Source organism: Lycium ferocissimum, chromosome 8, assembly GCF_029784015.1.
Source record: "Lycium ferocissimum isolate CSIRO_LF1 chromosome 8, AGI_CSIRO_Lferr_CH_V1, whole genome shotgun sequence".
Taxonomy (NCBI): Eukaryota; Viridiplantae; Streptophyta; class Magnoliopsida; order Solanales; family Solanaceae; genus Lycium; species Lycium ferocissimum.
Window position 1 is genome coordinate 3,626,383 of NC_081349.1, and position 72,089 is coordinate 3,698,471.

At 39.7% G+C, this 72,089-nt stretch overlaps 1 protein-coding gene across 1 annotated transcript; it reads left to right on the forward strand.

The window, feature by feature from the left end:
* Positions 1–14,178: 14,178 nt before the first annotated feature.
* On the forward strand, positions 14,179–32,865 carry LOC132067109 (uncharacterized). Its single transcript, XM_059460236.1, has 6 exons — positions 14,179–14,271; positions 25,935–26,093; positions 31,094–31,278; positions 31,715–32,024; positions 32,561–32,617; positions 32,821–32,865. The coding sequence occupies exons 1-6, from the start codon at positions 14,179–14,181 to the stop codon at positions 32,863–32,865; spliced, it is 849 nt and encodes a 282-aa protein (XP_059316219.1).
* The last annotated feature ends 39,224 nt before the right edge of the window (positions 32,866–72,089 follow it).

Below are 72,089 nucleotides of genomic sequence, written 5' to 3' on the forward strand. Positions count from 1 at the left end.
CTTAAATCGTCCTTTTGGAGGGCTTATGCCCCTTTTTGGCTTAGGGTCCTTCTTAGGACTTGCTCAACTTTCCATGTACTACTCATATATCTCTTCATATGTCCTTTATAAAACTCGAGCGTGTGGGCCCCACTTAGCTTACAGCAACGAGGCCTTTCGTCGAGTGACATATGAACCAATTCACACCATATGGTCTCCAAATGTCATATATATATTATTATTACACTCTTATAATATAACCTTCATCCCGAACCCGGGCCTCAAAATTGCTCAGCGCGTTCGCGCCTCGTGGTGGCGCGTTCGCGCTGTATTATCCCTCGGCCTTCTGCGCCTTCACGTCACTCCCTGGCGCGTTCGCGCAGACCATTTTCCTGGTCTACCAGCCCGACTTATAACGTCCATATCTCCTTACCCCGATGTCCTATTTAGGAGCGGTTTGTTGCGTTGGAAACTAAACTTCCCGAACTTTACTTTAGACTTTTGTTTCACTTCAAAACTCTTAATATACTAAAACATATTCTTTCCTCCCCGTTAGACCAAAATTTTCGTACCAAACCTTGCCCAACTTTCCTTCAAAGCCTCGGAAGCTTAATCTCCTTTAGTTCAACGGTTTTCCAATCCACCTAACCTGTTACGCGAACTCGGACTCTTATAATCGTAACACGAGCACCTATGATCTTGCATCTTCTCGACAATAACTCCGATGTCTGCAATTGAATAGCTAATACCTAACGAATCTCAACGTACAGAAACTACGGGGTGTAATAGCATGACATGGATAAAAGCTCACCCTCGGATCTGATCGAGCAAACTAGATTCAAGCTAGAGATATAGCCTGGATGAAATCTCTGGAACACAATCTGCACTCAAAAAGGGTGCAGCAAGGTAGTATCAGTACAAACAACGTATCGTGTACCGGTAAGCATCATAGGCCGACTAAGATTAGTTCACGCATATAAGTATAAAATCAACAAGATAAACGAGACAGCTCTTGTACTCAAATCCAAGTCACAGAATATCCCATAACAGAGTCACAGCCTAAGATGAAGCTTCTAAACCACAAGTCTGTCTAGTCTTAATAATCTCATCTGATAATCACAAGACCAAGTTCCTTCCCTATGTAGAGTCACCAATCCACAATTTAAATCTCTATCAATGGTCATATTTATATCACAATAGACATTCAGCATCCATACCAAAATCAGAAACAAACGAGCATATAATAATGAAGAATAAAATATAATGATGTGCAATGCAAAATATGATGACGTGCAATGCAATGTAATGCAATGCCCTGGCCAAATACACACTGTACACACATGCTACTGATGTCATAGCTCAGTAGTCATGACCTGCAGGGGACCCATGGTGTCCATGTACCACTCGTTCCGGAACACTCCTCGGACCCGAGCCATAAATCCTCCGCCCCGGAAAGAATCTCGATCACGGATCCATATCATGTATCACTCGTTCCGGAACACTCCTCAGACCCGAGTCACTTATTGCCCTCCGCCCGAAATTTATCTAGGACTTGAGCTTAGACACCCTCCGTTCTGGAAAGAGCCTCGGACCCGGAACCACTGGATTATACACGAAACATTGTTACATCCCTCTTAATGAGCGATTATCAAGTAGTACATTATTTTCATCAAGAAAATCAAATTAGCTTCTCACCACAATTGTCATCAATTAGTATCACTAGTTCAACAAGAAGATTTTATTAACTTCTTCACACTTTCACATCACAATGTATGTCTCAATGTATTTCAGTTCATTTGTATGTATGGACTATGAACAATTAGCAATATCAATGTCAAACACAAGACATCATGCCACAAGTCTTTCGTGAATCCTTACCGAACCATTTTCATCATGTATGAGTGTATGAATGCATAAATGAGTATAAACACAGTAGATCAATGCAAACTAATAAGGCAACAGTAAAGGTACAAGTCACAAGCCGTAAGTCATATCAAGACTTAGATCAACTCAGCCATGAAATGAATCATACAAACCATCTCAACTAACATAATTTTCTATGTCCCTCTTTACTTCCATATGTTGCAAGTATGCCTCACAACTAAGTCTGGTATCACCAAGAAGCTCCACTTTTCTATATATTATCGTCAACAGTAAATCATACATCAAGTGTTCATCTACGTACTATCATAAATATGTAAACCACAATCTAGGTCTAAACCTAGTATCCTTCCTTTCTCCGATAATATATGTCACAATAAGGGAGAACTGAGTACAACACGACAATTTAGGCAATAAGTCTAATCACAATAACAGGGCCACAAGCCACCATCAATGACAATCAACATAATAGAAATCCATCCCGAATCACCACAGTATGAATACAACTACACCTCATATTTCAGTACATAACTGGCGATAAGCCTACAAAATCAGAAGCCATACCAACCTGCTAATATCCAACCAAAACACCATGTCCGAAGACCTAATCATGCTTTCTCCCATCAATTCTACACAATACATACATTTCGCTAATCAAAATCTCACTAAAGTAGTAGTAACCTACCTCGAATGCGGAAACGGAGCCACGAACTACTCCGCACGAGCCTTCTATTTTACGGCGCCTCATAACCCGTCAAAGTCTAACAATATGATGCTAAGTAAGCAACAAACCATGTATTTAAACAAGAACAACAATTTGGGGAAGAAGGCTCACTTACTTCTACCCTTTTCAATTGGATGAAACCATCCTTCAATGGTGAATTAATAATAACCTATATCTCTACAATCATTAACCTTCAATTCGTGGGTTTCTAATCAATTTCACCCTTAAAGCATTTTAGGACAAAGCTTCCATTTTTATTAGAACCCTAAGTCTCAACATGCAATTCTAACCATAAGAAATCAAATTCTCTTTCCTGAAAGTGATAAATCCATACTCACAGTGATTAATCAACAATAAAATCAACAATCCACAATTATTTAAGGGTTTACTAATTCTAGGGTTCTAGGATTTTCACCCACCATTGATGGACCTCTTAGAATAATCATGGAGCTTGAAGAAGAAGGGAAAAGGAATAAATAAAGATGGGGACTTACCCTCCAAGATGCTTCCAACAAAGAATGGGATGAATTTTGCCTCTTTCTCTCTTGAAAACTAACTTTGGGGTCTTGGGGTGAATGGTTCGGAGTTGGGATATTAAAATAGAGGTTTTTGGCCCTGCTGGCCGCTGCTGCGACGGTCTCCAAACCGCTGCAGCGGTACCGCTATAGCGGCTCTTTGGCCGCTTCCAGTGGCCAGCTGGAACAATCCGCACTAAAATGGGCATAACTCCCTCCTCCGGAGGCAAAACACGACGATTATTTTTTCTATAGCTTCGTAATTTTAATACGGATCTAATGGTTCAAACCTCACTCAAAACAAAGGTCGGGTGTTCAATTTGGAGTCATTTCTATCCACAAACCTCCGGCGAAAACACTGAATATGAGCGCGACAATACCCAAACTTATCTAAAACTCTTTGGAACCTCACCAAAACTTGTGGACAAGTTCAAAATCATCATAATAGCATGTTGGAACTTTCAAAACATTGACACGGGGTCATCCTAACCCGACGTTGACCGTGGTCAACTCTAACTCGCTAACTTAACTAGCTTCTCCCTCAAAGACTCAATTTACACTCAAACCTTGCGGAGGCCAACCCAATTACTTCATTAAGTCATAGATCATACTAGCGGGACTTGGGGAAAATCAACGGTTCAAAACGCTATAATGACCAAACGGGTCGTTACACTTCCCAGTCTATATTATTCATCTTGATTAGTTTTTGGACACGCACGATGAGCGTGTACACTCGTATCAATGCAATAAATTTGGTTTACGAAATAAAAACTAAATGAAAAAGATGTAAAGTTTTATGAAAAAAGATGAAAGTTGATCATGTTTAGCTAACTCAATAAAGAAAAAAACCTATCCCACAAAAGTTTCCTAATTATTATTCAATACGTGTATGTGTCTAGTTTTGAAGAATTTTATAAGAATGTATTGCCTTATATTTGCATTGCACCGTCGCTACCATGGCGGAGCCACTAAGGGGAAATGTTAAAATTATTTTTTATATTTATATAGTAGATGTTGAACCCCTTGGCTTCTTCGTATGTTCACTTATTTATATTTATGAATCCCCTTAGTAAAAGTCCTGGCTCTACCACTGCTAGCATGCACAATTCTAAGATGATGAAACAACATCTTTAACACGAGGAACTTCGCGGCGTTATGATAACATGAATTGTTTTTACTTTTTTTTTTGGGTAGCGAAAAATATCAATGCCCACAAAGACTTTTTGTCTTCTTTTCATATTGGACAATTATTTTTAGTACACATTATTGTGTAACTGCTAACTATATGTTAGTAGAAGAAACTATATAAAACAAAATATTCAAGTGTTTTTACCATCTATCCAAAATCAGAAAGAGAAGCTAAAACATATTGTCACGACCCAACTAGTGGATCGAGCGGGCACCACAATAACCTCCTTGGTGGGTGAACTCTTCCCCTATTCAACATTCATTTCAAATATATGAAAAGTAAATAGAAAGATTTAAGCAGTCTCAAATATAAATAAACTACTAGTGCATAATACTAATACGACATCCCCAGAATCTGGTCTGAATCAGCACAAGAGCCACTAAGTACTATAAGTCTGAAGACTACAAGTCTGACATATAAATACTGTCTCAGAATACAAAAAAAAAAAAAAAAGATAAGTAAAGATAGAAGAATCTCCGGCTGCGGAATCCATCTATTGCTCACCCTAGAAACTCTGAAACTGAGCATTCACTCACGAGGTGTGGAAGAGGAACTTGCTACAAACTCTGCACTCAGAAAAGAGTATTACAAGGTAGTATCAGTACAAACAAGACCGACAACAATTAGTTCACATATATACGAAGAAAGAAATCGAAAGGTAGACATATGCAAACAGTCAAGTACAAATCACAACACAATCCAAGATTAGGAACAATACACATGATATAAATACCATAGCAGAATCAATGATATGGATGAGTGAAGTAAATGAGTGCATATGCAATGCGATGAAATGCACTGGCCAATTGTCTGTCTCCGTACTCGCATGCTACGGATAAAAGTCCTCCACGTTTTGATAGTCATGACCCATGGGGGACCCGCAAAGTTCATGTACTAGTCACTCCGCACACAACCCAGAGATGACTTCCACAATACTAGCCACTCTGCACACAACCCAGAGATGACTTTCATATCAAACGTTTACACAATCTCTGCTGCACTTGCAATCTCGGATGTTTCCTTTCTCACTTATCATCACCAGTACAAAGTCACAGTTTATATCAATGTATCATGTAAAATGTGTATGAATGCTATACATGATATCAATAACAAGTGTAAATCATGATCGAATTGTCATTCGTATCTTTACATAAGCACTCATCACAGTACCAATCCTAAATAATTATCTTTCCTTTTCCGATGATAAGTGAGAGATAAATGCATCACAAACACAACATAGTACACAACATAGTAAATGGGCGACAAGACCAACACATCACATATGGCGACAAACCAAATCACGATAACAAGGTGACAAGCCCACATAGTCAACAACAATACCAACCTAAGAGTATCCATCCCAGCTTCATGCCCGAAGGCTTAACATGTTTTCCCCGTCAATAACTAACTCCTATATATGCTTCTCTAATTGGAGTCTAACCAAAAGGTAAGCCATAACCTACTTCGATGTCGAGCTAGTGCCACAAACCGTCAAACGCGAGCCATGCCCTTCCGAAGAACCTCCGAATACTAAAAGTCTAGTCATTATCAAATCTAAGTTAGAAACGAAGATTAATGATATCCATATTGCTATACATTCGTTCAAATCGAAAATCAAGCTATAGAAAAGAGGGAAATAGGACCCACAAGGTTAAAACGGGAATTTCAAGATTGGAAATGGTAATCCAACGTTCTAGAAGTTCATTTCTACTCTCTAATTGCTAATTAAACTCAATTAGTGATCTATATCATCATTTAAGAGAAAACCCCCAAATTAGGAATAAACCTTAACTATCCATAATCAGTTCCTCAATCCAAGTTAGAGATTCAAGCTTATTATCTACTAATTCACAAAATTCCATGTTTAAACTAGCCAAATTCATCAATTAAACTCATATTCATAGCCTAGGATTCAAATATCAAAGTTAAGGTTGAAAACTCATCTTCTCCAACTAGATTCACGAGTTTCCACCGTAGATTCTAGCTTAGGAAGGTAGATAAACATAATACAAGGTGAAAGAAACTTACCCCAAGATGAAACAACTCTGAAAGCTTATCAGATCGCCCTTAAGTCACTCAGGGTTTTTAATTTTGGGAATGGGGAAATAGTGGTTAGAAATGGGACATTTAATACCTTCTGATTCAGCGGCACTCGCTCCTACAGTACCACATCCGCTCCAGCAATCTCGCCTCAGCGGAGAATTGTCTGCTGTGGAGAATCTCATTAAAAGGCCTATACCTCGCGTCTGTGGGTACCCACTGAGCTGGACCCGCAGAGTCACCACTAGTCCCACTGGGGCCAGAAACCAGAAAAATCTTTCTGGTTTTCACTAAATTTCACCCAAAATCCCGACATCCATCTGGGGTCTTTTGGATACAAACCAGACATGCAAACATATGTAAAAACACGCTACAAACTCACTCATGGCCTCAGAATTCCCAACAGAGGTCTATTTGACCTGATCAACCCCAAAACTGCCAAAGCCGACTCTCCAACCAATGGTACAAAATGCTCCCGAATGCCTCGAGAACCGAACCAAATACCCCACCAAGTCACAATCGAGCCTCTGGACTCACTGAATAGATGGAATTGCAAAAAGTTCTGTTTACCCAAAATTCAACTATTAGTCAAACCTTTTTCACTCAAACGCTCTAATTTCCACAAATCATTCTAAAACTCGCCCGATGACCTCGGGAATCGTGTCGCCCATCCTCGCAGGTCAAAATCATACCAACAGTGCTCGAGAAAGGGTCAACGGGTCAAAAGTACAATAACGACTAGTTTTGTCATTACACATGTAGAAAGCAGTACCGAAAATGTGCACAATCAAAGCTGCTTAATAAGCGCCTAAAAACTGCACATTTTACATGGACCTACAATGAGGATATTTTTACCTAAAGAATCATTATAAAATGTCATCACCAGCTTGACAGTTTTGCTCATTTCCTCTCCCTCATCGTTATTTTTCTACTGATTCCCCCTTTACACGTTAATAGGTATTGTAATGTCTAGTGCTCGAGCTTTCAAATACAATTCATGTTTGAAATTATTGAAGCATCTTTTTAATGTCGGTACCTGAAATAATGAACCAACAATACCTGCAACCTATTGCTTCATAGATAAAGTTTCAATTTTCGCTTTAGATTTCACAATAACATTAAGAGTTGTAAAAAGTTTCAGTTAAAAGGAAATTAAAGTGTGAGGTAGTCTTGATTGAATTTGGAAAAAACTTTTTGACAGTTGAATATTTTACTTGCTTAGACATGTGAAAAATTATATTTAATTTGAAGTACTCCTAATAAAATATTTTCAAAATTTTATCAATATTTTTAATACTAAAATACAAATACTCCATTCATGGTCAAACCATCATTTGTAAAACTACAAATATTGAGAGATTGTATTTTTTATGGTCTAATGGGCAATAAGTAAAGATAGACCTAAAGAGACTTGCTTAACATTAAAATAAGTGGATACATATTTTGTACCAGCAAAATTTTCGTTTTTGGTCAAGTCAATGGTACTGGTAATGAGGAGTGCTTTTAGATGTTGTTGTTTTTTTTTTTTTTTTAATAATAACCAAATTCCCAAAGAAGATTGTTGTATTTCCTCTGCTTGGTAGCTCTAAAGGGAGTTTATATAAGGAAATTGTATCATGATGCTTCTGAATCATTTGTATTAACACAATGTAAAGCTTGCAGCAGTTCTGCTATGTAATAAGATATACCAGTTAGATATCCAACTTACTATTTGAAACTCAAGGAGGTGCCAAATGGACAACTAATGCCTTTATTCTTCTTGTAGGATACACTTTAGATTGTCTATAAAGGAAGCAAAATTCAAAAATAAGGAAAATGTAAATCAATCAAAACTAACATGCCTAGAACTGTGAAGTCTACTTTAGATAGTAACAACTAACAACTTCTGTCATCTGTCTTCTTCCATTAGTTCTTCTTCAAGAGGTTTTCTCACATATTTGAAAATGTACCACATGAATAATTTTTAATAATATTTTTATGTGGAGTTCGTACTCCCTCCATTTTAATATGTTTGTTTGGTTTTCACTTGGCACAGAGCTTAGAACGTAAAGAAGACTTTGAATCTTATGCTCTTAAACAAAAAATATATAAAATGTACCAAAATTCCCTTTATTAATCATGTGTTTTAAACATGTCATGTGAAAAGTTGAAATTAAAGAGTTGCTAAAAACGGAAAGAGGCATTCTTTTCGAAACGGACTAAAAAGAAAAGTAAGACAAATAAATTGAAACAAAGGAAGTAATATTTCCAACTTCAACCTAAGAATATATTGATCATGAAGACACAGGAATATAGCTCTAAACAAAAATATAAGCGAATTACTAAGCTAAAGAAGAGGATAAAAATATACATTTGGATTCAATATGAAGACACAATATCTTTTTTTTTTCTTTTGTAACTATGAATTTCTTTACCAAGAGTAAATATGTACAACAAAATTTGAGCTGGTAACCAGACATGTCCTAGTACCAGCAAGCATCAGACTTCTGCGCAAAGTGCTAAGAAACATAAACTTTAGCACCCTAACTACAGTCACTAATCTCACAACAAAGAACTAATGAGGAAATACAACAATCTAACTATTAACATAACTGCAATGGATAGAAATTCATCCGCTCAATTCTTCTCTTTAGCTTTCCCTCCATGTGAACGCACAATAGCTATTAGGTGGTAAGTGTAACGACCCGGTCGGCCGTTTTGAGAATCGGTGATCTAGTTTGTGTGTTGTCTATTCTGGAAGCTCCGTTATAATTATTTTGACTTGCTGGCCAAATTTGAAGTCAAACGAATATCATTTGGTTCACTTCGAGAGAAGGTTCACTTTGGAAATTCTAACATTCAATTATTTGGATAAATTGTTTTGGGAAAACGTACTCTGATTGTCAATCTGAAGATTCTGTTAGATTTGAACTATTAGTTATGATCTGTGGAAATTGACGGAGCTAATTTTAGAGTTCGTCTGGTTGGTTTTTGACAATTAAGTTGGTTAATGTTTAATATGCCTATTTATGGTGAAAAGATGGTCACGGGGAAGAAATTAGACTTGGATAGAGATTTGTTATTTCTGTTAGCTTTGTTGTTATGTTTATGACTTGTGGGGATGCGTGACTCCATTCCCGAGGTGATCGAATGAGAATCGAAGAAGAAAATCTTAGTTTTGAAATTTTACAGGCTTAAGTTTGAGAAGTTTGACCAAAAGTTGACTTTTGGGTAAATGTGCCTGTAATTGAATTCTAACAGTTCTATTAGGTCCAGAATGTCATTTATGACTTAGTTGAGTCATTGGTTCGGTTCCCAAGAGGTTTGGGTGTGATTTGGGTGGTTGGTTGAGAAACTAGCTTTTGGTATGATTTGGAGTTGATCACGGTCAACATCGGGTCAAGACGGTCCAGTTTGAATGTTTTGAGAGTTTGAGCAGGTTCGTATGATGATTTTGGACTTGTCCACTAATTTTGGTTAGATTTCGATGAAATTCGGATGTGTTTGAGTTATATGGTGTTTGTTTTTTGTTTCGACGTCATTTCGAACAAAAAGGATACCTTAATGAGCAAAGAGCTTTGATTTGTGTTTCAAATGTTAGATCTGTATCGTAAAGCAACAAGAATCATCGCGTTTCACCGTCATATGAGGGAGATATGAATATTTTACTAAAATTTTCCTGTGCTGATTTTCTGGTGTGATTTTTCCTGAAAATTACAAAATTGCCACTGATATCGTCCTTTAAATTTCTGCCTTCCAAAAATTGAAATCACTATATCTCACTCATTTAAAGCCAAATGAGGTTATTCAAAAGCCTAACTTGAGTGAAATTTCACAAGGAATCTATTGGAGTTATTAAAAGTGAGCTTTGGGATCGTTCTAGAACCAGATATAGGTCGGATAGCTAGGCGTTTTCGTTCTTATTATTTTCTTGGGGTTTCTCACAATCTTAGAAGCTCGATTTTGGGACTTGAAGAGACTCTTTCAATAATTATCATTTGAGTAAGATTCCAAACACCTTTTTATGATTATTCCATCATTTAGTAGGATTTTTCATGCTAAGATTCTTGAACTAAGGGAGGTAAATTGGGGATTTGAAACCCTAGGCTTGAACTTGATTTTTCTTCAATTAAACATGAATTAGTGGATGAATTTCACTCATTTTATGTATATAAGTGTTATATCCCGTGTTTTTGCACATTCGGAGAATTTGGACATAATTGTGATTTGTAAGAATAAGGCCATATTTGGATCTTACTAGTATGAATATGTCGGCTATGGAAACATTGGTGCGGAATTATCGAGGAAGGTTAAGGACAAAATCGGAATTTTGGAAATTTGTTTCATGAAATTGCTAAGTAGCCAAAATTATTGGGCTAAGAAAAAAGGGAAAAAAATTGAAGCCCAAAGAGAGGAGGTGGCCGGCCATAGGGCTAAGGCCCAAGCCCATGGAATTTAATCCATGTGATTAAAATGTATAAATGGATTAGTCTTCAAGAAATTTCAAGAAAACTCAAGCAAAAACAAGAAAAAAGAAGAAGAAGCAATCGGCCTAGAAGAGAAAAAAAAAAAAAAAAAAGAGAGAAGAAAAAAATTCTTGGAGCCTTAATCTTTGATTCAAAAATCTTGTTCTTCTTGAATTCTTAACAAGCTCAAGACGCCCTTCAACGTGGTATAATTAGTTTGGTGAAAGAACCACGTTTGCGAAAAGTTGAAATTTGAAGAAAAGGTATGAATTTCATGTTTTAAGTTATGGAATAAATTTATATGTTATGATGATTAGAATTAGACGAGAATTATGAAAGTGTGGCGTGTGTGTGCATGGCGTGGGTGTGTACGGAGGATGGATGTGGCCGTGAGCCATGTGATGTAGAGAAGAAATGAATTTGATTTTACTTGGCTTGTTAGTTGTGTTGTTGTGACCTCTGTGACGTAAATAAAGACTTAGCAACTCTAGTTGGCGTGAAATGGCATGTATGTCGTTATGAGAAATTATATGATTTCTATATGGTTTTTATATAATTGTGGAAGTAATGGTCTAAAGTGTGAATTAATGTTGTTGTGAATGAAATTGGAAGATGACAATGCAATTTGGTAATTTTGTTGCAATTGTAGGAAGTTGGGATGGATTATGGTTTGATGGAAAACTTGTGCGTTTTGAGGAATAATGAGGAATGTGTTTGAAATGTATTCGAATGGTCTTGAATTAGTAGATAAATATGAAAACGTCGATATTGGATGAAAAGTGCGAAGTTAGCACGGAAGTTGATGTATTATGTTGAAAGGAAGACTATTTATGTTAATATGTGTTTTGTAGCGCTTATCGGTGTTGTCGATGTTCTTGATGTTGTTGTTGGGTTGGTTGTTGTCATTTAAGCCGAGTTTAACTCTCGGGGATGTTAGATTTATAGAGGAGATGCTTGCCCAAATTTTTGTAGACAAATTCGGGCTAAAGATAAACTCTTAAAGGTACATGATTTATATTTGGTAACTTTGACCATTTGCCATTCGGACGAAACGGGAATTGAGCTTAAGCGAGTATAAGACACCCGTAAGGTATGTAAAAGGCTATCCCTCTCCTTCTTTTGGCATGTCCTAGGTGTACTAGGTTTGGATTTGAGCCTCGGGGGTTATTCCCCGTTCATAGAAATCCGATTCGAAATTGAGTACTATTCATTCGGTGCGACCGAATTAAGATCCTTATATCTTGTCGAAAAATGCTCAAACGTCTGTAACTTACCTAAATGTAATCGAATTGCCTTGAAACTTTCATAAGTGACCCTATTAAGCTTAGCATATGTAATTCGCGTACGCCACCTCCGTTGACCCGGGGCGGGCCCACTATTCCCGGATCCCCTCCTATCGTTTATTTGACTTATTTCTGTACCGCGATTGAAGAAAAACTTTTGGCTATTGTCCTAACTATTAAGCAATATTTTACTATATAAGACTTTTCAAAACCACTCCGAAGGGAGTGCGATATTTTATTATTTAAGACTCTTCAAAATCACTCCGAAGGGGGGGTGCGGATTTTACTATTTCGTTCCACTTACGACTTACGTTTACATTCCACGACGTTATTATTATTATTATTATTATTATTATTATTATTATTATTATTATGCCCGAAGGGGGCTAGGATTAGTATTATGTCACGAGTGGCATGCACCGAGGGGGCCGGGTAGCCGTATGTCACGAGTGGCATGCCCGGGGGGCTAGGAGTGTTATGTCGGGGCCAGCATGTCCGATGGGGCCGGGATAGACCTATCTTTGGACCGGCATGCCCGAAGGGCCATCATTTTATTTCGGACCGCATGCCCGAAGGGCCGGGATAGACGGATGTCGGGACCGGCACACCCGAAGGGGATTATTATCATTAATAGCATTGTTGTTATCATTATTATTACTATCATTATTATTATTAGTCCGGAAGCGGCCGTCCGGCGGACTATTTCATTTAAATATTAGAATTTTGGGTATCCTAAACTTGCTTCTTTGTTATACTTTTCGATTCATGCTTCGGTGACGCTTTACATATTCGGTACATATTCCGTGCGACCCCCTTTCTTCGGGGTCCGCGTTTCATGCCCGCGAGGTTCGGGGACGTAACCGGGGGACCCGGCTTCTTAGAGGAGTTAGCAGGAGTCGGACGGCTCCATTTCCTCCGGGAGGACCGTCCCCATTTTGGTATAGTTTTATATATTATGCGAGTCATACTGTAGAGGTACGCGAACAGCGTGGGAGTTATGGTTACTGTTTGGCTTTGCCGGCCGTCATTTTGTTGTACAGAAATGGCTGAGGTTTTTTTTTGGCTTGTCTTGTTCTATGTCGTGTATATATATAACATGTTTTGAGATGCCTTGAACCACGTGTCGATTTTGGTATTTCATTTACAATTTTCAATTCTTGTTTTAAAAATAAAATAAAATTTTGAGTTAACGTTTAAGGGTTCGCTCGACTCTGATGAGAGTCGGGTGCCCGTCACGCCCTGATGAAGATTGGGGTGTGACAAAGTGGTATCAGAGCAGGTCAGTCCTCGGCATGTTCGCAGACGGTGTCTAGTAGAGTCTTGTTTATCGGTGTGTTGTGCACCACATCTATAAACAGGAGGCTACGAGACATTTATAGGGTGTCATTCTTTCTTTCATGGTGCAGATCGTGCGTATAGAGCTGTGTTGTATATAAAGTCCCTAATTTAGTAACCTTGTGTGCTTTCAGTAATGCCTAAGAAGGGCAAAGCGACGGCAGCCCAGAAGGGCAAAGCAGTTGGGGATGAGGTAGCTAGCCAAGCCCCCAGGTCTACTAGAGCTCGGACATACGCTGGAATACGCATCCAGCCCCAGAGTCCTCCCACCTCCCCATCTCCGGACGAGCTAAGAGGGGCACCTGATCCAGCCCCAGCTCCAGCACCAGCATCAGTATCTCCGGTCTCTCAGTCAGATGCCCAGCGTCAGGAGATTAGAGAAATGAAAGATGCTATACGTTTGTTAACTCAAATACTTGCCACCCAGGGGACAACGGGATAGGAGTCACGAGTATCCGGATAGAGGCGCTAGCGCCGAGCACGAGATTTTCTTACACTAAATCCCCCGAATTTAAGGGCACGGACCTAATGCGATCCTCGGGAGTTCATAGATGGTATGCGGCGCACTTTAAATGTGATGCGAGGCATCGGCCACGGAACTGTTGAGTTAGCCTCTTATAGGTGCGGGGCATAGCAATTAATTGTATCGGTCTTGGAGATTATCGAGGGGTAGTGATGCCCTTCCGCCGACTTGGCGGGAATTCTCGATGCCTTTTTACGCCACTATATGCCACCCGAATTGAAGCGGGCAAGGGTTGATAAGTTCCTTAACTTGCGACAGGGTAGCATGACTGTTAGAGAATGTAGTGTGGAGTTCGATTCCTTAGCTAGATATGCCCCTACTATTGTGCAGGAAATGGAAGATAGAGTTCACCGATATGTAATAGGATTGGAGTCGGAGTTGCAGGAGATGTGTATGCCGGTGGCAATGCGGCCCGGTATAGATATAGCTCGTATCCAAGCCTATGCTCGGGACGAGAGGATCATAAGCGCCAACGAGAGGCTATTTCGGAGCGGGGTGGTAGTCGGCCCAAGAGGGCCGGGACGAGGAGGTCGGAGTAAGGGTTCCACTAGCGAGAGCGGTTGATATAGTGCACCTTCACGGTTTCGTGACCTCGGCGGGGTAGAGAGACAATCCCGGCCGGACGAGTTCTTCCTATGCGTCGGGTCCTCGGCGAGCGGTGCATGGTCGGGGCAAGAGGTGATGGCCCCTCCTCAATGTGCGACTTGCGGAAGGCGTCATGTAGGACAATGCCGACGGGGTGTGTGTTATACTTGTGGTGATCCGACGCATTATGCTAGAGATTGTCCACAAGGAGTGGGCCATGCTGTTCCCGGAAACTCAGTAGCAGCGTCGTCACCTTCGGTAAGAGCCCCCGAGACAGGACCTCAGACTTCTTCCGGCCGAGGTAGGGGCGGAGGTAGAGCACCTAATTCCGGACGGGCCACATCGTATCTATGCAGGTGGGAGGGGAGACCGAGTCCCCAGGCACCGCGGATGCACCACCAGGTAATCTAAATTAAGTTGCTTGTCTTAATCAATGAGTGATTTATACGTGCCGCCCGCCTAAAGGACCTTCCCCAAATTACTTATAAGACCTTATAAGGTTCATTTAACATTCGAGGACGAATGTTTTAAAGGGGGGGAGGATGTTATATCCCGTGTTTTTGCACATTCGGAGAATTTGGACATAATTGTGATTTGTAAGAATAAGGCCATATTTGGATCTTACTAGTATGAATATGTCGGCTATGGAAACATTGGTGCGGAATTATCGAGGAAAGTTAAGGACAAAATCGGAATTTTGGAAATTTGTTTCATGAAATTGCTAAGTAGCCAAAATTATTGGGCCAAAAAAAAGGGAAAAAAATTGAAGCCCAAAGAGAGGAGGTGGCCGGCCATAGGGCTAAGGCCCAAGCCCATGGAATTTAATCCATGTGATTAAAATGTATAAATGGATTAGTCTTCAAGAAATTTCAAGAAAACTCAAGCAAAGACAAGACAAAAAAAAGAAGAAGCAATCGGCATAGAAGAGAAAAAAAAAAGAGAGAAGAAAAAAATTCTTGGAGCCTTAATCTTTGATTCAAAAATCTTGTTCTTCTTGAATTCTTAACAAGCTCAAGACGCCCTTCAACGTGGTATAATTAGTTTGGTGAAAGAACCACGTTTGCGAAAAGTTGAAATTTGAAGAAAAGGTATGAATTTCATGTTTTAAGTTATGGAATAAATTTATATGTTATGATGATTAGAATTAGACGAGAATTATGAAAGTGTGGCGTGTGTGTGCATGGCGTGGTGTGTGTGGAGGATGGATGTGGCCGTGAGCCATGTGATGTAGAGAAGAAATGAATTTGATTTTACTTGGCTTGTTAGTTGTGTTGTTGTGACCTCTGTGACGTAAATAAAGACTTAGCAACTCTAGTTGGCGTTGAAATGGCATGTATGTCGTTATGAGAAATTATATGATTTCTATATGGTTTTTATATAATTGTGGAAGTAATGGTCTAAAGTGTGAATTAATGTTGTTGTGAATGAAATTGGAAGATGACAATGCAATTTGGTAATTTTGTTGCAATTGTAGGAAGTTGGGATGGATTATGGTTTGATGGAAAACTTGTGCGTTTTGAGGAATAATGAGGAATGTGTTTGAAATGTATTCGAATGGTCTTGAATTAGTAGATAAATATGAAAACGTCGATATTGGATGAAAAGTACGAAGTTAGCACGGAAGTTGATGTATTATGTTGAAAGGAAGACTATTTATGTTAATATGTGTTTTGTAGCGCTTATTGGTGTTGTCGATGTTCTTGATGTTGTTGTTGGGTTGGTTGTTGTCATTTAAGCCGGGTTTAACTCTCGGGGATGTTAGATTTATAGAGGAGATCTTTTGCCCAAATTTTTGTAGACAAATTCGAGCTAAAGATAAACTCTTAAAGGTACATGATTTATATTTGGTAACTTTGACCATTTGCGGATTTACGGACGAAACGGGAATTGAACTTAAGCGAGTATAAGACACCCGTAAGGTATGTAAGGCTATCCCTCTCCTTCTTTTGGCATGTCCTAGGTGTACTAGGTTTGGATTTGAGCCTCGGGGGTTATTCTGTTCATAGAAATCCGATTCTAAAATTGAGTACTATTCATTCGGTGCGACTGAATTAAGATCCTTATATCTTGTCAGAAAAATGCTCAAACGTTTGTAACTTACCTAAATGTAATCGAATTGCCTTGAAACTTTCATAAGTGACCCTATTAAGCTTAGCATATGTAATTCGCGTACGCCACCTCCGTTGACCCGGGGCGGGCCCACTATTCCCGGATCCCCTCCTATCGTTTATTTGACTTATTTCATCGTCGCGATTGAAGAAAAACTTTTGGCTATTGTCCTAACTACTAAGCAATATTTTACTATATAAGACTTTTCAAAACCACAGGAAGGGAGTGCGATATTTTATTATTTAAGACTCTTCAAAACCACTCCGAAGGGGGGCGGGATTTTACTATTTCGTTCCACTTACGACTTACGTTTACATTCCACGACGTTATTATTATTATTATTATTATTATTATTATTATTATTATTATTATTATTATTATTATTATTATTATTATTATTATTATTATTATTATTATTATTATTATTATTATTATTATTATTATTATTATTATTATTATTATTATTATTATTATTATTATTATTATTATTATTATTATTATTATTATTATGTCACGATTATTATTATTATTATTATTATTATTATTATTATTATGCCCGAGGGGGCTGGGATTAGTATTATGTCACGAGTGGCATGCCGGGGGGGCTAGGGGGGTAGCCGTTATGTCGGGGGCATGCGAATGTCCGGAGTGTTATGTCGGGGCCCGGGATAGACGTATCTTTGGACCGCATGCCCGAAGGGGCCGGGATAGACGGATGTCGGGACCAGACGCCGAAGGGGATTATTATCATTAATAGCATTGTTGTTATCATTATTATTACTATCATTATTATTATTAGGCCGGAAGCGGCCGTCCGAAGGGACTATTTCATTTAAATATTGAATTCATACTGGGTATCCTAAACTTGCTTACTGTTGTACTTTTCTGATTCATGCTTCAGTGACGCTTTACATATTCAGTACATATTCCGTCTTCCGACCTCCTTTCTTCGGGGTCGCGTTTCATGCCCGCAGGTTCGGGGACGCAACCGGGGACCCATCTTCTTAGAGGGAGTTAGCCTTTAGAGTCGATGTGCTCCATTTTTCGGAGGCGTCCTCGTTTTGGTATAGTTTTATATATTATGCGGGTCATGCTACTGCGCGAAGTGCGAACGATGTGGGAGTTATAGTTCTTGTTTGTTTTCTTGGCGTCATTTTGTTGTACGAAATGGTTAGGCTTTTTTTTAGCTCGTCTTGTTCTATGTCGTGTATATATATAACATGTTTTGAGATGCCTTGAACCACGTGTCGATTTTGGTATTTCATTTACAATTTTCAATCCTTGTTTTAAAAAAAAAAAATTTGAGTTAACGTTTAAGGGTTCGCTCGACTCTGATGAGAGTCGGGTGCCCGTCACGCCCTGATGAAGATTGGGGTGTGACAATAAGCTTCATAAGTAATGGGTAAACTGATTTTGAACTAAATTTCCTATTTTTCCCTTCGTGGCTCGGATTCCTATATTTGGAGACTTTTTGGGTTCGGATTTAAAGTATGTCAATATGGGTACCATTGAATTCGTATGACTTCCTAGATTAATAATTTGACCTTATTGAACCCGATTTTCTTATAAAATGACCGTTTTACCCCTTGATGTTGGGAATGGGTTTTTGAACTAACTTTTTGAACCGAAATTATTCTAAGGCTATTATGGTTATCCTTCGAATTCCCTCATTTTCCCCATTCCATGAGTTAGGGTTTGGGACTTGATTAGGAATATAGTTATTTGGGTATTTTCTTCTTGATTCTAATTTCATATCCGGATATGATTAGACTTTCATTCTCTCGAGGCTCAAAGGAAGGGCAAGACTAAGGTTTGACTATTCGAGATTTGTTGTTCGGCTTTCCATGTTGGTTACGGTTTACCTTATGGTAAGACTTCGATTAGCGAAGCGTATGTTTAGATGTTATTGTCGGAGAATGCATGTAAACCTTCGGGTATAAAGTTGGGTTGGATATTGCCTTAGGTTGGACCTTGTTGAGTGACTTGGGGGCTAGCCACCTCGTTGCATTGTTGACTTAACTTGTTCTATTTATTTATTAGCTCGTTGCCACGTTGAGATATCGGATATTGGTGATTAGTGATATATCATGACTATGATATTGCTGTACTTTCCTTGATTTGATAGTGAGATGAGAATTGTGATTCCACTGTGTCTTATTGTGTAGCCTGATTATTGATATAACTTGTTTGCCATGTTTGGGAATGAATTGGTTGTTGATATTACATTGCATCGTATTCATACTCTTTTCCATGATTTTCATGACCCAACAGTAGGGCCATGACGGGCACCCGGAGCTAACCTACTGAGCACCTCTCATCATACTTCCACGATCATATCTAGGTGAGCCACAAGGCTAACTCGTAAATTTCTATGCATCGATAATACAAATTTCATTGGATTAAGGCACTTTTATATCAACATCATTAACTATGCCCATATATATATATATATATATAGACACACACACAAGGAGACGGGGCTATCAAAATGATACACAAAATATAAGCCGACAAGGCTGCGAGATGCCTAGCTATACACAACTGTCTACGAGCATCTACAAAGAGTATGTGACACCATAAAGACGGGACAGGGCCCGCCATGCCTAAATAAATACACAAAAGAATAGTACCAACAGCTGCAGCTTCGAATCAAATGGAGCTTCTCCAGGCAATCTCTGATGAAGCAGCCTAAGGGTCGAGTCTGTCTCCCTATCCACATGCGGGCATGAACGCAGGGTCCCTAAACAAAAGGACGTCAGTACGAACAATGTGCTAAGTTACGTCAGTACAAACAATGTGCTAAGTATGTCAGGCATAAGTAGTAACATGATAAAAACATGAAGAATAACATAAGATAGAAGAGCCATTTACACCTCTTGAGACGTTCATTATACTTAACCTATCTCTAAAGAAGACCATCCATACATATACATATAGTAATACCATAGCGACCATATAGGTTCGGTGTCATCCGTACCCGGCCATAACAAAGCTCGGTGTTATCCGTGCCTAACTGATCGCTGGTGTGCGCGCAATAGATATCATACCCGACCATATAGGCTCGGTGTCATAACATAGCTTCATCAATGTATATATATATATATATATATATATATATATATATATATATATATATATATATATATATATATATATATATGCACAAGTAAAAGTAACATCATCATCCTCATCATGATATCTTTCCTTAAAAGACCAACTATCGTTGGACGAGATCAATGGTATCATAAGAGTATCAAGAACTATGAGCTTTAGCACTTCTAGGAATGGCGACATCACGGGAGACATTATGAATTTCATGTAGAGGTGCACAACAATGGAGTCATGCCTTAAGAAAGAAGGATTAGCCTTACATACCTTTATGTCTTCTTAACTACTTAATGTTCTCCTCCAAAATTCGAAGAATCTACATTCAAAAGGGTTCATACCAAGGTTAGGTCTCAAAGACACTCTTAAGTTCAAACTACTATAATTTGTGAGCTAGCGAAAATTGGGTAGCATTTCCTCTATTTCATTGACTTCTACCATATCCCAAAACAACTCCCAAACAACAATAACAACATCCACAATATCATAATCAAAAAGTTATATTCGATTAAATCTCAAAACTCATTCTCATAATCAATTTATGCCATCAACTTTAACACAATCCTTTATACACTTGTATACAACACTTCCCCATTATCATTATTACCTTTCATAAGAAGATCGTACTCAAAATATTTCAACAATTTTAACCCAAGTTAATTTACTACTCAAAATATCATCAAATCCATATATGGACTCCCTCTTTTACTTTCTTCCCTCAATCAAGTTGTTAGACAACCGAGCATTCTTAATAACATGAAAATAGATGTGAAAACTTACCTTAAACACACAAGAGAAAGCTTTGGATCAACTATTCCACTTGAGTGAAACCTTAACTTCAACACCAAAGAAATCCTTGGACTCTACAAACCCTAGTGAGCCTTTCAACACTCGAATCCCTTAATTCTTGCCTTTTGATATTTGATTTCACTTGGGTTTGATTGGATATATTTAGAAGAAGGTTCTAGAGCTCTCAAAGACTTGGGAAATGTTGAAAATGAAATAAAATGAGTAAGGGGTCAGATATATATAACTTAAAAGAAGTCTGGCCAGACCCAAATTTATGGTCAACTTTACGGACAGTAAAAATTATACGGTCCATATAATTGGATCGTAAATCCTGACCAGTGATATGCCTCTTTCTGGAATCAATTTACAGTGGGAGTCAGCCAAATATATGGTCGGTAAAAATTATACGGTCCGTGTAATTGGACCGTAAATCTTAACCAGTGGTTCACCCTTTCTGGAACCAGTTTACCGTGGAGGTTAGCCAAATATACGGTCCGTATATCCAACCGTAAAGCCCACTTTTCCCTTAAACAAATTCTCGTCGATTGTTCAACCTTTAACCCTTCTTATACCTACTAAACATGAACTGGACCCTTTATAACTATAAGACAAACTTATCTAATCTCATTTAACCTTGATAACCGCTCGAATCCAAAACTAGAATCACTAACACGCGGCGAATCTCAATGTACAAAATCATGAGGTGTAACATCCTTCCCCCCTTAGAAATATTCGTCCTCGAATGTCAGATTCTTAGGGATTCTACAGAAATTTAGCCAGAGTTTTCCCTGGAAATATGCCACTACAATCCTGTCACAACAACCTAGCATACACAATGCCTCACAGGGCTACAATAACAACAACCATAATGGCCACACACGACCAAGAAATCATCAAAAGAAAGCATTACATACTTGAAGGTAATGGTGGTTCTATCCGAACTTCCCCTGGGAGTGGAAAAAAATGTGGATACCTGAACTTCATATCTTCCTCAGCTTCCCAAGTCATTTCTTCCCTATCATTGTTTTTCCATAAAACTTTAATTGAAGCTACATCTTTAGTTCTGAGTCTCCAAACTTGCCTATCTAGAATAGCGATGGGGACTTCTTCATAGGATAGTTTCTCGGGGACCTGGACATCATCCACAGGTACAATTCTGGAGGGATCTCTAATGCACTTGCGAAGCATCAATACATGGAAAACTGGATGGACTGACTCCAAATCCGAAGGTAGATCTAACTCATAAGCCACCTGGCCTACCTTGCGTACAATCTTATAAGTCCTAATATACTGAGGACTAAGCTTGCCCTTCCTACCAAACCTCATCACACCTTTCATAGGTGACACCTTTAAGAATACCCAATCATTAACTTGGAACTCAAAGTCTCGTCGGCGATTATCTGCGTAAGATTTCTGATGACTCTGGGCTGTCAATAACCGATCCTGAATAAGCTTGACCTTTTCCATGGCTTGTTGGATCAAGTCTGGCCCTATTAACTTAGTCTCTCCTACTTTGAACCATCCAGCCGGTGATCTATAGTTGCGCCCATATAAAGCCTCATACGGAGCCATTTGGATGATGGAATGATAATTATTGTTATAAGCAAACTCAATAAGCGGTAAGTGATCATCCCAACTACCTCCAAAATCCAACACACACGCCCATAGCTTATCCTTAAGAGTCTGGATAGTGCGCTTAGCTTGTCCATCAGTCTGCAGGTGAAATGATATGCTAAGACTCGCCCTTGTCCCCAAAATTTCTTGGAAGTACTTCCAGAAATTAGCTGTAAACTGTGTCCCTCTATCGGAAATAATAGATACTGGAATACCATGGAGTCGTACTATCTCTTTGACATAAAGCTTTGCATAATCTTCAGCTGCATATGTAGTCCTGACTGATAGGAAATAAGCTGATTTCGTAAGTCTATCCACAATTACCCATATAGAATCATACTTACACTGAGAACGAGGTAATCCTGCGATGAAATCCATATTAATCACTTCCAATTTCCAAGTCAAAATTTCCATAGATTGCAACAATCTGTGGGGATTTTGATGCTCAATATTCACCTGCTGGCAGTTAGGACATTGAGCCATGAATTCCGCTATATCTTTCTTCATTCCGCTCCACCAATGTATGGATTTAAGCTCATGATACATTTTCGTTGCTCCTGGGTGAACAGAATAACGGGAACAATGGTCCTCTTCTAAAATCTGATGACGTAATCTTGCAACACCGGGAACACATAACCTTCCTCGACATCGGAGAATTCCATCTGCAGAAATCTCAAAGGATGACTTTTTCTTCTGAGGAAGTGTATTTCTATAATGAACTAGTCTGGGATACTCATACTGGGGTTCTTTCACCTCAACTACTAGTGACGAGACAGCTGAATTCTGAATGGTAACTCCCATATTGCTCGAGTCCATTACCCGAACCCCCAGGCTAGCTAACTGCTGGAGCTCACGAGCTAACTTCCTTTTCTCTAGCTGAACATCACATAAGCTACCCATAGATCTCCGGCTGAGAGCATCAGTTAAGATGTTTGCCTTCCCTGGGTGATATAGAATGCTAACATCATAGTCTTTCAACAGCTCCAACCATCGCCTTTGCCATAAATTCAACTCTTTCTGCTTGAAAATATACTGAAGGCTCTTGTGATTCGTATAAATATCAACGTGAACACCATACAAATAATGTCTCCACTTCTTCAATGCATGAATCACCGCAGCTAACTTAAAATCATGGGTTGAATAGTTTTTCTCATGTTTCCGCAATTGCCTTGAAGCATAAGCAATCACCTTACCATGCTGTATTAGCACACATCCTAACCCAACGCCTGAAGTATCACAATAGACCACATAGCCTTTTAATCCTTCTGGAAGTGTCAGAACTGGGGCCGAAGTCAATCTATTCTTCAACTTTTAAAAACTGCGTTCACAAGCATCTGTCCATTGGAATTTAGCTACTTTCTGAGTCAGCTTTGTTAGTAGTACGGAGATGGAAGAAAATCCTTCTACAAATCTTTGGTAATAATCGACCAAACCCAGAAAACTACGATCTTCCGTAGGTGTTGTAGACCTTGGCCAAGTTTTTACAGCTTAGATCTTCTGGGTATCCACCCGAATACCATCAACTAAAATAATAAGCCCCAGAAAGGTCACCAAATTCAACCAAAACTCACACTTTAAAAAAAAATTAAATAGCTCCCGAGCCTGGAGAACTCCAAGGACAGTATGTAAATGATCTGCATGTTTTGCCTCAGACCGAGAATATACCAGGATATCGTCGATGAACACAATCACAAACAAGCCGAGGAAAGGCCTGAACATATTGTTCATCAAATCCATGAATACTGCCGGTGCATTAGTTAGCCCAAACGACATTACCCGGAACTCAAAATGACCATATCTAGTTTTGAAGGCCGTCTTAGGAATATCTTTCTCCCTAACTCTCACCTGGTGATACCTGGATCTTAAGTCTATATTTGAGAACTATTTAGCACCCTACAATTAATCAAATAGATCATCAATCCTTGGAAGTGGATATTTATTCTTGATCGTCACCTTATTCAGCTGTCTGTAAACAATACACATTCACAAGAAGCCATCTTTCTTCCTTACAAACAATATAGGTGCTTCCCACAGCGATGCACTAGGCCTAATAAAGCCTTTCTCAAGCAAGGCCTTCAATTGTTCCTTTAACTCTTTCAACTCTGCCAGAGCCATTCTATAAGGAGGGATAGATATGGGCTTAGTATCCGGTAGCACATCAATAGCAAAATTAATTTCTCGCTCTGGGGGAAGGCCTGGAAGCTCATCCGGGAATACATCTGGAAACTCATTCACTACTGGAACAGACTGAAGAGTCGGCGATTTGGCTTCTATAACTTGAACCCGGACTAAATGATAAATACAACCTTTAGAAATCATCTTTCTTGCCTTGAGATACAAAATAAACCTACCTCTCGGATACGCTATATTACCCTTCCATTCCAAAGCTGGTTCTCTCAGAAACTGGAAGCGAACCATTTTTTTTCTATAATCAACATTGGCATAGCAAGAAGCCAACCGATCCATACCCATAATAACATCAAAATCTACCATTTTTAACTCACGTAGATTAGCCATAGTATGATGATCACAAATCACAACTACACAATTTCTATACACCCGGCTAGCTATCACCGGATCACCGATGAACGTAGATACTTTGAAAGGTTTAATTGACTCAGGTTTCACCCCAAATCGACCAGCAATAAAAGGAGCAACATATGAAAATGTAGAGCCTGGATCAATCAATGTGTGTACATCATGAGAAAATACTGATAATACACCTATGACGACATCAAGAGAGGGCTCAAGATCCTGTCGTCGAGCCAGTGCATAAATGCGGTGCTGAGGACCACCTGAATTGGGCGCTCCTCCTCTACCTCTACCACGACTAACTGGTGTCTGTGAGCCTTTCCCCAAAGGGTGTATAGATGATAAAGACCCAGCTGCTGACCCTGTGGGCTGAACCGTACCTCTACTACCTCTCGAGGGATAGTCACGCATCATATAACCTGGGTGACCGCAGACATAGCAAGCATCTGAACCTAATCAGTACTATCCCCAATGTAGCTTTCTACACTGAGTACACCGTGGTAGGGGTGGTCTTGCCTGGACTGAGTTACCCCTGTACTAAGAACCCGAAGCTCTGAGACTCTGACCCTGTCTAGAGTGAATCGGTCTATCAAATCTCTGGCTCACAAATCATGGAGGTGCACTAGTCGCTAAATGAACCGAGTGCCTAGAATGTTGCTACCTCTGCCCTCCTCTAAACTCACTAACCGAACCCGAGGATCTAGCCCTCTTTCTATAACTCCTATCATGCTCACGCTCACTTCTTTGCTGTTGTTGCCGTTCTTCCAAATTTTGGGCATGGGCATGAATGCGAGAAATATCCATACCATCCTGAAGTAAGGCGGTCAAGCACTTATCCATTAAATGTGGCCCTAAGCCACTCACAAATTGGTGCACACGATCTTCCATATCAGCTACCATGGCCGGAGCATACCTAGCCAAAGAATTAAAGTGGAGGTTATACTCTAGGGCACTCATATTTCCTTGTCTAAGATTCAGGAACCTGTCATCTCTAGCCCGCCGAACCTCTGGCGGCAAATAGTGTCCGAGTAAAGCATCTACAAACTCTTGCCATACCCGTAGAGGTGCATTAACTTCTCTAGAAGACATCCAAACCGTATACCAATGAACCGCAACATCCCGCAATCTATAGGAGGCCAACTCTACCGACTCGACTTCTGAAGCATGCATTAACCGAAGTGTTCTCAACATTCCATCAATAAAGCTTTGAGGATCCTCATCCGATTTTGACCCAAAGAATTCTGGAGGGTTCAAACTAATAAAATCATGAGCTCTGGCACTGACAGCTTTATCACCATGACCAGTACCTTACTGCTGAGCCTGAGCGGCGACTAACTAAGTCAGCAAATGGAGAGGCTCTTTCATCTCTTGTCCTGAGGCATCTGGTGGAGGAACTGGGGGTGTCAGAGTTGGGGCTGAGGCTCCCTCATGCTGTTCTGAAACAGGTAGTAAGTGAGAGGATCGAGATGGAACCTCATTCTGGGACTCGCCCGCCTCTATATCTGTCGGCGGTACCCGCTCGGTTCTCCTACCTGCCACTATCTTGCCCTTTTGGGTTGCTGTAGCTTTTCTCTTTACAGGCATTACTGAAAATATAACACACGACTAAGAAAAAGGGAAATTCTTATATCATGGCTCTATCGCACGATCTATGAGGAAAAGAAGGTCATTCATTCCTAAATGTCCGCAGCCTCTTGTTTATAAGTGGGGCGCGCAACACACCCATAAATAAGACTCTACTGGACACGGCTCGTAGACACACCCTAGATGAACTACTCGATACCACTTCTTTCACGAGCCAACATTAGGGCCATGACGGGCACCCGAAGCTAACCTACCGAGCACCTCTCATCATACTTCCACAATCATATCTAGGTGAGCCACATGGCTAACTAGTAATTTCTATGCATCGATAATACAAATTCCATTGGACTAAGGCACTTTTATATCAACGTCATTAACTATACCCATATATATATATATATATATATATATATATATATATATATATATATATATATATATATACACACAAGCCGACAAGGCTATCAAAATGATATACAAAATATAAGCTGACAAGGCTGCGAGATGTCTAGCTATACACAACTGTCTACAAGCCTCTACAAAGAGTATGTGACACCATAAAGACGGGACAGGGCCTGCCATGCCTATATAAATAAAAAAAATAATAGTACCAATGGCTGTCTCTTCGAATCAAATGGAGCTTCTCTAGGAAAGCTCTAATGAAGCAGCCTAAGGGTCTAGTTTGTCTCCCTATCCACATGCGGGCATGAACGCAGTGCCCCTAAAAAAAAGGACGTCGCACGAACAATGTGCTAAGTATGTCAGGCATAAGTACTAACATGATAAAAACATGAAGAATAACATAAGATAGAAGAGCCATTTACACCTCTTGAGACGTTCATCATACTTACTTACCCTATCTCTAAAGAAGACCATCCATACATATACATATAGTAATACCATACGCGACCATAGAGGTTCGGTGTCATCCGTACCCTGCCATAACAAAGCTCGGTGTTATTCGTACCCAATTGATCAGTGGTGTGCGCGCAATAGATATCATACCCTGCCACATAGGCTCGGTGTCACAACATAGCTTCATCTATCTAACTATATATATATATATATATATATATATATATATGCATAAGTAAAATTAACATCATCATCCTCATCACAATATCTTTCCTTAAAAGACCAACTATCGTTGGACGAGATCAATGGTATCATAAAAGTATCAAGAACTATGAGCTTTAGCACTTCTAGGAATGAGGTCATCATGGGAGACATTATGAATTTCATGTATAGGTGCACAACAATGGAATCATGCCTTAAGAAAGAAGGGTTAGCCTTACATACCTTTATGTCTTCTTAACTACTTAACGTTCGCCTCCAAAATCCGAAGAATCTACATTCAAGAGGGTTTATACCAAGTTTAGGTCTCAAAGACACTCTTAAGTTCAAACTATTATAATTTGTGAGCTAGCGAAAATTGGGCAGTATTTCTCTATTTCATCAACTTCTACCATATTCCAAAACAACTCTCAAACAACAATAACAGCATCCACAATATCATAATCAAGTAGTTATATTCGATTAAATCTCAAAACTCATTCTCATAATAAATTTATACCATCAACTTCAACACAATCCTTCGTACACTTGTATACAACACTTTCCCTCCATCGTTATTACCTTTCATAAGAAGATTGTACTAAAAAATATTCCAACAATTTTAACCCAAGTTAATTTACTACTCAAAATATCATCAAATCCATATTTGGACTTCTCTTTACTTTCTTCCCTCAATCAAGTTGTTCAACAACCAAGCATTCTTAATAACATGAAAGTAGATGTGGAAACTTACCTTAATCACACAAGAGCAAGCTTTGGATCAACTATGCCACTTGAGTGAAAACTTAACTTCAACACCAAAGAAATCCTTGGACTCTACAAACCCTAGTGAGCCTTTCAACACTCGAATCCCTTGATTCTTGCCTTTTGATCTTTGATTTCACTTGGGTTTTGTTGGATATATTTGGAAGAAGGTTCTAGAGCTTTCAAAGACTTGGGAAATGTTGAAAATGAAATAAAATAAATAAGGGTCGGATATATATAACTTAAAAGAAATTTGGCCTGACTCGAATTTTCGGTCAACTTTACGGATCGTAAAATTATACAGTCCATATAATCGGACTGTAAATCCTAACCAAAGGATATGCCTCTTTCTGGAATCAATTTACGGTGGGAGTCAGCCAAATATACGGTCCGTATAATTGGATCGTAAATCTTAACCAAAGGGTTTACCCTTTTGGAACCAGTTTAGGATGGAGGTTAGCCAAATATGCGATCCGTAAAAATTTTACGGTCCGTATATCCAACTGTAAAACCCACTTTTCCCTCAAACAAATTCTCTTCGATTGTTCAACCTTTAACCCTTCCAATACCTGCTAAACATGAACTTGACCCTTTATAACTATAAGACAAATTTATCTAATCTCATTTAACCTTGATAACCCCTCAAATCCAAAACTAGAATCACTAACACGCGGCGAATCTCAGTGTACAAAATCACGGGGTGTAACAATGATACATTGATGTTGCATTGTCATGGTAATGAGGATGGAAAGTGAGAAGGAAATACTGATGCGTTGAAACACATTGTATATCGAGTCGTCTCTGGGCTGTGTGTGGAGTGGCTGGTTCATGGACTTCGCAGGTCCCCTATGGGTTGTGCTAATGCTCCATCGGTCGGAGTACATGTGTACGGTGCATATGCATTGCATTCATCATTCATACATTATTGCACTGCATTGTACCTCTTAGTTTTCTGTGATATAGTTGTGATATGATTGTAATATAACGTTCGGAACGGTTATACTGAGATTTGACACAGTTGGGTTTAGATGTTATAACATAGGTGATGACTTGTTGTGATATGATTCTGATATATTGGTTCGGATTGGTCACACAGAGACTTGACACGGTTGGGTTTAGATACTATAACATAGGTGATGAGTTGTACCGTGGTTATGAATTTGTGTCGACTTGTACCTTATTTTACGTGTTTATCTTGCTTTGTTGTCTTTATATACGTTAGCTAGTCTTAGTTGGCCTATGATACCTACCAATAATTGTTTGTACTGACCTGCACTTGCTGCATTTTTTTATGAATGCAGAGTACTAAGTTGGATCTACTTCTACCCCTCGGGCCTGATTATTGAGGTTGTTGTCGAGTCTATTCAGGGTGAGCATGAGGACGTTTGCTGCCCGAAGACTCTTCTAATTGTTTATTTCTGATTTCCACTTTGAGACATCTCTTGTGATCTTATGTATTATTCATTGTAGTATTTGGTAGATGCTCTTGTATGACCAGACCAGATACTAGGGTTGGATTCCCATTACTTTTGTATTTCTTTATATTATTATCGTGAGACTTACGTTATTCGATTTTCTTCCGCTTACTTATGTTTTATGAATGTTGAGATGAGGGTTTGCCTACTGAGCAGGGAAAGGTAGGTGCCCGCACGACTTAGTAAAATTGGATCGTGATAGTAAGTTTAATTTAACAGACTAAAAGTAGAGAAGGAAAATCATGAACAGATAAATGACATAACTGATGACGTCAAATATTTATAAGTTTTTAAATTAGGGAAAAGGTCAAAATACTCGTGAACTACTCAAAATAGAGGTTAATTTTACCCTCCGTTATATTTTTGCCTAAAAAAATACCCTTGTCGTTAGTCAACTAGCTCAAAAACGCTGTCGAACTGGTCAAGTAACTCAAAAATATACTTCCTACTAATGGTTACTTATCGACGCTTATATTTGTATTTCCCTACCTGCATGTGGCTATCTGAAGTGCAGTTGCATCTATTTTAGGAACGACAACATGGATTTGTTGTTGGCATCCGGATGGAGAAGTATGGGGAATCACATGGGTGTGTATAACTTGAAAGAAGATTACATTAATGTTATGTATTTTCGGAATGATACTTCCTAGAGATATATTTGCCCAAGCTGGGTATTTTAAAGTTTGTGGTAGGAACTTAACTCACTATTTTAATGTATCCTTTCATGTGCTTTCAAGCAGTTCCTAACACCAACTAAGAAGTACCAAAGTTAGGCACCGATTGATCTCAGTAACCTACTGAAGGACAGCAACCAGAGGACATATGATAAGAGTGGCTTTTACTGCTGAGAGTTCCTACTTAGTATGCGGGTGAAGATGACAATAAACTGGATTTGCTAATTCCTTTTCTTAATTCGCGTTTAGCAAGTAAAAGTGCTATCTCTTGGATTTTATGCCCCATTCCCATGTTATCATCAAGAATACCCCCTTTGGCTGTTCATATTGGGAATGGACCTCTATTTCCCAAAATGAACAGCTAAAGGGGGTATTCTTGCTGATGAGATGGGAATGAGGAATACTATCCAAGCGATAGCACTTGTTCTTACTAAACGGGAATTAAGGAAAGGAATTAGTGAATCCAGTTTATTGTCATCTTCACCCAGTACGAAGCAAAAAATTCTTAATGTAACCCCATTTGTTGCTAATGAATTCAGCGTTGAACCAAAAAATTTGCATGAACCTTTTATGTATCTACTCCATTTTGGAAGTCAGTTATAACCAAACACGTGTATAGGGGTTGTCCAGTTAAAGTCTACCATTGCAGTACAATAGCCGACTTGGTTGAGTTGGAGATGATAGATTTTGATGTAATCATGGGCATGGATTGGTTATCGTCACGTTATGCTGCAGTAGCTTCTAGAACCAAAATTGTAAGTTTATAGTTTCCTAACGAGCCAATATTAGAATGGAGGCGTAATGCAAAGAGTACCTATGGGTAGGTTTATTTCCCATCTCAAGGTCAGAAAGATGATTTCTAGTGGGTGCATTTATCACCTTGTTTGAGTCAAGAATGCAGATGCTAAGACCCCGGCTCTTCAGTCTGTACCAGTTGTTAATAAACTCCCAGAGGTTTTTCCTAATGATCTTCTCGAAGTTCCTCCTGGTAGGGAGATTGACCTTGGAATCGATTTACTTCCCGACACCAAGCCGATATCTATTCCTCCATATAGAATGGATCCAGTAGATTTGAAAGAGTTAACGACCTAGTTGAAAGATCTTCTTGACAGAGAATTCATCGGGCCAAGTGTCTCACTTTGAGGCGCACTGGTCGTTTTGTCCGAAAGAAGGATAGGTATTTGTATATGTGCATTGACTACCATCAATTGAATAAGGTCAGCATTAAAAATAAGTATCTTCTTACCAGAATTGATGACTTGTTTAGCTTCAAGGTGTCCAATATTATTCCAAGATCAACCTCAGATTAGGGTACCATCAGTTGAAGGTTAAGGAAGTTGATATTCTGAAGACCGCTTTCAGGACCAGTTATAGTCATTTTGAGTTCCTTATTATGTCCTTTAGGTTGACGAATGTGCTAACAACTTTCATGGATTTGATGAACGGAGTCTTCAAGCTTTATCTCGACTTATTCTTCATTGTCTTAATTGATGATATATTGGTTTAATCTCGTAGTGAGACTGACCGTGCAGAATATCTCAGAATAGTGTTGCAGACACTTCAGGATAGCAAGCTTTATGCTAAACTCTTGAAGAGTGAATTTTGGCTAAAATTTGTAGCTTTTCTAGGCCATGTGGTCTCTGGAGAAAGCGTCAAGGTTGATTTTCAAAAAATAAACGTTGTGAAGAACTGGCTCAGACCCACTTCAATAATAGAGATAAGAACTTTCTTTGCTTTAGTTGGGTATTACAAACGTTTCGTGGAGGGATTCTCTTCTATCTCAGATCGGTTGACTATATTGTTCTATCTCAAAGGGAACCGATGGGTTTGTTGTTTATTGTGATGCCTCAAGAGTTGGTCTTGGGTGTGTTTTAATGCAGCATGTTAAGGTAGTGACTTATGCATCTAGAAAACTTAGGAGTCAAAAAAGAATTATCTGACTCATGATTTTGAGTTGGCAGCAGTAGTGTTCCCATTAAAGATATGGTGTCACTATTTTATGGGGTGCATCTAGATATTTTAACCGATCACAAGAGCCTCCTGTACATTTTCAAGCAGCGGGAGTTGAATCTCTTAAAGAGAAGATAGTTGGAATTGTTAAAAGACTATGATATGGATATGCTCTGTCATTTAGGGAAAGCAAATATGATAGTCGATGCTTTTAGTCGATGATCCATGGGAAGTTGAGACCATATGGAACAAAGTAAGAGAACCGTGGTGAAAGAAGTTCATCATCTAGCGAATTTAGGAGTTCTACTTTTGGACTCCAAAGATGGCAGTGTTGTTGTTTAGAACATATCTGAATCCTCCTTAGTAGCCAAAGTAAAGGAGAAATAGTTCAATGATCCCTACTTGTTGCAGTTGAAGGAAGGTATTCACAAGCATAAAGTAATGGCTTTTAAACAAGGGGAGATGATGGTACCTTGAGGTACTAGGAAAGATTATGTTTTCCAAACGTAGATAGATTGAGAGAAATAATAATCGCGGAGGCGCACAGTTCATGATACTCTATCCACCCAGGTTCTACGAAGATGTATCATGACCTTAAAGAGGTTCATTAGTGGAACGATATGAAGAAGAATGTAGTTGATTTTGTGGCTAAGTGTCTAAATTGTCAGCAGGTGAAAGATGAGCACCAGAGACCTGGTGGGTTGGCTAGAACATAGATATTCCCGTGTAGAAATGGTAAATGATAAATATGGACTTTATAACAAGTTTACCTTTTTCATTTTGAAAGCATGATTTGATTTAGGTGATTGTGGACCGACTTACTAAGTCAACACAGTTTTTGCTAGAGAGGACCACCAACTCAGTGGAGGATTATGCCAAGCTATATATTCAAGAAATTTTTAGATTGCATGGGACTCCATTGTCCATTATATTAGATCAAGGTACCCAGTTCACAAAAAAAAAAATTTGAACTCCTTTCGGAAAGGATTGGGTACCAAGGTGAATCTCAATACAACTTTCACCCTCAGATAGATAGCCAGGCAGAGCGCGCTATTCAGATGCACGAGGATATGTTGAGAGCATGTGTCCTAGAATTTAAAGGTAATGAGGGTGATCACCTAGCTCTCGCGGAACTCACTTATAATAATAGTTGTTATGCCAGTATCAAGATGACAAAGTTTGAAGCCTTGTATGGACGAAGGTGGAGATCACCTATTGGGTGGTTTGAAGTTGGTGAAGCAGAGTTATTAGGGCCAGACTTGGTCCATCGGACCATAGAGAAAGTTAAGTTGATTCAAGAGGATTCGAAATGGCTCAGAGTCGCCAAAAGTCCTATTCAGACATGCGGCACAGAGACATAGAGTTTCATGTTGATGATTGGTTTTTATGAAAGTCTCGCCTATGAAAGGTGTTATGAGATTTGGGAACAAAAGGAAGCTTAGTCCTGGATATATCAGACTATACAATATCTTGCAAAGGATTGGCCAAGTAGCTTATGAGCTAGAATTACCACAGGAGTTGGTTGCTATACAACTAGTGTTACACCTCGGAAAATTTTTCGTTGATGCACAGTGAATAGACTAACGAAGAGCACGAAGTATATGGTATGTCAATAAGTAAGGAATGACATTCAATGACCCTAATTAAGATTTCAAAGACATTCGAGGTACGAGGAGAAAGTTTGCCAAAAGAAGGCAAGGCATACGATATGTATCAGAAAGGATTTACGAGTAACAAGTTAATGATGATTTAATGATGCTTTGGAGAAGAGTTATAACATCCCTTATATTGTTAATGAGGTGATAAACAAGTGTCAAGGAGGTTCCACAAGGATTGGAGATCAAACGAGTCGACGAGAACGAACTTCGGAAAACTGGGCATTATACGACCAAACATACTGGCCGTATAAAACATACGGACTGTATGTTCAACCGTATAATTAGCCCAGATTAGCATCCCTCTCTGGACCAAATCTATGGCCAGACATACGGTCAGTATAATTTATACGAACCGTATGTTGGTCCGTAGAATATGGTCGAGACTGAATTGTGTATTATTAATAAGGGACCAAGTTCATTTCCCTTTCACACCCCTTCTCTCTAGAACTCTCTAGAACATTCTCTCATAAGAATTCAAGGGATATTAGTGATCAAATTCATCAAATCAAGTGAACCAAGAGTAAGAAACCCATTAAAGGTCATCTAAGACAAGAAATCCAAGTGGAGGTGGAACTAGGGTTTTGCTCAAGTGAAGTGTTTTCACCCAAGGGTCATTCCTACACAATCTAAGGTCCGTTTTATGGTATTTCCATGTTGTTTAAGGTATTGAAAGTTGAAACACTTGGATTATAGAAGGATATAGAAAGTGGGTCATGATGTAAGAATAGTGTCATTTTTGAGAAATAGCTTGGATTGATTCATGATTCTTGATGTGTTGTGATTATGGTTATGTTATAAATGATGTTAAGAACATGGGATAGACATTGTATATGAATCAACGTAATCGTGTGTTATGACCATGAATATGGATGATTGGAAATGAACTGAGAAGTAAGGATAATGTAGGTGAATAGAGGCTATTGTTATGATGTTGTGAGTGTTATTATTGATATTTGGGAGTTGATATATGATATGGTGGAAGTCGTATAATTAAAGGAGATGCTTTTCAATTTTCTCTAGCTTTAGTCATGTATGCTAAGCTGTCGATTTTCTAATGATAGTATAACTCTAATGAAGGTAGAAACGTGAGCATTGAAGGAGAACGTGCAAGTGATAGAATAGTTGAACGAAGAGGTATGTAAGGCTAACCCTTCTTTCATAAGGCATGGTTCTTTGGCCAAATATCTATTCTTCTATACGATGTCCTCCAAATGATTCTATCTTTAGAAGCTACTAAGCTCATGATTCTCGATATGTTACGATTGTACTAAATTCCTCATATGATGAGTAATCCTCTAGGGATAGATGTAATGAACGACGATAGTAATGATGCTAAAGAAGCTTATGAGCTTTAATGTATATGTGCCTATGTATGGCTACTATGAAACCCCAAGCTTATATGGCCGAATATATATATATATATATATATATATATAATATATATATATATATATATATATATATATATATATATACCATATATTGCATATATTGGGTACGGATAACCCTGAGCCTTGGTAGGGCTAGGTATGTATAACCCTGAGCCTTGGTAGGGCCAAGTATGTGAAACACCGAACCTTCATGGTCGGGTATGCTATGCAAATGCTATGTATATGATATGAATATAAATACGGAAATGCTATGAATATGAATATGTAAACGAATACGAGTATGGATATATAACTACGAATACGAAAATGGATACGAAATGTAAATGTGTACGGATATGAATACGGATACGGATACGGATACGGATGTATGTACACGATCACGTATTAGAAATAGAAAGTCCCTACGAAAAGCAAGTAAGTGTTTATGACGATGATACTATTATCTCCCATCTTATGCTATTTCTTATGTTGCTTATTATGCTTCTATAATGATGTTGATCATGCTTTACATACTCAGTACATTCTTCTTACTGACGTCCTTTTGTTTGTGGACGCTGCGTCATGCCCGCAGGTGGCCTGGGAGACAGGCTTGATCCATAGCGTTATTTCTCAGGGACTACATAGCGGAGCTCTATTTCATTCGGAGCAACAGCTTTTGGTACTTATCCTTTTGTGTACATATTTATGGGCATGGCAGGGTCCTGTCCCGCCTATATGATATGACATACTCTCCTTAGAGGCTCGTAGACATGTGTATATGGTTAGATGTGTTTGGCCTTGTCGGCCTATATTTTGGATATCATTTTGTTAGCCTTGTCGGCTTATGTACATTGATATGGGCATAGTTGCTAATGATGATATATATATATACGTAATGTTGCCCAATAGAATTAGTATGGATATGGATGCAAAGTATGATTTAGCTATGTGGCTCACCTAGATGTAAATGTGAAAGTACGTTAAGAGGTTCCCGGGTGGGTTAGCACCGGGTGCCGTTGCGGCCCCCGGCTGGGTCGTGACAAAAGTGGTATCAGAGCAGTTCTGTCCTAGGGTGTGTCTACGAGCCGTGTCCAGTAGAGTCTTGGTTATGGGTGTGTTGCGTGCCACACTTATAAACAAGAGGTCACAAGGCATTTTAGGAATGAATGACCTTCTTTCTTCATAAGATCGTGCGATAGAGCTATGATATAAGAACTACCTTCTCCTTAAACGTGTGTTATGTATTTCGTGAGAGATGCAAAGAGAAAGGCTACGGCGGTCCCAAAAGGCAAGACAAGGCGAAAAAGCGGGCTGAAAGAGTACCGCCACCAGTAGGTAGAGGAAAGTGAGTCCCAGAATGCGGCTCAATCTCAGTCCTCCCATTCAGTGCCTATTTCTGAGGAGCGTGAGGGAGCCTCAGCCCCAGCTCCAGCACCTCCGGCTCCTCCACCGGATGCTTCAGGCCAAGATGTAAAAGAGGCCATTCATTTGCTTACTCAATTGGTTGCTGCCCAGACTCAGCGGCAAAGTACAGGGCAAGGTGATAGGGCTGTTAGTGCAAGGGCCCATGATTTTATTAGCTTGAACCCTCCGAAATTCTTTGGATCAAAGCCGGATGAGGACCCTCAGAACTTTATTGATGGTATGTTGAGGACGCTTTGGTTGATACATGCTTCGGACACCGAATCGGCGGAGTTAGCATCCTATAGACTGAGGGATTTTGCGGTTCATTGGTACACGGTTTGGATGGCTTCACGGGGAGCCAATGCACTCCCCCGGTATGGCAAGAATTTGTAGATGCTTTCCTCCGACATTATTTGCCTCCAGAAGTTCGGCGAGCTAGAGCCGATAAGTTCTTAAATTTGAGGCAAGGAAGCATGAGTGCTTTAGAGTATAGTCTCCGCTTCAATTCTTTGGCTAGGTATGCTTCGGCCATGGTAGCGGATATGGGTGACCGAGTGCACCGATTTGTGAAAGGCCTAGGGCCATATTTGATGGATAGGTGCTTGACTGCGTCCCTTCAGGACAACATGGATATTTCACGCATTCAGGCCCATGCTCAAAATTTAGAAGAAAGCCTACAACAACAAAGAAGTGAGCGTGAGCATGATAGAGGGTATAACAAGAGGGCTAGATCTTCGGGTCCGATGAGTGAGCATAGGGGCGGGCACACACAACAGTTTTCTAGGCATTCAGGCCATTCTATGACTAGTGAGCCTCCACGGTTTTCAGGCCAGAGATTTGATAGATCTACTCATCCCGGGCCGAGTCAGAGCTTTTCAGGATCTCAGTTCAGGGGTGATTCGGGTCAGGCGAGACCACCCGTGCCATGATGTTCCCAGTGTGGAAAGTTACATTGGGGTCAGTGCTAATTGGGTTCAGAGGTTTGCTATTCACGTGGTCAGCCAGGCCATATTATGCGTGATTACCCCTCAATTGGTGGTAGAGGTAGGACCCAGCCTTCAGGGTCGGTAGCCGGATCTTCATCATCCATACGCCCTATGGGGCCAGGTTCACATGCGCCAGTCGGCCATGGTAGAGGTAGAGGGAGAGTCCCCAGTTCTAGCGGTCCTCAGCACCGTATTTATGCTTTGGCTGGATGCCAAGATCTTGAGTCTTCTCCTGATATTGTCACAGGTATATTATCGGTATTTTCTCATGATGTATATGCTTTGATAGATCCGGGCTCCACATTGTCATATGTTACTCCGTATATTTCGGGTCGATTTAGAGTCAAACCAGAGTCGATCAAACCTTTTGAGGTGTCCACACCCGTTGGTGAATCGGTAATAGCTAGCCGAGTATATAGAAACTACATAGTTGTGATTTGTGACCATCGTACTATGATTGACTTACATGAGTTAAAAATGGTAGATTTTGATGTTATTATGGGCATGGATTGGTTGGCTTCTTGCTATGCCAATGTTGATTGTAGAATGAAAATGGTTCGTTTTTAATTTCCGGGAGAACCAGTTTTAGAATGGAAAGAGATTTCTGCGTCACCAAAAGGTAGGTTCATTTCCTATCTTAAAGCAAGGAAAATGATCACAAAAGGTTGCATTTATCATCTAGTGCGGGTTCAAGATATAGAAGCTGAACCGCCAACTTTTCAGTCAGTTTTCGTAGTGAACGAGTTTCCAGATGTATTCCTGGAAGAGCTTCCAGGCCTCCCTCCCGAGCGAGAGATTGATTTTGCTATTGATGTGTTGCCAGACACCAAGCCTATATCTATTCCTCCTTATAGAATGGCTCCCGCAAAATTGAAAGAGTTGAAGGAGAAATTGAAAGACTTGCTTGAGAAAGGTTTTATTAGGCTTAGTTCATCCCTGTGGGGAGCACCCGTGTTATTTGTCCGAAAGAAGGATGGCTCCTTGAGAATGTGCATCGACTATCGGCAACTGAATAAGGTGACGATTAAAAATAAATATCCTATCCCGAGGATTGATGACTTATTTGATCAATTACAAGGTGCCAAATGGTTTTCGAAGATAGATTTGAGATCCGGGTATCATCAAGTGAGAGTTAAGGAGAAAGATATCCCTAAGACAGCCTTCAGAACAAGATATGGCCATTTTGAGTTCCGGGTGATGTCATTTGGACTAACTAATGCACCAGTAGTGTTTATGGATTTGATGAACGATGTGTTCCGGCCCTTCTTAGATTTATTTGTGATTGTATTCATCGACGATATCTTGGTGTATTCTAGATCCAAGGCAGAACACGCGGATCATTTGCGTGCTGTCCTTAGAGCTCTTCAAACTCGAGAGTTGTTTGCAAAATTTTCTAAGTGTGAGTTTTGGTTGAACTCAGTGACATTTTTTAACCATATTGTTTCGATGGTATTCGGGTAGATAGCCAAAAGATTGAGGCCGTGAAGACTTGGCGAAGGCCCACAACTCCTACGGAGGTTCGTAGCTTTACGGGCTTAGCGGGTTATTACGGAGATTTGTTGAAGGTTTTTCTTCTATTTGCACCACTCACAAAGGTGACCCGAAAATCAGCAAAGTTTCAATGGACAGATGCTTGTGAACGTAGTTTCCAAGAGCTAAAAGATAGATTGACTTCTACCCTAGTCCTGACACTTCCAGAGGGATTGGAAGGTTATGTTGTTTATTGCGATGCTTCAGGCGTTGGGCTAGGCTGTGTATTGATGCAACATGGTAAGGTGATTGCGTATGCTTCAAGGCAATTACGAAAACATGAGAAAAATTATCCAACCCATGTTCTAGAATTGGCTGCAGTGATTCATGCATTAAAGATGTGGAGACATTATTAATATGCTGTCCATGTGGACATATACACAGATCATAAGAGCCTTCGGTATATCTTCAAGCCGAAAGAGTTGAATTTGCGGCAACGACGATGGTTGGAATTACTAAAAGATTATGATATTGATATCCTATACCACCCCGGAAAGGCAAATGTTGTGCATGATGCTCTTAGCCGTAGATCTGTGGGAAGTTTGTGTGATGTACGACCGAGAAAAGAGAAATGGCTCGTGAGCTCCGGCGGTTAGCTAGCCTAGGAGTTCGAGTAGTGGACTCGGGTAGCGGGGAACTACCATTCGAATTCAAAAATCTCGTCGCTAGTAGTGGAAGTGAAAGAGCAACAATACGAAGATCCCATGCTAATGCATTACAGATATACACTCCCTCAGAAGGAGAAGTCATCATTTGAGATTGCAGGAGACGGAGTTCTCCGATGCCAAGGTAGGTTATGTGTTCCTGATGTGGCAAGTTTACGCCACCAAATATTGAGAGAAGCCCATTGTTCCCATTATTCCGTCCACCCCGGAGCGGCGAAAATGTATCATGATCTTAAGTCTATATATTGGTGAAATGGGATGAAGAAAGATATAGCGAAACCCAACTGTCAACAAGTGAAAATCGAGCACCAAAAGCTGGGCGAATTGTTGCAAGGTATGGAAATTCCAACTTGGAAGTGGGAAGTAATTAACATGGACTTCATTACAGGCTTACCCCGTTCTCGACGTAAGTATGACTCTGTATGGGTGATTGTGGATCGGCTCACGAAGTCAGCTCATTTCTTACCAGTCAGAATTACATATGTGGCAGAAGATTATGCAAAGCTTTATGTTAAAGAGATAGTGCGACTCCATGGTGTTCCAGTATCTATTATCTCAGATAGAGGCACTCAGTTTACAGCTAATTTTTGGAAGTCTTTCCAAGAGGGTTTGGGGACTCAAGTGAGCCTTAGCACGACGTTTCATCCACAGACTGACGGATAAGCTGAACGTACCATTCAGACCCTCGAGGATATGTTACGGGCATGTATGTTAGATTTTGGAGGAAATTGGGATGATCACTTACCCCTTATTGAATTTTCTTATAATAATAGTTATCATTCTAGCATTCAAATGGCACCGTATGAGGCTTTATATGGGCGAAAGTGTAGATCCCTAATTGGGTGGTTTGAAGCAGGAGAGACTAAATTGATAGGGCCAGATTTGGTCCAGCAAGCCATAAAGAAAGTTAAGCGCATACAAGATCGGCTATTAGCAGCCCAAAGTCGTCAAAAGTCCTATGCGGATAATCGTCAAAGGGACTTAGAGTTCCAAGTTAAAGATTGGGTATTCCTAAAGGTGTCGCCACTGAAGGGCGTTACGAGATTTGGCAAAAAGGGGAAGCTTAGTCCCCGGTACATTGGGCCTTATAAGATCGTGCGCAAGGTAGGCAAAGTGGCTTACGAACTAGATCTACCTCCCCGATTTGGAGTCGGTTCACCCACCATGTTTCGATGCTTCGTAAATGTGTTGGAGATCCTACTAGGATCGTGCCGGTAAATGATGTTCAAGTGACGAAAAGTTAACTTATGAAGAGGTACCATTTGCCATATTAGATAGGCAAGTACGAGGCTTAGAAACAAAGAAGTGGCCTCGATTAAGATTTTGTGAAGAAACACTAACAGAGAAGAAATGACATGGGAAGCGGAAGAAATTATGAAATCCAAGTACCCGCACTTATTTCGAGCCCGGAAGATTCAAGATGAGACATCAAGATCATAAGGTATGTATGTTTTTCTTTTTATGCATTTGGGTCGTGTGTGGCCAAACCTAATTACTATTATGTTGTGGCCCTATGAGGCATTGTTATTATGGCTGTTGTGACAGGATGGTAGTGCCATATTACAAGGGAAACTCTGGCGAAATTTCTATAGAATCCCCGAGGACTTAACATTCGAAACGAATGTTCTTAAGGAGGAATGTTACACCTCGGAAAATTTTCCATTGATGCACAGTGAATAGACTAACGAAGAGCACGAAGTATATGGTATGTCAATAAATAAGGAATGACATTAGATGACCCTAATTAAGATTTCAAAGACGTTCGAGGTAAGAGGAGAAAGTTTGCCAAAAGAAGGCAAGGCATACGATATGTATCAGAAAGGATTTACGAGTAACAAGTTAATGATGATTTAATGATGCTTTGGAGAAGAGTTATAACGTCCCTTAGATTATTAATGAGGTGATAAACAAGTGTCAAGAAGGTTCCATAAGGATTGGAGATCAAACGAGTCGACGAGAATGAACTTCGAAAAAGCGGGCATTATACGACCAAACATGTCGTATGTTCTACGGACCGTATATTCAACCGTATTATCAGCCATGATTAGCCCTCTCTTTCCAAATCTACGGCGGACATACGGCCGATAATTTATACGGACCGTATGTTGGTCCGTAAAATATGGTCGGGATTGAATTGTGTATTATTAATAAGGGACCAAGTTCATTTCATTCCATTCCCCTTTCACATCCCTTCTCTCTAGAACACTTCTCTAACAAGAATTCAAGGGATATTAATGATCAACTTTATCAAATCAAGTAAATCAAGAGTAAGAAACCCTTTAAAGTTCATCTAAGACAAGAAATCCAAGTAGAGGTGGAACTAGGATTTTGCTCAAGTGAAGTGTTTGCTTTTAGGGTCATTCCTACACCATTTAAGATAAGTTTTATGGTATATATATTGTTTAAGGTATTGATATAAACACTTGGATTGTATATATATATAAATGGGTCATGAATGTGGGAATAGTGTCATTTTTGAGAACTAGCTTGGATTGATTCATGATTCTTGATGTGTTGTGATTATGGTTATGTTATAAATGATATTAAGAACATGGGATATACATTATATATGAATGAACGTTCGTATGACGTATGGAAATTTATAAGTATTGGACGTTCTAAGTATGGATCCTAAGTATGAATCTTAGTTCCCTTCAAGGATGTATGATATTATACGAAGTAATCATATGGTCATGAAGGTTTACGTTCATATAATAAGCTATGAAAAACTCCGGGACCAAGCAAATCGAAGAAAATAATTTTGTCAAGAATTTGGAAAAAGTTGACAGAATTTTGGGTCGACTTTGGATGGGTATATCTCCTAGTATATCAAGAGTTTTAAGGTGTTTCAAAATCCTAAAATGAATTTCGTCGAGTCTAGTTTTCAACGCAATAAACCGCTCATCGATACGATATCGGAGTAGATAATTATGGATGTTACAAGTTCGGCCCGACCGAGCGAAAACGCGTGCTACGATACTGCTACGGTGACCGACCCCCGAATTTGAACTAATATAAAAGGGGCTTGCCCCCTTTTTTTTTCAGCCAAAACATTTTCCAAACTACTCCAAAATTCTCTAGAATGTTCCCCAACTCTCAAACCCAAATTTCAAGCCTAAATCAACGATAATTCCCGAATTTCGGTTCAGGCAACGTATAGTTGCGAGTATAGAATCATATAACGACGCGTGTGGTTCAAGTTTAAGGTGGAAAAAGTGAAGATATAGCGATATTATCAAGAGTAAGGTATGAATCTCCTATTATTAATGTTTATTTTGGTTTAGTTACGGAGATAAAACTGTCAAATAGCCGTATAATAGTTTTGTTGGTGGAAATATGGGATAAACCCCATATGGGATGTTATGGAGTATTTTGGTGTTGAGAATATTATGATTAATGTTGGTATTGATGTTGTTGTTGTTGGTTGTTGAATTACTATTTTGGGCTAGGCATATAAATGGGGAGATCTTTGCGCCGAAATTTCGGTATTCTAGAAAGATTTATTTGAAGGACTAACACAAGCATTGAGTAGTTAAAGTTAAGGCGACCAAAAAGGTATGTTAAGGCTCGCCCCTTTCTTTGAAAGGCATGATTCCTATGTTATGATTTCATAAATGTTTCTATATCTTCCTTGTTTCAAAAAGTTAAAAGTCTATGATTCCAAGGCATGATTCCTTCCTGATAACCCGTAAATGTTTTCCAAAATGTCCGTATTTTTCCAAAACAAAGGTTTATGATTTTGTAAGCTTTTATGACTACAACGACGGACATGTTTTTGTAATGACAACGATGATGTCAAAGATGAGAATATGTCTATGATGATTATGATGAGAACGGTTTCATGTTTGAAAGTCTCAAGTTGTGGATTTAATATGAATATGAGAATATTGAGCTATTTCTTGATCCTCAATTTTATTCCTTGATAATGACTCTATTTTCTAAAGACTTCAAAGTATATGAATTGACGCCTTATGAGATTTATGATCCTATTCTATGTTTTCTCTTGATGTTATTCTTCATTGATAGTCTCCACCTTATAATAATTGTTCCTTCAAGGTGAGACAAAGCGATGATTATTCCATAATATAATCGGAGGTTACCGACCTTACGTCACTCCGATAGAGACATAACTTTTCTTGGGCTCTCTGCATGTGTGTGCTTATGATATATATATATATGTATATATATATATATATATATATATATATATGGGAAAAAGGGCCGAAAGAGCGTTATATACGCGTAACCACCCGATCGGTTGGTATAATATGACATATATCCCGGATCGGGATGCCCGGACGCGGGACATATGTGGTTAAATGGATCGGAGCCGACGCCTCGGCAATATGATATGTTCTATTTTCTATATATATGAACAAGAAATGTTTTTCAAAAGAAAGCTAGCATGCATGGCATCCGCCCTAAGAGGCACTCACATGTACAGGTTATTCTTTTATCTCACGATATGCTCTATATTTCCATTCTGTTATTGTTCATACTTTACATCCCTTATTATGTTACTATTCATGCCTTACATACTCGGTACATTACTCGTACTGACGTCCCTTCTTGTGGACGCTGCGTTCATGCCCGTAGGATCAGGTAGCCAGTCGGACGATTCACAGCAGTAGGACCTCCCCTCAGCGGCAGTCGGTACGCTCCATTGATCCGGAGCTTCAGTCCTTTTGGTATGCTATTCGGTTACGTACATATATGGGTACGGCAGGGCCTTGTCCTGTCATTTCTACGGTTTGTACTCCATAGAGGTCTGTAGACAGTGATATGTAGTCTTGATATTATGCAGCTTCGTCGGCGTGTATTTTGTTGTACAGTATATATGTATGGCGGCCAAATCGGCTCGCGCCGTTACTCTCGGTGTTTATGTTTATATGTATGTGTTGGCGTGAGTTCCCGGTGCGGTGTCTCTTATGTTGATTGTTCGGGAAAAATATAGCTCGATTCAATTTGTGTATGGGCCCGGGATAGTCGGTGAGCGAAGTAAATGCAAGCATAGGAGTGCTTGGCCGGTAGTGGTCGGGCACTTGTTACGGCCCATCGGTTTGGGTCGTGACAAAAGTGGTATCAGAGCAGTTCGTCCTAGGGATTGTCTACAGACCGTGTCCGGTAGAGTCCTGTTTATGGGTGTGAAGCCGGCCACACTTATAAACGGGAGGCTGCGGGGCATTTAGGAATCATTGACCTTTCCTTCTATCTTAGATCGTGCGATAGAGCCAGAGTCTAGGAAAGATCGACTTCTGATCCTTTTCCGTAGGAAGTGCGGACTACGAAAGATGAAGAGATCGGCCTCGGACGGTGGGGTGCTAAGAAGGCCCCCGATCGGATCCCGGGACCCCGAGGCTCCGGGACCGAGCGGAGGAGCCTCGGTTATTCCATGGGATCGATCTTCGGAGGACCCAGCGACGATTCCTCCAGAGTTTTTGATTTCCAGGGAGGAGGACCCCCAGAGGACAGTTATGACACAGATCCGTCCGAGTATTCGTCGGGGACACCGGAGGAGAAGATCCTCGATGCCGTACCAGCTGCTCCTATGGTGGAGCACTACGTCAGACCAGCCTCCCGGTGAGTGTTACGGATTACTCTAGCCCTTTATCCTGGCCGTCGGTAAACCAGGAGTTGCCCGGTTATTTATATCCCTCGGACTCAGATGAGAGAGATGATGAAGGCCAGACGAGCGGATGGTGGGTAGACGATGACGAGGAGTACACTTCACCTTATAGTCCACCAGATCAGACTAGAGACCGATCGGCTACAGGTATATGAGTCCTTATTGGAATTTTCTATGTATGTGCATTTGTTGTAGATTATTATTTAATAGTGGCGAGCGGAAACCCAAAGAGGCCGATAACCGAGTATTTATAAGTAACGGCGACCAAGGTGTGTTCGCTACCATTGGGAATCTGGAAATCTAGGACGGAAAGTAGTCATACATACAGATGAAAGGTGAATATTGAGAATTAAAAAAGGCCAAAATAGTAATTGTGTAGTCGGAAGAGTAAGAGACCCTTTCTAATTCGGAGGGAGATGCGTTACGAGAACGTTTTGGAATCTGTCAAGACTTCAACTTGCTTTAGATTATGTGGTGAAGGTCATGCGGTGAGGTGGATACGATTATACTAGCATTAACGCACCGGATTTCATCAGAGTTTCGAGGTTAAGCGTGCTGGGGTGAGAGAAATACTAGGATGGGTGACCCCCTGGGAAGTGTACAAAAGTCCTATAAATTTAGATATAAGAGGCAAATGAGAAGCTAGAGCAGCCTAAGGGAGATTGGAGTATGCGGAGTGGTTGGAGACCTTAAGAGGTCGCGTAGGACGAGGCGGACTAGACCGGTGAAGAGAAAGAAGGTGCATCACAGCTCTAGAATTAGGGTGAGTTTGAATAGCGTTTGGAAATATTTTGTAAGCGAGATGGTAGTATATATATATATATATATATATATATGATATATATATATATATAATGATATCCCATACGTGGCTATATCAGCGGGTATGTGTATCCCGGCAACCAACGTTGCGGTATATGGAAGGCATTAATCGAACAGGGTAACGAAGTTCAAGTGACAAAAAAAAAATGGTACAAATGTTACAAGGTAAGCTGATGCTATTTTCACTACAGGTTAGGCTTGGAGAGCTTTAATGTAATGACATCTGGAAAGGAAAGAAAGTGAGTAGATGGAAGGTAAGGAGATCAAAATGTCGAAAAAAGTGAAAAGTAAGAAACATGAGTGAGTGAAGCCTCCAAGAGGGACGACGGGCAAGCACGGGACTATTTGGGTAAAAAAAAAAAAATTGAAGGTAGGCATGCGAATTGGATAAAGTGTGGCGATGGAACAAAAGAGGAATGTGTGGGGTCGGAGAATAGGCTTCGATAAGTGGGGCTAAAAGGATAGTGACCACGACGAGGAATGTGAAGTAAGAGAAAGAATGGTTAGGCCTTGCGACGATGTTAAGAGATTTCCAGCCCTTGAAAGGTATATAAAGGGATAAGTGTGTGGTCAAATTTACACGGTTGCCTCGGACATGGAGAAGCTTTCCAAAAAAATGACTTAAGAATAGAACGTATTTGTGCGTTTAAAGGAATATTTCATGAACTTGAGAGCCGATACTACAAATAACAAGAGAAGAAAGGTGCTCGAGGAGGAAGAAACCCAAGGAAGGTTAAGGATGAAAGTAGGAAAGGTATACTAATGGGTTGGTCGAAGGAAGATGAGAGCATTTAGGAGTAAAGTAATGCTGGAAATCTTTAACCATGGGAGTAAGAAGGATACTTTAACGAGTTGGCGGTAGGAAACCGATTACTCATCGAGGAAAGAACGAGGATGATGAGTCGACACAATTGATTAGAAAATTAATGACATGGAATAAGAATTCATGTGAAGACCGAGAGATTCGATCATAGAGGAAATGGAATGAAATGTAAGGAACGTGCATGGAAGACCACCCGGCCGTAGCATCAAAAAGATAGATAAAGGTTCGATGAACGAGGATAGAGAGAGTGTAAACTGTAAGAATTCTGTGCTAAGAGCAAAAGTAGCAGGACACTCGAAAAACTTGGATGCACAAACGCATAGTTAAGAAGAATTATGGGTAAGTGAGCTAAACGGGCGAAAGGACTAGTAGTGGACGGAAGGGTATGGAGATATTGACAAAAAAAAAACAAAAAAAATGATGATATAGACATAAATGGAAGAAGAACTCAGGGAAAGAAGTTTTAGATATGTTATAAGCAAAGTCGGGAAGAAAAACAAGGAGTAAGGTATAATCGAAGACTTCATAAAGGACGTGGTGAATCCTGATGTCCCCATTAACTTGCGGGTCCGGAAATCATTAGTCATAAAAGACAGGAGTGTGAAAAGATGGAAAAGAAGGCATCGGAATTGGATCTAACCCTTATAAGTATTCCAATTGAATACAAGAGTGTAACTAGCAAGAAGATAGACAAGTCAGACCATACGATGACGGAACCCCGGCCCTAAGAAGATCGTGAAGGGCGGCAGATAATTATCGAAGACGACGGTTACTCGAAGGCTATGGGCGTATAAGGACCTCTTCAATAAGGGGGGAAGAACATACTAGACTTGAAAGGAACTATGACGTTTCAAGCTCCAGAAAAGGAGATTTATTAGCTCGGGGCCAGAGTTCGAGGCGTATTGGCATATCGGGAAGGTAACGGAAAGAAGTAGAAATGAATTGACAATAAGTGTACCATGAGGCAGACATAGGGAGAAAGTATGGAAGATAACTCAAGAGAGCACTTTACGCCAAGATGAACTACGATATTTTTAGACCATGATTTGAATCCCTCGTATCGGGCAAAAATTGCGCCGTACCTAAGTATGCAGTGACATGCCCTAAAGGGTAATGAAAAGAGCAAGAAAGGTCTCTAAGCTAAATTTACAAAGGGTGTTAGAGAGGATGACGAACCCAAAGAACACTTGGGATGACAATGACAATTGTAATAAAAAGGGAACAACGATTGGTAGTTTGGAAATTTTTGAAGGAAAGAAAGAACGCTGCTCCTATGAATGGAAATAAAAGAGTTCACCGGATATTAGAAAATAGTTCATGGACCACTAATTATACTGAACATGAGAGCATATGCTATGGAATTATATGAACCGTCAACGTGAAGCTATGCCCAACTACAATTGTAAGAAGGCCACACCGGAAAGCCAACAAGGAATAACGACTAACGAAACGATCGCCGATACAAGGAAATCGAAGATAAGTATACTTGTGTTGCAAGAGAGTCATAATAGAAGAATTGCCGTAGTCCTATGCTTCTGGGATTGTATTGATAGATGTGAGGGAAGGAAGTAAAGAAAAAGTTGTAGCAGGAGCTCAAAGATGTTGCGAGCTATGAAATTAGTTGAACTCGGATTATAAGTTTGCCATGAGTGTAACTGGACTGCGAAGGATAATAAATGGCGAAGAAACATTACGTATATACGTATTTCGGATAATGATATAACTGGCCTTAGAAAGGAACATAACCATTAGGTTCACTAGCGACACAGTTATGCTGGGTAAACATTTGGAATGTAAGGGTAAAAGAGATGGCGACAAGGATGTAAGGATTAAGAGATCCGACTAATGACTACAAAAAAAATAAGTGCATTAGACTATATCTAAGATCAACGGGTAAAAAAAAGGATAACCCGAGATGGTCAAAGGATATTGCGTTTGGTCAAAACAAGTTGGTGATAATGAACCCTCATGGAACAAGAGAAATAATGGCTTCCCTTAAGGAAACAATGGAGGTTACGAGAAAAAAAAAAAGAGATTTGAATTACGGGACAAAGATGAATAAGTTATGGCAACTAAGGCAAGTCAAGACTACCATAATGGAGAAAGAACAAAGAGAGATGCTAGTTAATTTTGATACAATCATGTACATGAGGACAAAGAAGTGAAAGAAGATCCAACTAAGAGCAATAAAAGAGTTAAGAAAAATGAGAAAGAGAGATAAATAAGGTATCGCAAGTTATAGTTTAAGCAAATGGTAATCGGACCCTAAAAGGAAAAAATAATTAAACTCTAACGAATCAAAGATGGTGTCAAGAAATTCCCGGAAATGTATTATAACATTCGAGGACGAATGTTTCTAAAGTGGGAAAGTGTTACACCCCTTCGAAGATAATGGACATTTTATCAAATTTGAAATTAAGTACGTTGAGTTAGGGTTAAGTAAAACACTTTGGAATATATAAGTAAACATTATTAAGTATATTTATTGAGTGAAGGATGTATGATATTATATAAGTATCCTATGGTCATGAAGGTTTACGTTCATATAATAAGCTATGAGTGGAAGAAATCGAAGAAAATAAACTTTGGAGAAAGGATGGGTTGTTTTGTGTGAAAATTTTGGTCAACTTTGGAGGGGAATATCTCTTAGCATATGAAGTATTTTAAGGTGTTTCAAAAGCCTAACATGAAGTTCGTCGAGTCTAGTTTCCAACGCAACAAACCGCTCGTCGATACAATATCAGAGTAGAGAATTATGGACGTTACAAGTTCGAGAGGACCGAGCGAGAAACGCGTGCTACGGTACCGACTTGCTACGGTAGTACTTGCTACGATCTTGCTACGGTGACCCGACCCCGAATTTGAACTAATATAAAAGGGGCTTGCCCCCTCTTTTTTCAGCCAAAACATTTTCCAAACTACTCCAAAATTCTCTAGAATGTTCCCCAACTCTCAAACCCAAATTTCAAGCCTAAATCAACGATAATTCCTGAATTCTGGTTCAGGCAACATATAGTTGCGAGTATAGAATCATATAGCGACGCGTGTGGTTCAAGTTTAAGGTGGAAAAAGTGAAGATATAGCGATATTATCAGGAGTAAGGTATGAATCTCCTATTATTAATGTTTATTTTGGTTTAGTTACGGAGATAAAGCTTAAATAGCCGTATAATAGTTTTGTTGGTGGAAATATGGGATAAACCCCATGTGGGATGTTATGGAGTATTTTGGTGTTGAGAATATTATGATTAATGCTGGTATTGATGTTGTTGTTGTTGGTTGCTGAATTACTATTTTGGGCTAGGTATATAAACGGGGAGATCTTTGCAGAAATTTCGGCACATTCTAGAAAGATTTATTTGAAGGACTAAGACAAGCATTGAGTAGTTAAAGTTAAGGCGACCAAAAAGGTATGTTAAGGCTCGTCCCTTTCTTTCAAAGGCATGATCCCTATGTTATGATTTCATAAATGTTTCCATATTTTCCTTGTTATCAAAAGTTAAAAGTCTATGATTCCAAGGCATGATTCCCTTTCTGATAACCCGTAAATGTTTTCCAAAATGTCCGTATTTTTCCAAAACAAAGGTTTATGATTTTGTAAGCTTTTATGACTACAACGACGGACATGTTTTTGTAATGACAACGATGATGTCAAAGATGAGAATATGTCTATGATGATTATGATGAGAATGGTTTCATGTTTGAAAGTCTCAAGTTGTGGATTCAATATGAATATGAGAATATTGAGCTATTTCTTGATCCTCGATTTTATTCCTTGATAATGACTCTATTTTCCAAAGACTTCAAAGTATATGAATTGACGCCTTATGAGATTTATGATCCTTATTCTATGCTTTCTCTTGATGTTATTCTTCATTGATAGTCTCACCTTATAATAATTGTTCCTTCAAGGTGAGACAAAGCGACCATGATTATTCCATAATATAATCGGAGGTTACCGACCTTACGTCACTCCGATAGAGTTATAACTTTCCTTGGGCTCTCCTGCATGCTATATATATATATGATATATATATATATATATATATATATAATATATATAAAAATATATATATATGGGAAAAAGGGCCGAGAGCGTTATATACGCGTAACCACGATCGGTTGGTATAATATGACATGATATCATCCGGACGCGGGATGCCCGATGACATATGTGGTTAAATGGATCGGAGCCGACGCCTCGGCAATATGATATGTTCTATTTTCTATATATATGAACAAGAAATGTTTTTCAAAAGAAAGCTAGCATGCATGGCATCCGCCCTAAGAGGCACTCACATATATACGGGTTATTCTTTTATCTCACGATATGCTCTATATTTCCATTTTATTATTGTTCATGCTTTACATCCCTTATTATGTTACTATTCATGCCTTACATACTCGGTACATTACTCGTGCTAACGTCCCTTCTTGTGGACGCTGCGTTCATGCCCGCAGGATCAGGTAGCCAGTCGGACGATTCACAGCAGTAGGACCTCCCCTCAGCGGCAGTCGGTACGCTCCATTGATCCGGAGCTTCAGTCCTTTTGGTATGCTATTCGGTTACGTACATATATGGGTACGGCAGGGCCTTGTCCTGTCATTTCTACAGTTTGTACTCCATAGAGGTACGTAGACGGTGATATGTAGTCGTGATGTTATGCGGCCTCGTCGGCGTGTATTTTGTTGTACGGTATATATGTGTGGCGGCCAAATCGGCTCGCGCCGTTATTCTCGGTGTTTATGTTTATAATGAGCTTTAATGTATATGTGATAGTATGATATTAACATGGCTACTATGTATAACCCCAACTGACTTATATGGCCGGGGTGGAATGTATAAATATATATATGTTGCGCGCGCACCATTGCAGTTGGGTACGGATAACCCTTTTTTGTTTGTAGACGGCTGCGTCGTGCCGCCAGTGTGAGGAGACGAACGATCACTTAGCGTTATTTCTCAGGGACTGCATAGCGGAGCTCCATTTTATTCGGAGCTACAGCTTTTGGTACTTATTCTTTTGTGTACATATTTATGGGCATGGCGGTGTCCTATCCCGCCTATATAATATGACATACTCTCCTTAGAAGCTCGTAGACATGCGTATATGGCTAGATGTGTTTGGCCTTGTCGACCTATATTTTGGATATCATTTTGTTAGCCTTGTCGGCCTATGTACATTGACATGGGCATAGTTGCTAATGATGATATATATATACGTAATGTTGCCCAATAGAATTAGTATGGATAATGGATGGAAAGTATGATTTTGCTATGTGGCTCACCTAGATGTAAATGTGAAAATACGTTAAGAGGTGCCCGGGTGGGTTAGTACCGGGTGCCCGACGCGGCCCCCGGCTGGGTCGTGACAACTAGTTTTTCATGTGTCCATGTTAAAGAAGTTCATGGGGGATCAATCTATTGCTATCCCTGCAGAAAACATATCGGTTAAATATAGACTATCTTACGAAGAGATTCCAGTGGCTATTCTCGATCCTTCAAATTCGTAACTTGAGAACTAAGAAAGTTGCTTTGGTAAAAGTGCTATGGAGGAATCAAAATGTCGAAGAGGCTACATGGAAAGTTGAAGAGGATATGAAATCCAAATATTCATGCTTGTTTGCCAAAAAAATAGAAAATCCATGTCAATTCAGTATCCATGTGTTCATGCCAGTTCGATATTCATATACCCATGTCAGTCAAGTATTCATGTCAGTCACGTTTATATTTCAGTTACCCTGTTATGCCATGTTCTATGTATTATGATGTCCCGCGAGGCTTATGTTGATGCTCTGGTTAGCTACATGTGTTTGAAAAGTGTTGGGATAGTCCTATTTACAGTAGAAACTCTACCAAATTTTTTGTAAAATTCTTAGTTAAGCATATTTCTAGTCATGACTATCATTTGAGGACGAATGATCCCAAGGGGGAGAAAATGTAACACCTCGTACCTTCGGCTCTGTATTTGACTCGTAAGATGGGGGTATAATGGAACTAAGATGGGAAGTTTTGGAAGTGTTTTTAAACATATAAAAGGTATAGGAAGAGTCTTAGGACAAAATAGAGTTGGAAGCTACTCTACGGATCATGTTTTCAAGTGAATTTTCACAATGCCTCACTTTAAGAGAGTATAACCCTCGTATTAGTTGGGAATTTGGGAGAACTTACTTCATGAAAGTTGAAGCCATTTGAAATACTTTTCCATCCATAAAAAGATCAGGTCAAATGGATCTATTTGATAAAGTTTATGGACGTTTTATCGGAAGGTAGTAGAGCAGTCCGCTGGGAAACTATGGGGCCAGAGCAGCCCACTTTCCGGTCTGCAAAACCGGTCTGCCCTCCGCAACATGGCCTAAATCTAGGAAAGTTAATGTCCATTTTCGCTTACCAAAGTTCGGCCAGCATTCCCCATGATGTTTTCCGCATAATGGGCGTGTCCGTTTGTTTAAATGCGTGAACTCCGAAATTTTCAGCCTATTTTCACTTCTCCACAATCTAGGATGATTTTTCTCTCCTCTTCTCATCCTCCTACACCAAGGTAAGTACATTCTAAGTAATTATAAGTGTTTCAAACATTAATGTATGGATTCTAAGTGAAATTCCATCCTACAAACCTAGGGTTTTAAAGAAAACACTTCTTAAGGGTTCAAGTGAGAGAATAATAGTTCTTCATCAAAAGTTTGGATTTTTCTTTGGGTTTTGAAGATAATAAGGTATTTAAGGCTATTCTCTACGTGTGGGAACATAATTTTTCTTCCCCATGCTACGTTCTTCCATGATTATTGTGAATTCACATCAAAAGTAGAGTTATGCCCTACTTTCATGAAAAGCTTAAATGTTCTTATACTTTAAATAATGAGAATTCGTATTTTGTTCATGAATATCATTTGAATGTCATGGACTTATTCTCATACCTTGATTTCCATGAGTTTTAAGAATCTATGAAGTGCTATTGCTCTATTCCATGAATTATCCATGATTCCATGGTTTATGAAAACTATATTATTTACTTCGAATAGATGATAAAGCTATTATACAAGTTATGTTTTGAAAATCCATGGGCATTGATGCCATCTATATTTATGTTCATGTTTTGGGAGTATTATAGGTTACCAAAAAGGTTAATACCTGAAACTATATATGCCAGCGGACGATACGGGTCGTTCCGTCAGTTAGGGTCGATTTCTTCATGTTACCCATTAGCGTTATTTTATGGATTCAGTCATGTCATGTTCATGTATTATACCCCGACAAGGTACGGGATGGCCCAGCTTGTAGGTTCAGAGGCACACGACGCCACGTGCTCATGTGGTGGATTACATTTCTATTTTACTAGTGCTCTATCACAAATATATACATATAATGATTTACTCAAGTTATTATATTCATGTCAGATTTTGTTCATGTAGAATTTTAGTTTGAGTTCAGTATTACCTTATGACTCATGTTATTGCTTTGGGCTGCCCATTTCCCCGACCACCCCATTTACTATTCTTTTATTCAGTTACTTTACATATGAGTAGATACACAGGGCGATTGGACTACTCTCTAGGATTTACTTCATATCAGTTGTTGGTGAGCCCCACTTCATTTAAGGTGTTATATTTTATTTTATGTCAATTTATAGTAGACAGTTGAGATATGCAGGGGCCTTGTCCTTGTAAACTGCTTAGTATTCAAGTTCATGTCAGAGGCTTCGTAAGCTAGCATGTCATGTCAGATGATCAGCTATTATTTATCCATGGTGGCTATACACATTAATGTTTGAAACTACTTTAAGTATTTTCATTATTAGACTTAATAATATTTTTCGCATTTAAAACTATTCATGATTTTTACCTTCAATATCTCAAAACATGTTTATGATTTATTTTCCACACATGCGTATGTTTCACGTTATGTCAAGTCATGCATGTGGTTCGCTTGGTCAAGTTCAAGCACCGGGTGTCAGTCCGCAAGACCTAGGTTTGGGGCGTGACATTTTCACCATTCATAGTGTTTTCCATCAAAGTAAGGTGGTCTTGTGATTGATTCGCCTTCTTGAAATATCGGATGTGTAGCTAACTTCCAAAAAGCTAGCCTCTGTAGAAAGATCTGGCTCTGATACCAATTGTTAGGATCGGGCTACTCCTATGCACTCTAAGAAACAAATTCTTGTAGCAACTATGCAAGAGGTAATGTAGCGGAATAAGTAAATACACAAGAATTTTCACGTGGAAACTCCTTTCTTAAGGGAGGCAAAATCCAAGATTCTTCTCTAATTCACTAAACACATGAAGTTTAAGGTTCATGAAAGTAAATGCGTTTCGGAAATCAAATATGCTTTTCATACTTTTTCAAATCAAATGAAGTCTATAATCATATAAAATCTGTAAAATAATGCGTAACAATACATCGGCTTATGGAGCCGCCACAAAGCGACATACTATATACACTTGACCACATGTCTCGCAAAGTCTCTAACATGGAACATGATACCATAACATAATACTCGACTCGGCGGCACTCCGGAGAAAATGGAGCTCGCCAATCCCGCCGGAACATCTTCTACTAATATCTTCGGCTAATGCAGGTGTACTGCGCGGCATGAAACGCAGCCCCCGAAGAAAGGGGGTCAGTACGGAATATGTACTGAGTATGTAAAGCATAAAATACAGTAAGCGGGATCATACTGAAATAAAGAGTAAAGAAAATCATAAAGCTTGCCTTTAAAACATAAATCATGCATGTCGATATTATAAAATCATCATATGTACATATAACGTGCCCCGGCCCTCTAAGGAGGGACGCGGTAATTAAAATCATCATATGCATGTACATGTAACGTGCCCCGGCCCTCTAGTGAGGGACGCGGTAAAGGGAATCATCATATGCCATCCGGCCACCTCCCCCATATCATCATATATATATATATATATATAACGTGCCCCGGCCCTCAGTGAGGGACGCGGTGAATAATGCAATGGAGTTGCACGAATACATGCCCTGGCCCGGGACACAGTGAAAGACATATTGAGCTTGGCACGAGCAGAGTAGTGAGAAACCATATGCACATAAAACATTATCAAAGACTCAATGAAGTAATCAAAGCGAGTCGTCATTTGAAAATCGGGACAAAAGTTATATCAATTATCTTTCGGACACTGCTCGGAAACACAACAAACATTATAAGCATATCAAAAGACCGTAGGGATCATAGTCATACGTCAAACCAATCCGAGTCCGCCTCGGAAAGTTACGGACCTTATTCACTTTAGGACTTTCTACGAACATATCGAAGCAATCCGAGCCCTTTCGTGAAAGTTACGGTCGTTCGTAGTTACGGAATCATTTAAGAACAAAACTCTTTTGAAAACAAATCTTTTATGCAACTTTTGAAACTTAGTCATACAAAAACATAAGAACCATAATTCGACTACATTAAGAATACGAATATCAAGAAACAAATAAGAATCATAGACATGCTCGGATTGCAAGAATAGAGTTACCTCGAGACTCGTGTCATAACTTACTTTTAACTAAGACATGCCAAAGAAAGAAAGGTTGAGCTTTACATACCTTATTCGCTTCCTACGCTAGTCAAACTTTAAGCCTCGACTTCTCACGATCTACAATAATATCATTAGACACCGAACATTAGTCATAAACGTCGAAGAATCCAATTCCAAGCTAACACTTATTTACGAAATTTGGGCAGCATCTCCCCTATGTATTCAACCAACCCCGAGAATTCAACTCAGCCAAATCATCAACAACAATACCAACAATCATGCTACCAACATCAATAAGCCATTCAAATCACATTTTAGTATTAACAATTCTTTTCCACATAACTCATCAACATTCCATCTATATTCAAATAAACTACGTGCATTCAAACCAACATCATTGATCATATGTTCAAGTGTTAATCCGAGACCATTCGAACAAGATTTAAGAACGTTCCAAGCAATCCACACAATATCCAAAACAACCCAAACCATAGGCCATTCCACCCGAAATCTTCCAACTACATTAGGAATATGGATGACACATTTTCTTCTTCCGAATTCATAAACTATATCAACCATCCACACGTCTACAACATTATTTCCATAAATTCAAGAAAGCATATTAAAATCACATTGACTTCCAAACGGTCCACACGATTTACAACTCCATTTAAATCATTAAACCTTCATTTTACATCATAGAATCCATCACGACAACAACCAAAATACTAGGTAAATTTGATTCATTCCTCCTACACCAAAGAAGCCCACTCACGGCCACACACCCACACACAACATTTCATGATATTCATCCATTTCCATACGCTACAACACGTCCGAAACATCCATAAAACATGTAAAAGGGGATAGAACCTTACCTTCTTCCACTTGACTTCACCACTCTCTCTCTCGGTCAAGGTTCCACTTGCAAGAACGGATGGTTTTCTTGTTCTAACAACTACTCCACGTTGTAGAGGATCTTCCACTTAGTATAAAAGCTTGAAAGAAATAATTTTTCTTGATCAAATTTGAGGGACATGTTCGGCCAGCCCTCCGCTTGGCCGAAAGTCCTCTCTTTTTCCCTCTTCATTGAATTTTCTAGAATTTTCTAGGATGAAGAATGATATATATATATATATATATATATATATATATATATATATATATATATATATATATATAGGCACATGGCCGGTCATGCAACCTTTTTCTTCTTTTTTTTTTTTCCAATTTTCTAGAATTTTCCTAAATCACCAAAGATGAATAAGTCTTGCATGGTAATCTTTGTATATATATATATATATATATATATATATATATATATATATATATATATATATATATATATATATATATATATATATATATATATGCCATTTCATGTCATAAAAATATTGGCCAACCATGGGTGGAGCCCATGCCACCACACGGCCACATGGCCATTGGCCACCTTATGAAATATTTTTTTTTCAACTCTTTGCCCTTAATTTCCTTATTTCAAATTTACCCTTAATGCTCCACACCAATAAAAGATGAATACGCAACTTATACATTCTTAATAAAATCGAAAAAATAACCTTGTCCCTAACTTTCCACAATTTACTCGGAATATCCCGACGTACAAAATACGGGATATAACATCCTTCCCCCCTTTAGAATATTCGTCCTCGAATGTTCAACTGGTCTCGTAAGGTCTTCTAAGGATCTTGGGGGGGGGGGTTCCTTTATCACCACGGCATGCAATCTCATCTACCGATTATATTCCTTCTTCACTTTCTCTTCAGCTCCTCAAGTCGTCTCTTCCCGGCTATTGTTCCGCCACACGAACTCAGACTTTCATATTCGTAATACAAACACCTATGATTTTGCATCTTAAAACGTAGGTCAGTCTCATCTAATTCCTACTTAACTCCTTTATTGCCTGCGACCCACTTCGTTGCCTTCGTGTATTTGATCGGAATTTAGCTAACATTTCACTCTTACCCGAATCTTTGTCTCCATTACTGTAGCCTTGACCCATCATGCCATAGCCACCCACCGTCCTACGGTATTCCTTGTTAGCCTTCCGATGCAGACTTTTATCATTGTAGTTGCGTACAGTTTCACGTTGATGCTTCATGCGATTCCATAGCATGTACTCTGATGTTCAGATTACTTAGTGGTCCATAAACCTCTTCCTAACATCCGGTGGACTCTTTCATTTCTGTACATGAGAGTAGCATTCTCTCTTTCCCCCAAAGTTTTCCAAACTACTACTCGCTGCTCTTTTTTACTCCAACTGTCACTGTCATTCCAAGTGCCCTCTTGGGTTCGCTATCTTTGCTGACACCCTTTTTGTACCTTTAGCTCGAAGATCTTTCTTGCTCTTTACTCTCCTGTCACACATTATGTTGCAATCTCTGTAAGAATATACGAAGGTGTTCAGATTAGTCCAAGGAATGCCTCAGCGCCGCTTTACAAATCCTTATGTTCTACCTTGTCTTCCCTTCTCTTGCCTTAACCCTGGTACCAAGACAGATCCTTAGTTCAACCACCGCCATGCCTCGTCCGTCCTCAGCACTAATGCTATTTTAGTAATTAGCTTAAACCATCGTTACATTTTCCCGTAGTGTCCCCGAAATATCACAGCTGCATTGTCCTTACTAAGCTTTCGCTCTTCTTATCAAATACTTATTTAGTCTTATTCTTAACATACCAATACTTACCGGTGGCATCACTGTCCTTGTACAACTTATATAAAGTACGTTCAATCTTAGACATGGTCCTTTCGTCCTCGGCTCATCTCCTTTCTACATGTCTTGTTCATTCCAAAACCCGCTCGTCCTATTTTGTCATATTTCTCCCCATTCCTTTAATCACTCGACTTTCTCACTCCTACCAAGAGTTTCTATTCCCTCTTCTTTAATACGAACACTCCATAGCCAATATCTTAGCCTTTAATCTAGTATAGGATCGCTATCCTTTATACTATCTCTTAAGTTACTCAATACCATCTTCTTGTCACACTCTTTTCCTCATACACGTCTACTTTCTAACGTCATATCATTCAAAGTCTCTGCAAAAGCTTCTCACACTACCTTAAATACCAGCCTGACTTTCATCCACTTATTGCTGGTTTTGCGATCTTACTAGCTTATTTCAGTAAAGGGTCTCATTTGTAGCCTAAGCATCCGCATTAAACATATTACAGTGTCAATTATCTTCATCTCGCCCTTGCATTTCTCTCACCCGCTTCCCCCCTTTAGGGGTGTACTCATACCATTATCCGTTTATACTTTACCCCATGTCCTTATTTCCAAGCTCAATTAGACCGCACTTTTATTTCGACGATAAGTATCCAAAGTCCTCTTGGCACATTACCTTTATCTCAACCTATCTCGGGTGCTCCCTTTGGTATCCCTTATCATTTCTCCCGTTTATGCCTATCTCTTTTTTTTCTGCACCCGAGGAATCTTATGCTACTTCTGTGTCATTCAGGACGCTCTACCCCTACCTAATCCTTCTCTCATTTTCAAAACGCACTCCCGTTCACCCGCGTTTATCTGTATCATACCAGTCATCTCCTAGCACTCATTTTATTTCGTTTCCCATCTTCCTATAATCTGGCCTTCCACAGTCCCGTTACTTATGGAACTTGTGTCCTCCGTCATCCGCGTCATAACCTATTACTATGCTGTTGTCGTGCTTTCTTCTTATTCCTTCTGTCCGTTAACTCCTTCCCTTTACCGACCTGATCCGCCCCGTCCTACGCGACCTCTTAAAGTTCCTGCCCACTCCGCATGTCTAATTTTTCCTTAGATCAATCTAACTTCTCATTTGCCTCTTGCGTCTGAGTTTGTAATACTTTTCAGAAAACTTCCCAGGGGGTCACCCATCCTAAAATTTCTCTCACTCCAGCACGCTTAACTTTAAAACTTTGATGAAATACGACGCTTTAACGCCTTCCTGACTGCGTCTACCTCATCGCATGACCTTCGTCACCTAATCTAGGGTAAATTGGGGTCTTAACATATTTCAAAACGTCCTCACAACACATCTCATCAGCTGTCTTATTAGTATATTCATGTTCGTCACAGTTCTTTTTCCTTCATACTCCTGTCTTAATCGTATCATTACTTTCTTTAACTATAATCTCATCATATTTCTCTCCTACTTATCAATTCATCCGATGCCTTAATATGTCACTCTATCAAAATCTACTGGCCCCCCTTCTAAATCACCTCTTAATATCACCAGTCCGTTTCAAATTCCTTATTACCGCATCCCCATCGACCTCCTATTACTATCGTCACCAATTCTGCAATTAACTTATTCTTCCAAGGCAGCCATACTCACAGCTCAATCAAATCCTATTGTTACTATTGACGCGCCCTTTTTAAAACATATGGCAAACTTATATCTCATTCTCATATTATTATTTCCAGAAAATTTTTGGCAGAGTTTCCTCTATATTCCTTACTATCCCAAAACCTGCACGCAGGAAATACCAGCAATGCCTCACAGGGCCAACACATATACATATATATATCATATCATTTCACGGCCACACAGGGCTCCCAACATCAACAATAGTATGAAAATGATTAACTTATCTTGTACATCCAACTTAAATTGCACCTGTTACACTCCCCTTTTTGCTTTCCCTTCCAGTTTTCAACTTTACATTTCAATCGTACGTCAATACCGTACTCGACATATACCTTTTGTACTTTTACTTACCTGCGTGCTTCGTAACTTCCAACATCGTCAATCATTTTCTTCTGTCGGTGTCGTCTTTCTGCTGAAATCGAAGGTTAGCATACGGAATCTCATTTCCTATGACTTGGCTCTATGGCACGATCTAAGAGGTGAAAGAAGAGTAACCATCCTAGATGTCCCGTAGCCTCCTGTTTATAAATGTGGCCGGCTTCAAACCATAAACAGGACTCTACCGGACACGAATTTGCAGACAACCCTAGGACGAACTGCTCTGATACCAATTTGTCACACCCTTAATCCGATAGGGTGTGATGGGCACCCGACCCTTACCTAGGGCCGAGCGAACCCGCTGACTCTCGTAACACTCATAATCATCCGGGCCCTTAAATCATAACATAAATACAATCATGAAAGGTTTTCGGAAATCAAATATGCTTTTCATACTTTTTCAACTCAAATGAAGTCTATAATCATATAAAATTTGTAAAATAATGCGTAACAATACATCGGCTTATGGAGCCGCTTACAACTGACATACTATACACTTGACCCTGTCTGCAAAGTCTCTAACATGGAACATGATACCATAACATAATACGCTGACTCGGCAGCACTCCGGAGAAAATGGAGCTCGCCAATCCCGCTGGAACATCTTCTACTAACATCTTCAGCTCATCTGGGTGTACCTGCGCGGCATGAAACGCAGCCCCCGAAGAAAGGGGTCGATGCACGGAATATGTGCCGAGTAAGTAAAGCATAAAATACAGTAAGCGGGATCATACTGAAATAAGGAGTAAAGAAAATTATAAAACTTGCCTTTAAAACATAAATCATGCATGTCGATATTATAAAATCATCATATGTACATATAACGTGCCCCGGCCCTCTAAGGAGGGACGCGGTAATTAAAATCATCATATGCATGTACATGTAACGTGCCCCGGCCCTCTAGTGAGGGACGCGGTAAAGGGAATCATCATATGCCATCCTGGCCACCTCCCCCATATCATCATATCATCATATATATATATATATATATATATATATAACGTGCCCCGGCCCTCTAGTGAGGGACGCGGTGAATAATGCAATGGAGTTGCACGAATACATGCCCTGGCCCGGGACACAGTGAAAGACATATTGAGCTTGGCACGAGCAGAGTAGTGAGAAACCATATGCACATAAAACATTATCAAAGACTCAATGAAGTAATCAAAGCGAGTCGTCATTTGAAAATCGGGACAAAAGTTATATCAATTATCTTTCGGACACTGCTCGGAAACACAACAAACATTATAAGCATATCAAAAGACCGTAGGGATCATAGTCATACGTCAAACCAATCCGAGTCCGCCTCGAAAAGTTACGGACCTTATTCACTTTAGGACTTTCTACGGACATATCGAAGCAATCGAGCCCTCCGTGAAAGTTACGCTCGTTCGTAGTTACGGAAGCATTTAAGAACAAAACTCTTTTGAAAACAAATCTTTTATGCAAATTTTGAAACTTAGTCATACAAAAACATAAGAACCATAATTCGACTACATTAAGAATACAAATATCAAGAAACAAATAAGAATCATAGACATGCTCGGATCGCAAGAATAGAGTTACCTCGAGACTCGTGTCATAACTTACTTTTAACTAAGACATGCCAAAGAAAGAAAGGTTGAGCTTTACATACCTTATTCGCTTCCTACGCTAGTCAAACTTTAAGCCTCGGCTTCTCACGATCTACAATAATATCATTAGACACCGAACATTAGTCATAAACATCGAAGAATCCAATTCCAAGCTAACACCCGATTTACAGAAATTCCAGCAGCATTTCCCCTATGTATTCAACCAACCCCGAGAATTCAACTCAGCCCAAATCATCAACAACAATACCCACAATCATGCTACCAACATCAATAAGCCATTCAAATCACATTTTAGTATTAACAATTCTTCTCCACATAACTCATCAACATTCCATCTATATTCAAATAAGCTACGTGCATTCAAACCAACATCATTGATCATATGTTCAAGTGTTAATCCGAGACCATTCGAACACGATTTAAGAACGTTCCAAGCAATCCACACAATATCCAAAACAACCCAAACCATAGGCCATTCCACCCGAAATCTTCCAACTACATTAGGAATATGGATGACACATTTTCTTCTTCCGAATTCATAAACTATATCAACCATCCACACGTCTACAACATTATTTCCATAAATTCAAGAAAGCATATTAAAATCACTTTACTTCCAAACGGTCCACACGATTTACAACTCCATTTAAATCATTAAACCTTCATTTTACATCATAGAATCCATCACGACAACAACTAAAATACTAGGTAAATTTGATTCATTCTTCCTACACCAAAGCAGCCCACTCACAGCCACACACCCACACACAACATTTCATGATATTCATCCATTTCCATATGCTACAACACATCCGAAACATCCATAAAACATGTAAAGAAGATAGAACCTTACCTTCTTCCACTTGACTTCACCACTCTCTCTCGGCAAGGTTCCACTTGCAAGAACGGATGGTTTTCTTGTTCTAACAACTACTCCACGTTGTAGAGGATCTTCCACTTAGTATAAAAGCTTGAAAGAAATAATTTTTCTTGATCAAATTTGAGGGACATGTTCGGCCAGCCCTCCGCTTGGCCGAAGGTCCTCTTTTTTTTTCCTCTTCATGTTTCTTGAATTTTCTAGGATGAAGAATGATGAGTTGTGTCTTGTGGTGTCATCACACACATATATATATACAAATATAGGCACATGGCCGGTCATGTGCAACCTTTTTCTTCTTTTTTTTCTTTTCCAATTTTCTAGAATTTTCCTAAATCACCAAAGATGAATAAGTCTTGCATGGTAATCTTTGTATATATATATATATACATACTACTCCCACAAATATGTAGTGTACCCATATGCCATTTCATGGCATAAAAATATTGGCCAACCATGGGTGGAGCCCATGCCACCACACGGCCACATGGCCATTGGCCACCTTATGAAATATTTTTTTTCAACTCTTTGCCTTTAATTTCCTTATTCCAAATTTACCCTTAATGCTCCACACCAATAAAAGATGAATACGCAACTTATACATTCTTAACAAAATCGAAAAAATAACCTTGTCCCTAACTTTCCACAATTTACTCGGAATATCCCGACGTACAAAATACGGGATATAACAGTGCTGAGCACTACTAAACATGTTTTACTATCATGATCGTAAACAAGAGTGGACCTCAAGGTTACCGGATGAAAATCTGCTAAATCGTATAGGAAATATGTTGAAAAGGGGTGAGCCCAAGAAGACATACTATACAACTATGCTAGACAAAAACTACAAGCCGACAAGGCCATCGTGGAGTACTATACGACAAAAACATAGGCCGAGAGGGCTATACAAAGTCTAGCTATACTATGACTCTCTACAAGCCTCTACTGGAGTATATGAAATAACAAGGCCGGGACAGTGCCCCACTATACCTATATGCATATAAAAAATATTGTACCAAAACTAGACTGCAACTCCGGAACAAGAGGTGTGCTCCAACATCATCTGAACAACAACCTACAGTGGCGGATAGTCAACTTGTTTACCAAAACCTGCAGGCATGAAGCGCAGCGCCCCTAAAAAAAGGGAAGTCAGTACGTACAAAGTACTGAGTATGTAAGGCATGAAAATAACATGAAAGAGACTTAAAAGTACATAGGATAAAGGAATGCAACATGTAGTCTGAACTGCCACTGTGGGACAATGATATACATAAATATTGTGCATGCATGCATGAGGTCATACATATATATGAGTATATAACGCCTGTCAAGCCTCTATGGTCATCCCATTGTATCATACCGTCCTCTGTGGGCATCAACATCATCATCATGTGACCAGTTGATCAGGTGGTAGTGTGTATATAACATCGTCACCCTCCCTATACCCCATACATAAATATAAGACATAATATACGCGTATATAACACCAGAGGGTCACAGGTCCGTACATGTATGTGTATATATATATATATATATATATATAATACAATGCATGACTATGATAAGAGTACATCCCCGAATGTCAAAGAGACATAAGGTTGTTATACCTCCTAACATCATTATGTGATAGCATTTTCATCAACAACTCTATGGATCATACTGAATCTGAAAAAGTACTTACTAAAATCAACATTACTATATCATAAATCAACATGGGACATCCCTAGCTGCTAAGAATAGAATCATAATGGAGTAGCGTTACGTTTACGTTTCGTTCATAAGGATCATGCCAAAAGAAGGAAAGTTAGCCTTAACATGCCTCAAGTCGTCCAAGAAATCCAACAACGAGTTCATCACAACTAAAGCGCCAATCCTATAACAAAGGAATACATATATAACTTAAATGATGCTAGTATATCACATATATCAATGATAACTCGATTCTAAAGTGAAACAGGCAGCATTCCCCTATTTCTTAATCATCACCGTAAAGCCCACAACCAACAATCATCATAACAACCTCATATGATCTTCTTTAAAGTCATATCCACAACATTTAAAGATATACAATTGAGGAGCCGGAACACTCCCTTCTTCCAAATACACCAAATATAACAACTTCAACACATTCTTAACATTAACTATTATCAAAACACACTAACAACCATGGCTCAAGTTTGATTACAACTCAAAATAACATCAAGTTCATGTTTGAACCTTTCCTCCAATTTCTTTCTCTCAAACACTAGCATAACTATCACATAAAATCACAAACATGGAAATAAGATGAAATCTTACCTCAAGAACTCAAGAACACTTCAATTCCAATATTACTTCACCTTGAAGTATCCTCCAAAGCTTCTAAAGGGAGAAGAAACAAGCTTCAACAATACTTGAAAACCTTAGGAACTTGATTCTTATTTTGATCTTTGATTTTTCCTTGGGGCAGTGATTGAATATGATGGGAGAGGTTTCTAGAGCTTATATGAACTTAGGTTTGGGTTAAAATGACTTAAAAATGAGGAGGGGTCGTAATATAAATAAACAGTAAAATCCACCGCCTCAGGAATACAGTCTGTATATACTGGTCGTATAATTTTATACGAACCATATAATGGTCCCTATTTCTCAACCCCAAAATCTTCCTTCGCTGTTCAATATTATCATCCTTAAATACGGTCTATATTATAAAATACGGTCTGTATTCTCCAAGATACGATCCGTATATTTCAATCTTAAAACAAAACTTCGGCGAAACGCATTCTCTTCGATTCACTTATTCTTCAACCCTTCCACAAGTTAATAAACATGAACTTAAAACCTTATAACCATAAGATAGACATGTCCGACCTTGTATAACCTTGGAGACAGCCCCAATGTCCACGACTGGGAAATTAAAATACAATGAATCTCAACGTATAAACTATGAGGTGTAACATCCTTCCACCCTTAGAAACATTCATCCCCGAATGTTAAACTCTCAGGAATATTACAGAAATTTCGATAGAGTCTCCTTTGTAACTGTACCACTACCAACCGGCCACACAGCAACCTAAACTATACAATGCCACACAGGGCCCCAACAATCAATAACAACAATGGTCCCACACAACCAACAAGGGTAGCTGATAAATAATACATACCTGAAGATGATAGTGTTGTAGTCTGCCTGAAGCCGGAAACAAATGAGGATATCTAGACTTTATATCTTCCTCTTCTTCCCAAGTCATACTCAACATTTTTGTTCCTCCAAAGTACCTTTACCGATGCCACGTCCTTGGTTCTTAACCTACGAACCTGTCGATCCAAGATGGTAATAGCGACTTCCTTATATGATAGCTGCTCTGTAATTTGTACATCATCAATAGGTACAACCCTGGATGGATCTGCAATACACTCTCAAAGCATAGATACATGGAAGACCGGATGTATAGACTCCAAGTCTGAAGGTAGAGCTAACTCATAAGCCACTTGGCCTACTCAGCGCATAATCCTATAAGGCCCAATGTATCAAGGGCTAAGCTTTCCCTTCTTACCAAATCTCATAACACCCTTCATTGGAGATACCTTTAGGAATACCTAGTCACCTATACGAAGCTCTCAATCTCGCTGTCGATTATCTGCATAAGACTTCTGGGGACTCTGAGGAGTCAATAGCCTTTCCTGAATAAGCTTAAACTTATCAACTGCCTGCTGGATCAAATCTGGTCCTATTAGCTTAGATTCTCTAACCTCGAACCATTCAATAGGTGATCTTCATTTCTGTCCATATAAGGCTTTATACGGAGCCATCTGAATGCTGGAGTGGTAACTATTATTATATGCAAACTTGATAAGTAGAAAATGATCATCCCAACTACCTCTGAAATCTATCACACATGCCCGTAACATATCCTCAAGCGTCTAAATCGTGCGCTTAGCCTGTCTGTCTGTCTTGGGATGGAATGTTGTGCTAAGACTCACCTGTGTCCCCAATCCTTTCTGGAAAGATCTCCAGAAGTTAGCCGTGAACTTTGCATCGCTGTCTGAAATAATAGATACTGGAACACCATGAGGTCACACTATCTCCTTAATATATAACTTCACATAATCCTCAGCGGAATAAGTAGTCCTGACGGGTAGAAAATGTGGTGACTTTGTAAACCTATCAACAATCACCTATATCGATTCAAACTTACACTAAGAACGGGGCAAGCCTGTAATGAAATCCATATTGATTGCCTCCCATTTCCAACTCGAAATCTCTATACTCTGTAGCAACCCACCGAGCTTCTGGTGCTCAACCTTAACCTACTGACAATTAGGGCACTGAGTTATAAACTCAGCTATATCTTTCTTCGTCCTGTCCCACCAGTAAACTTCCTTAATATTATGGTACATCTTTGTCGTCCCTGGATGAATAGAATAGTGAGAATGATGAGCTTCTCCCATAATCTATTGGCATAATCCTGCAACATCTGGAACACACAATCTGCCTCGATATTTGAGGACTCCGTCTCCAGTAATCTAAAATGGCGACTTCTCCTTCCGAGGATTTGTATCTCTATAATGGAATAGTATGGGATCCTCGCACTGGCACTCTTTAGCCTTGGTTACTAACGATGAGGTTGCTGAATCCCGAATAGTAACTCCAGTATCGGCCAAGTCCAATAACCGAACTCTTAGGCTAGCTAATTGGTGAAGCTGATGAGCTAACTCCTATTTCTCTGGCTACAAATAAGATAGGCTACCCATGGATCTGTGGCTAAGGGCATCGGCCACTACATTTGCCTTCCCTGGATAGTACAGAATGTCAACATCATAATCTTTCAACAGCTCTAACCATCGCCTCTGATGTAAATTCAACTCCTTTTGCTTGAAGATGTACTGAAGGCTTTTATGATCTATATATATATATATATATCAACATGAACACCATATAAGTAATGCATCCACATCTTCAGCGCGTGAATCACTATAGCTAACTCTAAATCATAGTTCGGATAATTTTTCTTGTGCTTCATTAGCTGCCTCGAAGCATAAGCGATAACCTTACCGTGCTGCATCAACACATAATCCAATCCAGTTCCTAAAGCGTCACAATAAATAACATAACCTTCTGATCCCACTGGAAGTGTCGAACTAATGCCGAAGTCTCGTACGTCCTTCAACTCCTGAAAACTCTACTCACAAGTGTCAGTCCACAGGAACTTAGCTGCCTTTTGGGTCAGCTTCATCAGTAGTGCAGAAAGGAAAGAGAAACCTTCTACAATTCTCCGGTAATATCCTACCAAACCCAGAAAACTACGAACCTCTGTGGGTGTCGTGGGTCTAGGCCAATTCTTCACGGCTTTTATCTTCTGCGTATCAACCCTGATGCCCTCTTCTGATATAATGTGCCCCAGGAAAGCCACAAAATTCAACCAGAACTCATATTTAGAGAACTTCGCATACAACTTGCGATCCTGCTCTGAGTACCGCACGCAAATGGCCTGCATGCTCTGCCTCTAATCGGGAGAAGACTAGAATATCATCGATACATACAATCACAACTGATCTATGGAAGGTCTACATACGCGGTTCATCAAATCCATAAATACTGCTGGGGCATTACCTAAGCCGAATGACATCACACGAAACTCAAAGTGACCATATCTAGTCCTGAAAGCTGTCTTCGAAATGTCCTTCTCTTTGACCCCTAACCTGATGGTAACCTGACCTCAGATCAATTTTCGAGAAACATCTGGCACCCTGCAACTGGTCAAATAAACCATCAATCCTCGGGAGCGGTTACTTATTCTTTATCGTCACCTTATTCAGCTGTCGGTAGTCAATACACATCCGTAATGAGCCATCTTTCTTTCTTACAAACAGCATAAGTGCTCTTCACGGCGATGTACTAGGCCTGATAAAGCCCTTCTCGAGCAAAACTGCTCCTTCAACTCCCCCAACTTAGCAGGTGCCATCTTATAATGAGGAATAGATATCGGCTGAGTATCTGGTAAAACATCAATAGTGAAGTCAATCTCCCGCTTCGGCGGAAGACCTGGAAGTTCATCTAGAAATACATCTGAAAACTCATTAACCACTGGAACAGACTGAAGAGCCGGTGACTCTGCTTCTGCATTCTGAACTTGAACTATATGATAATACAACCTTTTGCGATCATCTTCTTTGCCTTAAGATAGGAAATAAACCTACTTCTCGGCGAAGTCAGACATTTTCCATTCCGAAGATCGGCTCCCCCCGGAAATCGAAATCGGACCATCTTGGTTCTGCAATCAACATTAGCATAACAAGAGGCCAACCAGTTCATACCCACAATAACATCGAAGTCCACCATATCTAACTCAACCAAATCAGCTACGGTATGATGATTACAGATTATAACTACACAGCCTGTATATACTCGTCTAACTATCACGGGATCACCAACAGGTTTAGACACCTCGGAAGGTATAATTGACAAAGGTTCCACCCCAAACTTAACTACAATAAAAGGAGTAACATATGACAACATAGAACTTGGATCTATCAATGCATATACACCATGGAAGGAGACTCATAATATACCCTGTGACAATATTAGGTGATGACTCAAGATCTTGTTTCCACCGCCCAATGATAAATGCGATTCTCGAAGACCGTCGAATCGGACGCCTCCACCGTGCCTACCACGATCGGCCGAGGTCTGAGAACTCTACCCAGGAGGACGTACCAATGACGAAGAACCAGCTGCAAATCCTGTCGGCTGAACTACACCTCTACCACCTCTCGACGGATAATATCACATAATGTGGCCCCAGGAATAACACACATCCATACCCAAACAGCACTGTCCGCCATGCAACTTACCACACTGAGCACATCATGGTAGAGATGGCCTTATCTGGATAGAACCACCTCTCGAACCGGGAACTGGTAGCCCGGAACTTCGGCCGGCTCCAAAATAGGCGGGTCTATCAAACCCTGGCCCCAAGAACGTGAAAGCGCGCTGGCCATCGAATAGGCTGAACGCCTAGAGAACTGCTGTCTAAGACCACCCTGGTACTCACCAAAAGACCCGAATAATCTAGCTCTCTTTCTCTGACCCCTATCACACTCTCGATCAACCTGCCGCTGCTGCTTACTCTTCTCTAAACCCTGAGCATATGCCTGAATACGAGATATATCTATACCTCTTTGAAGTGCGGCCGTCATGTAATCATTAATCAAATGCGGCCCAAGTCCACTCACAAATCGGTGTACTTGATCCCCCATCTCAGCTACAATCATGGGAGCATACCTGTCTAGTGAATTAAAAAGAAGATTGTACTCCAGAACACTCATATTCCCCTTGCGTAAATTCAGAAACCGATGCCCGTCGGGCCTCTGCTGGCAAATAGTGCCGAAGGAAAGCATCTGTGAACTCCTGCCATATTGCTGGGGGTGCATTAGCCCTTCTAGATGACACCCAGCTCTCATATCACTGATTAGCAACATCTCACAACCAGTATGAAGCCAATTCTACTGACTCAATATCTGAAGCATGCATTAGTCGTAATGTCCTCAGCATCCGATCTACAAAATTCTGCGGGTCCTCCCCTAGTTTAGATCCAAAGAATTCTGGAGGGTCTAAATTGATGAAATCTCGAACCCTGGCACTAACAGCCCCATCCCATAACCAGTACCCATACCCTGACGTTGGGCCCGAGCGGCCACTAACTGAGTCAATAACTGAATAGCCTCTCGCATCTCCTGGCCTGAGGCATCATGTGGAGGGATTGGAGGTTCTATGGCTGCAGCCCCTCTGGGATCCTCTAGAACGGAAGGGCTCTGAGAAGATTGAGATGGGGCCTCACTCTGAGACTCACCCGTGCCTGCAGGTACTAGTGGAATCCGACTGGTACCCTCATCTATCGCAGCCTTGCCTCTCTGGCTGACTTAAGCTCTCCTCGTCATAGGCATTGCTGAAATCACAGTATGTTATTAGAAAAGAAATCCCGATGGTACGGCTCTATCACACGATCTAAAATAAGAAAGAAGAATAATCTTCTTAAATACCCTGTAGCCTCTTGTTTATAAGTGTGGTGCACAACACACCATAAACAAGACTCTGCTAGACATGGTTTGTAGACAACCCTAGGTGTCACACCCTAACTTTATTAGGGTGTGATGGGCACCCGACCCCATATTTGGAGCCGAGCGAACCCGCTGACTCTTATTGCACGTATGAACTTATGAATCAATTAGAAATGGATAAATAGATTTTTTTTTCCATAAGTAAAATCTGTCATCACATAAGGCTCGTGACACGAAACACAATAACATATCGGCTGCTGGAGCCGCTTACAGACTGACAACCCGATACCCACGACTTTGTCTG

Coding starts and splice junctions, on each gene's coding strand:
- LOC132067109 (XM_059460236.1), top strand. CDS start 14,179: ATGACTGTTAGAGAATGTAGTGTGGAGTTCGATTCCTTAGCTAGATAT. Junction 26,094..31,093: donor CTCATGCTGTTCTGAAACAG/GTAGTAAGTGAG, acceptor GTTTGAGTCAAG/AATGCAGATGCTAAGACCCC. Junction 32,618..32,820: donor TTAAACAAGGGGAGATGATG/GTACCTTGAGGT, acceptor AATTGTCAGCAG/GTGAAAGATGAGCACCAGAG.